This window comes from Eretmochelys imbricata, chromosome 8 (assembly GCF_965152235.1).
Source record: "Eretmochelys imbricata isolate rEreImb1 chromosome 8, rEreImb1.hap1, whole genome shotgun sequence".
Classification (NCBI taxonomy): Eukaryota; Metazoa; Chordata; order Testudines; family Cheloniidae; genus Eretmochelys; species Eretmochelys imbricata.
In genome coordinates this window covers 100,695,607-100,767,695 of record NC_135579.1, presented here as the reverse complement: position 1 = coordinate 100,767,695, position 72,089 = coordinate 100,695,607, and the positions used below count along the sequence as shown (strand labels likewise).

At 41.1% G+C, this 72,089-nt stretch overlaps 1 protein-coding gene across 2 annotated transcripts; it reads right to left on the bottom strand.

The window, feature by feature from the left end:
• Positions 1-12,542: 12,542 nt before the first annotated feature.
• On the bottom strand, positions 12,543-65,804 carry SPATA6 (spermatogenesis associated 6). Of its 2 annotated transcripts, XM_077824240.1 has the most exons (13): positions 65,718-65,804; positions 60,853-60,990; positions 59,006-59,054; positions 57,484-57,525; positions 56,083-56,207; positions 51,311-51,391; positions 48,611-48,889; positions 46,615-46,702; positions 43,666-43,706; positions 40,712-40,893; positions 25,518-25,617; positions 16,805-16,893; positions 12,588-12,790 (listed from the first exon to the last, which is right to left on the bottom strand). In XM_077824240.1, exons 1-13 carry the CDS (start codon positions 65,763-65,765, stop codon positions 12,610-12,612), a joined length of 1,443 nt encoding a protein of 480 aa, XP_077680366.1. In that variant the 5' UTR covers positions 65,766-65,804; the 3' UTR covers positions 12,588-12,609. The 2 variants fall into 2 exon arrangements, with proteins under 2 accessions (XP_077680365.1, XP_077680366.1); XM_077824239.1 differs by lacking the exon at positions 25,518-25,617 and having other exon boundaries at positions 12,543-12,790; positions 65,718-65,780.
• Positions 65,805-72,089: the final 6,285 nt, after the last annotated feature.

Below are 72,089 nucleotides of genomic sequence, written 5' to 3'. Positions count from 1 at the left end.
TTATAGGACGAGACAATCGAGCCCATGGGGATGAAGGACCGCTCTCCAGTTGCGGACATTTAAACGGGGGAATGTAGCTTTCATGAAGACAGAAGACACCAAAGCAAAACCTCATACCTTTACCCATGTGCTGCAGAACTCAGCTTTTGTATTTTTACATCGTGATTCAATGACAAGTGTCATTTTGTGGGTACGAGTAAGTATCTTCATCTCCAGCATTTCATTTCTGATGCAACATTGGGCTGCACTGGAACATTTGTACATTTTATATACTCTGCACAAGCAACAATTAAATGAAATCCTCATACAAAAAAATCTTATCTTGATTGGCCAGGTTACCATAAATTATTTATAATGCAAGTTACTAGAGTATAATTCAGTGTTTTCTTTCCCCGGCTATTTTATCTCCTGACAAGTTTTACAAAAGAGAAGAATGGAATATAGCTTAGTTGCACTACATCCAAGATGCTGCCTACACAAATGCCAGAGAGAGATGCTAAATGAACCCCAGAACATATGGCGCTCTGCTGACAGAGCTCAGAAACTGGTTCTGCATGAGCAACACGGAACATCTTGAAACGTACGAGACATATGTGTTTTAGGAAGAAGATTGAAGTGTTTCATAATAAAACAGGACAAAGTGAAATACAAGCGCTGTATAAAATTTTAATTAAAAACTGGTTTTACCCTTCAACATGTATATACAATATGCTTCACAGATGGATTTCATATTTAAGTATTATCCAAACCAAAAATGTAAATGAGACAAATAAAGCCTTCAAAAATGGCACAGAGGCTAAAATGTATGTAAACACTCCATGATTGTGGTGAAAATAAGGCAGGCAGGGAAAGCAACCTTCTGTCAAGTGTTTATTACTGGAGTGCTGCATGAACCAGTTCACAGAGCTGTCGCCTTTGAAAGAACACATTCAGCTCAAAGTCCAAAAATTCCAGTTGGTTTAATGATATAAACATAAGCGTCCAATCTACAGATGTTCGGGGAAGTGGATATTGCCTGTGTTACTTTCAAACGATTTATTTAAATGGCTATTTTATAAACCCTTCATCCGTGGCATCTGGGTGCGTTGATGCATATGGAAAGCAACACATTAAACTGCCCCCAACAGACTGAACAAAGATCTCCTTCTTTTGTGTCACCCCAACCCATCCTAAGAGAAACCTCCCCAGCAATTCCAAGGAGTTAAGTAAAAGCCTGACCAAAGAACAGGACCGCACGCTATGCCCTGAAAGATGGTAAACTGAGGAACAAAGAGAGAAAGTTCTACAATCAAAGACTCTCCACCAAAACATGTCGGCCTCTAGGCCTAAAAGCTTTCAAAGCCAGGGACCATCAACAAGAGTAGCTCAGCTGATAGCAGCCGTCATAATGGAGCATCATGGGGAAAGTGGTCTCAGATGGCTAGGTCCCACAGCTCTGTTAGATCAAAACCAACCACCCTGACTGGATGGGAATCCACAGCAGAAAGCTTGCATGACCTCTGAAGTTGATATGCCAAAGGTAAAGTTTAAATTTCCTACAGGTTTTCATCCAGAAAATTATCCTGGATTTCAGAATAGTTTTTCCTCACAAAGCAAGCACATGAAACTACAAGGGTGGTAGGTGATGGGGGCGGTGAAAGGAAAGGGGAGAGAACAAGGGTTTCCTTGTCTCTTTTTTCAATCAGTGGTGACATGAGTCAACACTTTCATAGCCACAATCTGCCCCCTCTTCTTTTTTAAAAGATTGGGATCAAGATTTTTAAATACCACTGGATGTTCTAGTGGTGACCACTGATGATGGTCTATGTGTTTGACCCCACTATATGACAGAAATAGAAATTATTGGAAGACAGTGATCTTTTCCTAGAATACCAATTCGTTTGTTATGGGACATAGGACTTGATCTAAAAAGACTTCCCTCTTTACTGCATCATCTCCATCAATGAGGTAGTTAATTCAAGTCATCCCCAAAGGCTGGCTTCTAATGGTTTTGTTGCTATAGACTAGCTTGGTTACTGACTTCTAAAGTTTAAGGTTTCTCCTCAAACCTTTTAGAGGAAAAAAAAGCTCCAAAGTCCTTATCACATTCCACAGCTAATTCCAACTTCTAAATCTTCTCAATAATAATCTCTGATAAATTTTATTGTTCTCTTAACTGGGCAAATAAACTCACTGTCATAATTAAGACAGTTGTTAGACTTCTCATGATCCAAAAGACTCTCCATTAAATGACCGTATTTATATACTGAGAGGCCACTGGCAAAATTTTGCTTTGCACAGTTCAAAAATGTTGCTAAAATAACATCAAGTTTAGGATTTAGGAGGACGGAGATTATACAGTGATAGAATGACTCACCACCTTCCACTCTAAGTGCAAGGCACGTTTTGACCTTGACTCTGCTAAGATAAATGAACAGCACAGCATATGTATGCATATATATATATATATATATATATACACACACACACAGAAGATGTATAAGAACTGGTATAGAGTAGAATAGACTCCAGTAGGAACAATGCAGGATTAGACATGCAGGATGAAGACCTAAACCAATGAGGTTGGCTAGGATTTTTATTATAATGATTAGACTCTGAGCCACAAGCTGTCAGAGCTGTATATTCTCTTTCTCAATGGACTCTGTCAGTTTTAACATCAGACTCCCATCTCAACAATAGTGCTTGTTTAATTTAGACCGTTACATGATTAAAAAAGGTAAGAAATTGGGAAATCTACAGTAAAGCCCTTTTGATTGAATAAGAAATGGGACTTGGTGAAGTTATTTATTTATTTTGTAATAAATCGCTTCCGTAACAAATTCTGTCTCAGGATCTCAAAGCACTTTTCCCTGTGTTAGAGAGCTATAGTCTCCCTATTTTATAGATAGGATAACAAAGGCACAAAGAGGCACAGTGATTCACCACAGACTTCCCAAGTCTTCTTGCTCCTAGTTCTGTAACCTAACCACAAGGAGAGGTTACTCACCTTGTACAGCGTCTGGAGTTCTTTGAGATGCGTCCCTGAGGTGCTCCATTTCAGGTCCGCATGCACCCTATGCCTTTATCGGAGAAGTGCCCATTCATCCTATGCATGCGTCCTGTGACCGAGGCTATATAGGGCTGAGTGGGAAAACTGCCCTCAGTTCCTTCTGAACTACAAAGTCCCACAAAGGAAACTCTGAAGCAGGAGGGCGGTTAGTGGTACTCCCACAGGGACACACATCTCAAAGAACTCTAGTTACTGCACATGGTGAGTAACTTCTCCTCCTTCATCGAGTAGTGTCTTACGGGTGCTCCACTTCAGGTGACTTCCAAGCCGTAACCCCTTAAGGAAGCAGAAGGTTCGTAAGAGAGTCCAGCTCTGAAGAAGGGGCTGTGTTGTCCACTGTAGCGTCTGATCTTGCAGCATGAGCCAAAGCATAATGGTTGGGAAAAGCAAGTACTGAGGTCCACACTGCAGCGCTGCAGATTTCCACAACTGGAATGTCCTCAAGTAGGGCTACAGTTGTAGACTGTGATTGAGTAGAATGTGCAGTCACTTTCAGGGGAGACTGAAAATCAGCCAAACTGTAACAGGTAAAATACATCCAGAGAGTCGCTGCATGGAGATGGTGGATCCACCAGCCCTGTCTGCAATAGTAGCAAAAGTCTATGGGACTTCCTGAATGGTTCCTGGTTCAGTTTTGTCCATGTAAAAGGTCAATGCCCTTTTAACATCTGGTGTATGGAAGGTGGTTTTGGGTATTATCTTATGAAGCTTAGGAAAGAAAACTGGAAGGTGAATAGTCTGGTTAATGTGAAACTCAGAAGAAACCTTAGGTAAAAGTTTTGGATGGGGTTGTAATGATACCTTCTCCTTGGAGAACACAGTAAATGGAGGGCCTGCCATTAGAGCCTCAATCTCCCCAACCCTTTGAGCAAAAGTGATGGCCACCAAAAAGGCCATCTTCATAGGCAAATGTAACAGAGAGCATGTAGTTAGTGGCTCAAATGGCTGTTTCATAAGACAGTTAAGGACAAGACTGATCCCAAAGCAGAACAGATCTCTAATTTACAGAAAAAGTTTCATAAGAGCTTTCAGGAACCTCCTTATGGTTAGGAGTGTGAAAATTGAGGAACCTTCTACTGGTGAGTGGAAAGTTATTAATTCTAAGTGAACCTTGATGGAACTCTCAGATAGATCTGATATCTTCAGTTCCAACAGGTAAATACAAGACTGTGGAAGGAGACGACTGGATAGGTGAGTGATGATAGTGGTTACATCAAAGATGATCTCTTCTCCATTTTTGGAAGTAAGTATCTTGTAGATTTTTTCCTGCTATTTAACAGTACAGGTTGTACTCCTGATGAACAGGATACCTCTAGTCCCAAGAATCATTGAGGAACTGTGCCTGGCGTTGCAGTACATTCAGATTGGAGTGAAGTGTTTGACCTGCATTCTGAGACAATAGCTGAGAATTGAGGGCAAGAGGTGAGTTCGATGAGGTTAGGAAGCCAAACCTGCCTTGGCCAAGTTGGTGCAACCAAAATGACCCTGGCTTGGTCCTGCTTGATCTTGTTGAAAGCCTTTAAAAGCAGTGGAATCAGCGGATAAGCATAAATAAGACCCTTTGTTCATGTAATGAGAAAGGTGGCTGCTAGAGATAAAGGCTTGAGTCCTCCGCTGGAGCAGACTTTTTTGCACTCCGTGTTGGCTGCAGTGGTGCAAAAGTCAATCTCTGGAAACCCCCAAGTTACGAATATTTTATAGAGACTCACAAGTCCAACTCCCACTCACAATTTAGGGTAAAATGTCTGCTGAAGTCGTTTGCCATGGTGTTTTATATACCTGGGAAGTAAGAAGCTGAGAAGGTCCTTGAAGGGAGAAGGAAAAGGGGGGTGGAAGGGCAGGATGGAGTTAAATTGGATCATATAACCAGAAGTAACAGTCACTGATACCCATTTGTCTGATGCATGGGAGACAGAAACCTGATGGTATAGCGAGAGACGGTGTCCAAATTAAGGGAAAGGGGTGGAATAGTGTAGCCGCGAAACCCTATCAGGTGGTTCAAACTCCCGACCAAACCCTCAAATATGATGTTTGGGAAATGTAAATCGGCTGGGATGAAGTATTCAAGTTAGTCACTGGCTCCATTTTAGAAAATCTTGACCTCTTAGCCGGCAATTCAGATGGTCTACGGAGGGTGGAAAATTAAGCAGAATGGGATCTTTGCACTAATTGAGACCTGCTGAATTTCTTTTTATTTCCAGGCATGTATATCTCCAGGAACCTAAGTGTAGACCTAGTCATTTAGGGAATGACTTGAGGTGCCTGTGGAGTCCACACATCACTACTGCAGTGGAAACAGACCTGGCTGCCGTGCAGCCCACATCAAGTAAAGCCTGCAAGGATGTCTTTGCCACTAGCTGGCCCTCCTTTATTATGGCACTATACGGATCTCAGTAAATGGTCAATGAATGCATTAAACATCTCTTAATTCAGGTAGTTACATTTCAACATCAGTGCTTGGTAAGTCACAATCTCAAACTGTAATGTTGCCAAAGAGTAGCTTTTATGACCAAAAAGCTCCAGCCACTTCTGGTCCCTGTTATACGGGGTAGCTTTAGAAATGACACCCCCTTGCATTCACTGTGTCCACGACTAGAGAATTTGGTGCTGGATGTGAAAACAAAAACTCAAAATCCCTGGCTGGGGACATAGTATTTTTTATTGGCACACTTGCATGTAGGGGGTGCCACTGCGGGAGTTTTCCAGACGGTCTGGGCTGGCTCAAGGAGAGCATCATTAACTGGCCACGCCACCTTTGCTGAAGTAGAAGTCTGCAATATGGCCAGGAGCTTGTGAAGGGAAGGTGGGTGAGAGAGAACTGCAGGCGCTGTACCCACACAACTCTATGTAGCCTCAAATGGGGCATGCAGATGTGTAGGGTGCACGCTACGTCTGAATGGGCGCGGCTACCACACATCTCCAATCAGAGCCACAGGATGCATGTGCACCCACAGGGACACAACTCAAAGACCACCAGCTTCTTGCTTCTTATAAGAGATTTCTTAGTTTTCTGGTGACTCACTGAAAACTTCAGGTGAAGAAATCTTGGAGAGCTAGTGTATAAAAACCCAAAACACACGCAGTACATAGAACCTGGAGCACTTTCCTCATCAAATGAGTTTAAAGCAGTTCAAAATTTGAGCCTAAAAATTCTCAGTGTCTTCATTACCCAAGGGATTCCACATCATCCGCTCCATCTGACATTCTCAAGGGACCAAGCCGAGGCTTCTATCCTGCTACCTGGGAAGCTAGATAAAGCTGATCCTTAAAGAGCTTGACACTTCCACCCCTTAATCACTGCAGGGCAATGCTGAGGGATTTTTAAAGTGACTGCTATTTAGCAAAGAGCCTGACTTACGATTGAGCCCCACTGTTTGTACAGTTTGTGTTTGCACAAACTAAATTTCTGCCCCAGTGGGAGCTAAGACAAAAGTAGCCTCAGTTTGACTCCCAAAAAAGTGATTAAAATATTAAGCTGATTACATTTTGTGTCACATACAATACCAAAAAGGCAAATAATGTCTGGTTAGACTACTCATGAGCTATGACAGTCCAGGGGAGGAAAAAAAGAAATAAAAAGACTGATGCAATAAACGCTAATTCTCTCTTAATCTATCCCATTATTTCTCGATTTGAGTAGGCAGTTTTCCTTTAGGAGGTAAAATGGTGGTGGTGGAATTATGCCATCCTGCTGTCACTAACACACCACTTTGTGGATAGCAAAAGATAAGGACTGAGCAAGAAAAAGCTATTTAAAGCTCAGCTCAGGAACCTAGAAATTTGCCTTTGATAGAAGGGATTTAAATTGTATTAGAAGGCAAGGTGCACTAAACAATCACAGTTTATTACTCTGTTGGTTCACTGCCTGAGTCTATACTTATCGCACACGGCAGTAGCGGAGGAGAATCAGTCTTCTCTGCACTTGAGCTAGAGGTGTATTAATAGAAGGTTAGCCAAGCACACAAGCAGGAGAGGGGTGCCTCTTTAACTTGTGTTAAAAGCGGCTTGCAGATTTCAAATGGACAGAGCTGTGTACCTTGACTCTTAAGTCCCATTTCATATACAAGTTTCCCCCAACAACAGAAATGGATTCCAAGACAGGGTTTGGAAAAAAACCCTTAGCTATACCCTGGTGTACATAATACAAGCACAATCCTGCCATCACAGAGGTGGTTAGCTGATACTGATGATACTAGCTGATTCTAAGAGGCAAAACATCTACACACATGATAGGAGTAGGACCAAAGGGTAGCCATTCAATTTATTGCACAAGTGATGTTATATAGCAAAACTTCATAGGGAGAATATTCCTATCCAGCAAAATTCAGATATGAACGCTTCTTTTCCTCTCCAATTCTTCCTAAAGGAAGCCCAGACTAAGCCTGTAGGTTCCCCCAAAATTTAAAGAACCAGGATTGCCACCTTTCAATTAGGCTAAAATGGAACTTAAATTACAGCCTCATCTTTCCCACCAAACTTCTGCCCCTTTAGCCCACCCTTTCTTTCCATCCTCCAACTCATGGTGGATCTCTCTCCCCTGTCTTCCCCATCCCTCGATTTTCTGGCTGCGCATGTGGGGCTGGGGTCTCCAGTCTCACATGCAAGGAGATGGCACCTCTGTATGTTCAACACCTCCCACGCATTGAACTAATGGGGCTGAAATTAGTAACTAATTGGCTGAACCATCAGAGATGGGTGGCAGCAAGTAGCACTCCTATACCACGGAGAAAGAATGGGCCAAAGTGCAAAACAAAGAGCAGCAGGTGATATCCAAAATATTCTTAGTCCATACACCACAAATACACCTGTCCTGCTGAGACTATGAAGGATGCTTGCGGCTGCTAAAACTTTTTAGGCAACCGGAAGCAGTCAAGGTGAGGCACACAGAGCGTGTGCATACACAGTACACACTTCATATCCTGCAGGTCTAGCATGCCTAGGGTATACACCAGCGTTGCTCTGGTTACATGAACAATAGTAATGTACATGCATGCTTACAGTTTGCACTCAGCTATGACATCGGGGGGTCAGGCCAGGAGGGAGTCCTGAACAAAGAGGGGTTGACTGCATGGGCAGGAAGACAGGACTCATGGCTGAGTGCTCATTCACACCCAGGAAATCATTGCAACCTGCACTTGCAATGTAGATGTTGGTTGGGTAACTCTAGGTCACGTGCTGGCAGAGAACCAATCAAATCCTGCCTTGGCTTTTCGTGATGCATAAGTGGTCTTCATAGTTTCTTCCTGCCATCTTTTCATTGGCCAATTTTATCGATTAAGAAACTACTGTAGTACAGACCAATAAGGACTGGAGCCAAAGAAAAGCAGCCCAGTTTAATGAATAAGCACAGGGCTAGGATCCAGAAACTTGCACATTCTAAACCCTGCTGTGCCGGTGAGCCCCTGACTTTGGATAAGTCTGTGCTGTACATTTCCATCTCTAAAAAGAGACTTAATAATGCTTCTCTACATTATAGGAGGCTGTGAGGATTAAATAACTGATTAATCTTTGTTTTGCAGTTTGAAAAGCTAAAGCACTGCAAGGGCCAAGTATGATCAAGGCCAGGAACGTGGAGCTGTTAATCCAGTGACTGGCTTAGCTGTTACCGGGAGCAGAAATGTCTGTATTCAGTACACTTCCTCCAAAAGCCCCCTTTCCTAAAGCTGCAATGCACAGCCTTTCAATGTGCTCTCCACCTGACTTACTCGTTCACCGGCTGCTTCCTTAAATCAATTAGGTTATCTTAGTAAGAAAGCCCAGATAGGAGTAGGCCAACATTTACTCTATCCCTGTATGTTGGCAGGTTATAGTCTAGATTTCTGCCATCTGTACAGCTAGTTTTATCCTTTGTCCAAAAGCAAGATATAAAAGATGGCACTAGTGTAACTGAATCTGTCCCAGCTACCTGCTTCTGTAGCGAATGCACCAGGATACATATTTCCTTTTGAAATGGGAGAAAAGAGCAGGAGATGGACATGCTTGCCCTTTTAAATCACTCAGATGGGCAGCTTGCCCTGGTCTGTTAATGTGAGAGCTGTTCAATGTGAGGCTGAAAAGGTTCCCTCTCCTGGGAAAGCATCTAACTACTGCCGAACATTTGGTGGCCTTTAATGAAAAGATGCAATTTCTGCCAATACATCCCCAGCAGGATAGTAAGGACAGGCTCCAAATTTGGTGGGATTGTGATGCAGGGACTTCATAATGCATGCATGGAGCATCTGGCTCTCGCCGACGAGCTCCGAAAGTGATCCTGGAAACTTTTAGACATTGTTACATTGGGATGCATGAAGAAGAGATGTTTTCTTACAATATAGAGATAGGTTTCAGAGTAACAGCCGTGTTAGTCTGTATTTGCAAAAAGAACAGGAGTACTTGTAGCACCTTAGAGACTAACCAATTTATTTGAGCATAAGCTTTCGTGAGCTACAGCTCACTTCATCGGATGCATACTGTGGAAACTGCAGAAGACATTATATACACAGAGACCATGAAACAATACCTCCTCCCACCCCACTCTCCTGCTGGTAATAGCTTATCCAAAGTGATCACTCTCCTTACAATGTGTATGATAATCAAGATGGGCCATTTCCAGCACAAATCCAGGTTCTCTCAGCCCCCCCCGCCCCTTTTCCAAAAACCACACACACAAACTCACTCTCCTGCTGGTGATAGCTCATCCAAACTGACCCCTCTCCTTACAATGTGTATGATAATCAAGGTGGGCCATTTCCAGCATAAATCCAAGTTTAACCAGAACATCGGGGGGGGGGGGGGAGGAAAAAACAAGGGGAAATAGGCTACCTTGCATAATGATTTAGCCATTCCCAGTCTCTATTTAAGCCTAAATTAATAGTATCCAATTTGCAAATGAATTCCAATTCAGCAGTTTCTCGCTGGAGTCTGGATTTGAAGTTTTTTTATTGTATGATAGCGACCTTCATGTCTGTGATTGCGTGACCAGAGAGACTGAAGTGTTCTCCGACTGGTTTATGAATGTTATAATTCTTGACATCTGATTTGTGTCCATTTATTCTTTTACGTAGAGACTGTCCAGTTTGACCAATGTACATGGCAGAGGGGCATTGCTGGCACATGATGGCGTATATCACATTGGTGGATGTGCAGGTGAATGAGCCTCTGATAGTGTGGCTGATGTTATTAGGCCCTGTGATGGTGTCCCCTGAATAGATATGTGGGCACAGTTGGCAACGGGCTTTGTTGCAAGGATAGGTTCCTGGGTTAGTGGTTCTGTTGTATGGTATGTGGTTGTTGGTGAGTATTTGCTTCAGGTTGGGGGGCTGTCTGTAGGCAAGGACTGGCCTGTCTCCCAAGATTTGTGAGAGTGTTGGTTCATCCTTCAGGATAGGTTGTAGATCCTTAATAATGCGTTGGAGGGGTTTTAGTTGGGGGCTGAAGGTGACGGCTAGTGGCGTTCTGTTATTTTCTTTGTTAGGCCTGTCCTGCAGTAGGTGACTTCTGGGATCTCTTCTGGCTCTATCAATCTGTTTCTTCACTTCCGCAGGTGGGTACTGTAGTTGTAAGAATGCTTGATAGATATCTTGTAGGTGTTTGTCTCTGTCTGAGGGGTTGGAGCAAATGCGGTTGTATCGCAGAGCTTGGCTGTAGACGATGGATCGTGTGGTGTGGTCAGGGTGAAAGCTGGAGGCATGTAGGTAGGAATGGTGGTCAGTAGGTTTCCGGTATAGGGTGGTATTTATGTGACCATTGTTTATGAGCACTGTAGTGTCCAGGAAGTGGATCTCTTGTATGGACTGGACCAGGCTGAGGTTGATGGTGGGATGGAAATTGTTGAAATCATGGTGGAATTCCTCAAGGGCTTCTTTTTCATGGGTCCAGATGATGAAGATGTCATCAATATAGTGCAAGTAGAGTAGGGGCGTTAGGGGACGAGAGCTGAGGAAGCATTGTTCTAAATCAGCCATAAAAATGTTGGCATACTTTGGGGCCATGCGGGTACCCATAGCAGTGCCGCTGATCTGAAGGTATACATTGTCCCCAAATGTAAAATAGTTATGGATAAGGACAAAGTCACGAAGTTCAGCCACCAGGTTAGCCGTGACATTATCGGGGATAGTGTTCTTGACGGCTTGTAGTCCATCTTTGTGTGGAATATTGGTGTAGAGGGCTTCTACATCCATAGTGGCCAGGATGGTGTTATCAGGAAGATCACCAATGGATTGTAGTTTCCTCAGGAAGTCGGTGGTGTCTCGAAGGTAGCTGGGAGTGCTGGTAGCGTAGGGCCTGAGGAGGGAGTCTACATAGCCAGACAATCCTGCTGTCAGGGTGCCAATGCCTGAGATGATGGGGCGCCCAGGATTTCCAGGTTTATGGATCTTGGGTAGTAGATAGAATATCCCAGGTCGGGGTTCCAGGGGTGTGTCTGTGCAGATTTGATCTTGTGCTTTTTCAGGAAGTTTCTTGAGCAAATGCTGTAGTTTCTTTTGGTAACTCTCAGTGGGATCAGAGGGTAATGGCTTGTAGAAAGTGGTGGTAGCCTATTTCCCCTTGTTTTTACCCACCCCCTCCCCAGACGTTCTGGTTAAACTTGGATTTATGCTGGAAATGGCCCATCTTGATTATCATACACATTGTAAGGAGAGTGGTCACTTTGGATGGGCTATTACCAGCAGGAGAGTGAGTTTGTGTGTGTGTGTGGGGGGGCAGAGGGTGAGAAAACCTAGATTTGTGCTGGAAATGGCCCAACTTGATTATCATACACATTGTAAGGAGAGTGATCACTTTAGATAAGCTATTACCAGCAGGAGAGCGGGGTGGGAGGAGGTATTGTTTCATGGTCTCTGTGTATATAATGTCTTCTGCAGTTTCCACAGTATGCATCCGATGAAGTGAGCTGTAGCTCACGAAAGCTTATGCTCAAATAAATTGGTTAGTCTCTAAGGTGCCACAAGTACTCCTTTTCTTTTTGCAATATAGAGATAGTTATTTTCAGAAGAGCTTGACATTAATAGAAAGTTCATGGCTGAAAGTGCTGGGAAATACTTTCAACACAGCTACAGGGTTATTCTCAGAATTTTTCCCTTCTCCTGTTCCAGACCTGGAATGAGCAGACATTATCCTTCTAAAAAAAATCCCTCTAAACAGATAGTATTGTACTATGATCATCTTGCTAGCTCTTTAAACACCGGGGCAGGTGTCGCTTTCAACCACTTAAATTAAATTGCTAATAACTGAAATAGAGTTGGCTACAATCAAAGCCTGCACTGATGACTGATAGGAACATCCAGCTTACTCAGCACCTGCTTCAGAACTGAAACAGATGACGAGGGGGTGGGTGAAAGAGCACCATCCTAGCTTCTTAAGGGAACAATGCGCCTGCTTACCTTCAATTGTTTCGGATTTTCTTTTTATTTTAACATTTTGCTTTTGGGGTCCCAGCCTCAAAGCCCCACTAGCCCATAAGAGTTCGTCCCAGTGAAGAGTACATGTTAAAAAATAAGAGTACAAATATTTGTTACACAAAAATAATTCTCATTAAAAATAGTAACCTTGTGCACTGTACATTTCTGGTTGTATTGCTATCAGGAGTGTATTTTTCTTTTTGAAATGGTGCCAGAAGCTTTTTTGTACATGTTTCTGTATATTTTCTCCAGGCTGTCTTCAAAGATAGCTCTGTGGGGTTTTCCTTTATACGCAGCTGCACGGTTGGACCAATATTCACCATTATCCAAGTGAACGGTGGTGTTCTGCTGAACTGATGAACTGTTAACATAAGCAAAGCCAAAATGATCAATCTGAGGGGAAGAGGAAACACGAGTCTGTAAATGCAATGTGAACCCAGATACAGTGCTGAGAAACAGTGACATTTTACAAGTAGAAATATAATTATACCGCAATTATTCTAAGAAACAGAAGCCCATGTTACTGAAATACAGAAGTCTTCGTTCATGTAACCAAGTACCCTTTATAAATACCTCCGAAATAGAGGCAGAATTTGTTTTGGAACAGAATGTGGTTGCTTTACTGTATTTTGATTGGCAGTATGACTAGGCATTGAGCCTTGTATGCAGCAGCTACATAGGATTTGTGTCCTTTGAAGGTCAAAATGTAACCATGAGCAGCTATTTCAATATGAAGACAATCTACTCAAGGTAAATTAAATGACTGCAGTTGCAGCTATAATGTGTTCTATCCTCACCATCTCAGGTTAAAAATATATTTTACCAAATACATTATGATATAATGGCAATGGAATGTTACTTGTTTCTTCCCATTATTGTCAGTGTTTTAATATTTGTAAGAAAAGATTTTCATATACCAGTAGCTTCCATAATTCATTTTCCTAGAACCATCAAGTAGAATTTATCCTCTGAAAGTCTTCATTACCAAGCACTGACAAATTTTAATGCATTCATATATCTAAGCTCCATGGATTGTTTGCTTTCTGTTAGAAGCTTTGAAATAAATGGTTGCATTATAATAAAACCAGCCAGTCAGATTTTATGTTATTATATTTGAAATTAGATCATCAAAAATTAAAAAGGTAAAAATCAGTTCTGGGGTAAAGTTTCCAAACACACCTAAATGACTTGGTGTTTTTGAAATGTTTACCCCCCTTCTCTAAAGGTTCAGATTACAACCCTACTGTCTACGTGAAGTTTACTGGTGTCCATTTTTGTCTAGAAAATAGAAGTAAGATTTGATTTTACAGGTAAATTTCAAAATTGTGTTGCTTATGCATATGTTGATCAAGTCAAGTCACACCACTCCAGCAGGGTGCCAGAATTTCCAGGTCTTAATATTCTGTCTTGAAGTTAATATGTATTAAACAATGGGATAAATGAGTTAACCAACATATGTGAAATTATTCATGAGTGTATTTTTAGCTAGCTACAGCATCTTGTAATGAGATTTCCACTGAAAGGTGCACTTAAAACAATGGGAATTGGGTGGGGAAGGATGAGAGATTTAGGGCCAGATCTCTAAACCCTGGCCTCCCTTATAGCACATGATAAACAGAAGGTATAATCTTCCACTTACAATTACATGCTGGGGCACAAACAATGTAATTTGGAAGCCAGTCTACATGCTATATAAACAGGGAGTTGGGTGAAAATGGCATCACCTGTGCCCACAATTGTGGACACAAGGCTGAAAATGCATAAAAGCCATCTTGACATTTAACCCCCTCGCCAAAAACAGGCCCTGGCATTTTAAATCAATTGACTATTTGCAGTAAATTAAACATAGCTTTCCTTACCAGCCAGGTAGAACTGCACTTTACAACTTTGACACATAAGAAACCAACACATAGGGAATGTCAAATCAGCAAGAGATCCTCATAGTCCCACATTGAATTTGGGCAGTTCTGTAGAATTGGAGGCCTCCAGGAATTGGGGCTAGGTCAAGATACCAGATTAGTATTTTCTTTTGCACAGCCCATGCTACTACCTGTCCTCCAGAAGAGAAGCCACAGACCTCAGTCCAGCAAATAAATATCCTACTAGGACAATGCATCCTCCTTCATATATACAACTCAACGAACAGTTCTACTTTCTTATTTAGACAAAGTGCTTCCTAGAGTCTGTATTTTCACTTTCTTCTACTAAAACGTAATTTGGGCCAGAAAAACTAAAGTTCCTCATGTGCTTCCATTCAAAAACCATCACAGTGGCAAACATGGCTGACTCATCAAGAATGAGAGTAAAGTCAGCAAATTCCATATCAAGGTCATGACAAAGCCTTAAAGCTTAAGGGCTGTCTATTTTTGGTGTATTTCCATTAGTCACTGCTTGCTCATGAGATATGCAGCATTGGTATGGACAAAGACAGCCACGTTACAGAAAAGCCAGTCTCTTGTCTTAACTGGAAACCATCCTGACAATCTGAGCGAAGTGATCTGGGAATTACACACACAAATCATTAACAGCAGGATTTCTGCACACAACTCCCCACTCTGAAATACCTATCATGTGCTTTTATTCCCTCATACATCTCCTTTAGGAGTCCCAGAAGTTCTTTTCAGAGTGAGTCATACACTAAATATTTCACACAAGATGGACCTTTTCCATACTCCCAGTGGTTTTCAATCATCTACTTTACTGCAAACATTTGGTCGGCAGTACCATGTCCTCCTCTGAACTTTGTCTCTGTCCTTGTATCCTGTTGACAAAAACTGTGCAAACCCTGAGCTGTCAGATTATCCTTGAGTTCTTATGTCTCTTTGCCTTCTGTGGAGTGGAATTAGTGTTGCCAGTGTCTAACTCCAAGATGCATTACTTTCCCAACTTGAGTGCCCCATTTCATATCCCGTCATTTCTTAATACTGTAGTACTGGGATTTGTTGTTTTTTTTTTTTCCCCAAGGCTTGACGTTTCAACATCAAAGTCCCAAAGCTGTCTCAATATAGAGACGCGTGTACATAGACATACAGATACTTTGTTTGCTTCAACTGGCAGGGTAAGGGATCATAAGGGATACACTTATGATAAAGCGGTGGCAGTAAGTATAGAAGTGTTACCAACAACTTACCTAGTAATTGCTTTAAAACTTGATAAAGAGAAAAGTAAGTGCTCTTTGACAGAAGAGAGAACGATTGTTATCGTAACCCTTAGTTACACCCTAACTGCAGAAATTAAAATGTAGGGTTTTTTAAACGATGCTAATAGCAAACCACTAAAAGTTACACATTCACTACACTGCACAGTATGAATGTTCTTCCTGTCTGCATATACAATGATGACTTGGCAATCACTGTGAAAGTTTGCATCACATTTAAGTGTCAAAACATAGCTATTTTAGGTCAAATCCACCTAGATTTAGCACTGCAATTCTGGAGGGCTTTTTTAAAAACAAAAACAAAAGGTACATAGACCTAATAATGTTTTAGATGTATATAGTGCCTTTCATCTTCAGAAATCCCGAAGTGTTTCACAAACTACCACCAACGGACCTTTTCTCAAGCCCTCCTCCCACCCCCACCCCGAGTTGCAAGCATCTCTAGGGTACAGGATGGCACTGAACCAATGCACTATGATTAAGAACGCTGGAGCAAGTACCTCTTCAGATGAAGAGTGCCCAAAGATACTAGGCCTATATAAATCAGACAGGACTTCAGTGTTTGAAGTCTCATCTGAAATACATACACTAAACTGTCTAGTACTATGTTTAATCCACCCTATCACAGATGAAGCATAGAGTACAACACTTGATCTTAAATTTAAAAATAAAAATCCTCTCTCAGTTACATGCCTGGGAAAAGCTGTCTAGCTACTAAGCATCAATTTTCACATTTTTGTAATTTAAAAGATAACGAAATACTTTTTAAAAAATAGAAAATTTGCTCTCTGGCTGAGATGATAAAATCCAAATTCATCAGATGCATCCGATGAAGTGAGCTGTAGCTCACGAAAGCTTATGCTCAAATAAATTGGTTAGTCTCTAAGGTGCCACAAGTACTCCTTTTCTTTTTGCGAATACACACTTACACGGCTGCTACTCTGAATCCTGAAAATAGGGATTAATGAAGGTTACACTGACACAGTGTCAGTCAGAGCAGCATGGAAGACACAATGATAATTAAGTGTATTTTTGCTTTTAGGTAAAAAAAAATCTTAGTAAGCCTAACTCAGAGAACCATCTGGCCATTTTACAGCATAATTTAAAATAGAAAATGAATTCTTTAAGTATCCATTTTGCAGCTAGATGTTAGCCATGTGGTGTACATGTTGTTTCTATACCAATTACCAGATAGGACCACATAACCAAACTTCATACCTGCTCTGTAGTTCACTGCCACATAATGAGTCTTTACATGAAACTTCTCTGGTCTTACTTGAGTCTCCTTTCGATGAGTTACTCTCATCCTAAAAAACAGAAATCAAATTCTCATTAGCCCGGGTTCTGATTACAACAGTTTCATTTAAAAATAGTTTCCTTCCATTTAGTAAACGACTATTAAACTGCTTACATTTCTTGAGGGAGAGAAAGGAAAAGGTGTAATGAACCAAATCCTACTTATGATCAGTTTTAATTAAAATCACTGGAACTCAGCTAATAATTTTCAGGTAATAAAGGGGAAAGAATTTCTGGGACCTGTCCATCCAAGGGCCTGAGCAGACGATGGCAGTCACTCATGCCTACTATACACACACAGGGTTGAGTGCTAGGACGCATGCTGGTAGCAGCGCTGCATTTGTATCTTGCATAAGGGGAAAATGGAATCGTCAAGATTCATTAGCTCATTATAATAGGTCACTGTCAGACAGGTAATGCATTTTAAACAGTTAGTGGCATTCTAGAGGACAAAAAATGTTCATTCCAGGGAGAATCATAGAATATCAGGGTTGGAAGGGACCTCAGGAGGTCATCTAGTCCAACCCCCTGCTTAAAGCAGGGCCTAATCCCCAACTAAATCAGGTATGTGGGGCTGAGAAGGGTATGTACTTAGTTTACCAGACTTTAAGGTAACTATGGTATATTTACTGACTCTGCAGAGATAGTCTTAAAAAGTAACTACTTAGGATTCTTCATCGTCTGAGCGCTTAACAAACATTAAAGAATTGGTCCCCTGTGCGAAAGGTAAGTAGCATATTACCCACTGAAAGTCAGTAGAACAACCAAGACTAGAAGGTAGGAATCCCTTTGCGATGGGTTCCCCCCCGCCAGGGTGCCACTTGAAACTGGAGTACCACTGGCCCGCCTGACCCACCAGCCTGGGTTTCCTCTCCGCTGTATTGTTGTGCAGCCTGCCAAGCCCTTCCTCAGGCGTCAGACTCAACTTTACCAGCACACTTACAGGTAGGGACACACCCAGCTGCAGCTTCACATAGATGCTGAGATCAGCTCTGCATGGGAAAGCTCAGCTAAGGAATTGACCAGTACTCATGTGCACACCCCCCTCCAGCAGGTAAACCCAAAATTATACCGTCTTGCACTGCACAGAGATTTGTATAGCATAAGCTCACAAAATTCACCCCCTCCCTCAACGTGGAGAGGAATATACACAGCTTTCTGCCCCACAGTTATGTTTTCCACACACTGGTCTTAGACAAAACAAAACAAGTTTATTAACTACAAAAGATAGATTGTAAGTGATTATAAGGGAAAGCAAACGGATCAAAGCAGATTACCTAGTAAACAAACAAACACACAATCTAAGTTTAATTTATTAAAGAAATTGGAGATGTGTAGCAAATTCTCACCCTAAATGTTGTTTTAGGCAAATTGCAGAGAATCTTGAAGGCAAGCTGCACTTGGTTTGCAGCTTAAAATTCCAGCTATTCCTTTCACAGGCTAGATAACCCTTTAGCCTGGGTTCAGCCCTTCTCCCCCAGCTCAGTCTTTTTCTTTCTTAGGTGTTCTTACAGCAGTCATCTTGGGCAGGGAGCCAGCGAAGAACCAATCACGATGATGTCACTCCCCTGCCTTAAATAATTTTACATATGGTGGGAACCCTTTGTGTCCCAGTTTGATTCCCGTGCCCCGGTCAGCGGAAAAACACTAGTATTATCATGGAGTCCAATATCAGGTGACTGGGTCACATGTCCCTGTAGGGCCACCGCAGCCATGATTCAGAGGCTGTTTGCAGCATCCTCAGCAAGGCTCCCCTGGCGGGAGATTAGCATCCTCTAAAACCTATTGCTCCCCCTAATGGCCCTTCCCAACCAGACATCTAGACTGATTGCATTCTGCCTAATGGGCATTCTCCAGGTGTAAACACATTTGTAATAGATGCATAGACAATATTCCTAACTTCAGAAACAAAAATGTATACAGATAGGATAATCTTATTCAGTAAATCATAACCTTTTCAATGATACATCACATAATCTATCTTGTATAAAATACATCATTGTTATGCCATAATCATATCATAACAATATCTCTATGAAGAATATGGGGGTGTAGTGTCACACCCTTCCCTTACTTACCCACACTTACTGTGCAGGTATAGAATAAAGGACTATATAGAGTTGAAGCTATAGGATGTTTTCAGCAGAAGCCAACTGTTGCAAGGATTAGTGAACAAATTACTTTTCACATATGCCGTTAATATAATCAAACTGGTTGAGAACACAAAACTGGGAAACAGGACAGTGAATATAAGGAAAAAAAGAAATAAAATGGAGAGCAAACTGAATGGCCTAGGACAGTGGAAAGGCTAACGCTATTTATCATAGAGAAATAGAAGGTAATGAGGGTGCATGTGTAAACAGGAAATCTGACTCTGCCCTCAGCAGTCACACACTACAAAGCACCAAGCAGAAGGAATCAGCTGCAGTGATAAACCCGGAAATGTTTGCCAGAAGCAAATTAAATTTTGGAAGGCATAAGAAGATGCATCAAATGTAAACAGGAAGATGCTGTCCATAGAGCTGTCTGAATAACAGAGTTTTTGGTTTGCTAGCAGGTCCAAAAAACAAAAATAAATCAAATAAATATTCATAGGAGCAGGGACTGAAGTCCAGGTCAGCGCCATAACCACTAGGATTATAGTATAGAGTTGTTCTCACTTTCTCTGGCCCAGTGGATATACTATGTGGAACAGCTTCAACCGGAGATGATGGCGAGCGCCACCCAGAATACTTGATAGCCTGGTGATTAGGACTTTCACCTGGGAGGCGGGAGACCTGAGTCCTTGTTCCAGAGTGGGGGATTTGAACCAGAGTCTCCCTAGGTGGGTGCTCTAACCACTGAGCTACTCCGCATAAGTGGGGCACTGCCATCACCTTCGCTTCCATTTTGTGAATGATACCTACATCTCCCAGTGAAGCCAGCCCAAAAAAATCAAAATATTTCATTTAAATTAAGGCAAAATAGTTCATTTCAACATATCCTGTTTTTTTCTTGTTCTGAACCTGAAACCATTTGCCAAAATCAACAAATCCACAAAACATTTTGGTCAACCCAAATCTGCATTTTTTGGTGAAAGAGTTTCAGATGAAATATTTTGCCCAGTTCTAGTTTTCCACACATTATAATTGGAGCAGTAGTGGCCCCCTTTGGAATAGTCTCCAGAGTTTTGGTCACAGTATTTTCAGAAGGCACTACAGATATAAAAACTAGCAAAACCCAGTTGGCTGATGTTGCACTTGATCTCAAGGTCTGTGGTTATTTGTAAAGGTTAGAGACATTAGGCCCATGCTCTCTGGAATAACAGGAATTAGAGACCCTTCCGTAAGTATAACAAATTTGGACAGGAATGGAGACCTGAGCCAAGACCTCTGTTTCCTGTATGCTAATTTGTTTGCTGTATTATTACCTTGTCCTCCCCCCTTCATCTGCCTCACCTACCTGTTGCCTCCTATCACAACCTAGGTTTTGAGCTCTCTAGGACAAGAAGTGTCTTTCTACCGGATGTTATACAGCACCCTGAATTATGGGACCCTGATCCTCGACTGGTAGTTCAGAGGATAGTGCAACACAAATTAATGATACATAATAAATGTCAAAAAGCAATTATCTGCTTATTTAAGTGAATAGAGGCAAAGTGAACATGAACAAAAGAGCATGAGAAGCAGTATTTTTATCTGAAAGCCAGCCAGTTATAAGTGTACCAAAACTAAAAGATCCCATCTTGCCTGATGTCCTGCCTTCCTGTTTCTTCCCATTGGGTCTCACTCCCACCTGCCCTCCTAAATGGGATCATCTTTTTGGGCAGGGAGAGGGGGTCACAGAGACTTGCCTTATGATTATTCAACACTCCCTATGCTAGTCCATCCACTCACCTGCAGAACTGGCCATGTCTGCTCAAGCCAACACAGCACATCCTGTCAAGTTTGGGTGAGCGTGTAAGGGACAGATGGTTCAATATGGCAGTAAGAGACAGGAAACCCTTGTGCAGAGGCAGCTCAGGAGTGGCATGAGGCTTTATTTTTGTGTTTTCAAATGATGACTTTTCAAGAAAGGGCCAATGGAAAAGGGGTGCTTGGAGGAAAAAGACTCACATTTCCCCATTTGCAGTTCCTCTTTAAGAGTTAAAAGCCATTTATGGCTTCCTGGGAAGACAATATAGCCAGTCATCAGGCTTTTTTAGCAAACTAGTAAATCCTTTTATCTTAGAGTCATGGTCTGGTGTTCAGGTGAAGCAGGACTATTGGAGTTGGTTTAGGCTGTGCAAACTTTCATTACACGTAGGCGCAGGACTGTCATAAAATTCAGTTTGCAATCCTAAATTCATTGGAACACCAGAAGAGACTGACCTGAGCTGTACCTGCTTTTGAGTGCTTAGAACACAGAAAAAATGTTACAAACATCTTGTATTTAACAGGCTGCAGTGCAGCTCACACAAGCTCATGAAGTTCATGTACAATTTTGGAATTTAGTCAATTTACATTTAGTCAAATAGTCTTAACATGCACCAAAAAAAGGCTCTCCAATAGCTTTGAAAAATAGCCAAGAGTGGACAGAAAAATCAGATTAGGAGACTAGGTTCTCATACCTGAATATGAATGGAGGGGTAAAAACATATGAATTATATGAATTTTAGTTACTGTCTCTACTTCTGGGGATTCAGACTGAATATCTTTCATTTGACAAGAATTTCAGTCTGTGCGTACACCTAGTTTTGTAAATAAACTTGTAGATTACTAATTTGGAAAGTCAAATTTTGGTCCTCCCTCTAAAAGAGAAGTCACGGGAGTTCAGGGATGTGATTTTAGGCTAAGCAGTAACAATTCATTCTCATCCCTTCATGTAAAGAAGTCATATATAGCACCATTACTGGCAAACTGTACCTTTCAGTAAATATGAAAATCTAACAGTCTGAAGTCAGAGCAGGTACAATATAGCACACAGCTGGTAGAGGGCGCTAAGCATACACTTCACAGAACAGGCATCACTCTAAAAGGGTATGTCTACATTACAATTAAACACCCACGGCTGGCCCATGCCTGTTGACTTGGGCTAAGAGACTGAGCCCTGTTATCCCAAGCCCCGCAGGCACAGGCCAGCTGGCAGTGGAGCGTACCCAGAGAGGCTGCATGGAACTTGGAGTGTGAAGTGGGGGAGCATGAAAGGAGACATGAAATTTAAGAGTGGGCAAAAGAGACACGGGAGAGTTAAACAGGAAGTATGGCAGAACATAGTGAGGAGGCTGGGTTAGGGGTGTAGATGAAGGAAAGTATAAAAGCAGAGTGGAGCTATTGGAGAGCTCTGACAACATGTGGATCTTAGCAGATACATTTTGGATGCACTAAAATGGGAAGAAGAGAAGAGGAGAAGGCCAATGAGGAAGAGGTTACAGTAGCCTAGGAAGGAAATTACTAGAGCATGGATTATCACCTTGGCAGCGGGTGTGAAAAGAAGAGACTAATTTTGAAAGAGTTGTGAAAAAAGGAAATGACAAGTTTGGGCAATGGCTTGGACAGGACGGAAGAATCAAAGACTAATCAGAAATGACTCTAGGCATGAGAGCCTGTAATACAGGAAAAATGGTGATGGTATGAACCAATTCAGGAAAAAGCAAAGATAAATGGGGGTAGGTGAATAGCCAAGCCTGGGTTCACTATCGTGAATCTGAGGTAGCAGCAAGATGTAGAATTGGAAGTAACAACAAGAAGCAGAGAAGTAGATTTATGGGTAACTACTACTGTAAAGATAGTTATGGATGAGATGACCCAGAGAGAGTGGGAGGACAGAGTCAAGAATGGAGTCCCAGGAACTCTGACAGAGAGGGAGAGAAGGAGAAGATAGTGCCATAGAAAAAAGTACTATAGAGCTAGTTAAAAAGGAAGGAGAAAAACCAAGACACAGTACATTGAATTGGAAGACTGGGGACAAGGAGGCGTTATCAGTCCTTTCAAATGTGAAGAGAGAGAGCTCAAGCCATTAGATCCTGCCAAGATATTGTCATATGGGTTTCTTTTGCAAGAGCAGTTTTGCCACTTGACTCTACAGAAAGCTAGTCTACAAGGTGTCAAAGAGAGAGTTGGTAGGAAGGAATTGTCCATATGATCAAGAGGGGAGGGAAAGTATGATACAGTAGCTGGGAACAGTAAGATTTTCATGATGGGAGAAAAACGAGAATGTTTTAATATTAAGAGAATGTTGAGGATAAAGATGAGACCAAGCCTCCTTCCTTCCTTCATGTCCAGTGACAAAAAACGTGATAGCACCAACATCTCAAATCAACCTTTGACCAAAACGGACTTTCCATACTCCATTAATCTGTATATACTCGCAGTGAAACCTGAGTGCAGGCGTAATTGCTATTTGTGCCAGAGAGCTGAAGATGTAGGAGTTTGTATTCGTGAAGTTCTCCATAAAGAATGGTTTAAGATACTCAGTGCTGCAGTAAGCTGTTCTGGCATATAAAATGTTTTGCTCACCCTCAGCTATGTTGCATGCACAGGTGGAGCGACAAGAGAAGTCTGTGCTTTGGAGATAAGAGATCTTGCGAAGGGAAATTTCTCAACAGTATTCACCCCAATACAATGGTAGAGCTTCAAGAGGGGAATTATCAGACTGTAGGCTTGGCTACACTTGCAAGTTAGAGTGCATTAAAGCAGCCCTGGGTGCCCTAACTCATGACCCATCCACACTGGCAAGGCACTTAAGAGTGCCTGGACTCTGCAGCTGGAGTGCTCCTGGTAATCCACCTCCACGAGAAGCAGAATGCTTGCTGCGTCTTGGCTGAAACGCCCCAGCTTCAGTGTGAACGAGGTGTTGCCTTACTGCTCTGCGATTGGCCTCCAGAAACTTCCCATAATCCCTGGAAGCGGCCACTCTTGTCATTGTTTGGAATCAGCTGTAGGAATGCGGATATGCCCTTTCAAAGCTCTGTTTCTGACAGCCGGCTGCTTATCTGCTCCAGGACAAAGCAACCATTAGTGTGGAATGTTGCTTGAGAGGCGGGGGAAAAGGGGGTCTGCTGCTGTCTGAACTTATAAGACAGCATGCTGACATGCTCTCAGCCCCCCCAAAAACCCACTCACTCTCCCCCAACATACAACATACTCACTGTCACACTCCCCCCTCCCCCCCATTTGAAAAGCACGTTGCAGCCACTTGCATGCTGGGATAGCTACCACAATGCACTACCCTCTGTGGCCATTGCACGAGCTGCTAATGTGGCCACACCAATGCATTAGAATTGGACAGTGTGGACACACTGCAGCGCTTTCCCTACTGCGCTCCCCGAGGGCTGGTTTAACTCACAGAGTTCTACATCTGCAAGTGTAGCCATGCCCTAAATGGAACATCACAAAAGCGTTTAACAGACTGTCATACTGTTTAGTATGTCAACAAAGCACAAAGGACAGATTAACTTGAGCAACTTGAAACTTCAGGAAATAGGTTCAGACTAAAGAGATTTCTGGCTACATAGATTTGATTTTTTTAAGCGCAGTTCTACTCTGAAGAGTGTTATAAAAAAAAAGAGAAGATCCCTTCTTGTCTTTGGATAAGGTAGCACTGCAAGACAGGAGACCAGTTTCTATTCCCAGCTGTGCCACTGACCTACTGGGTGACCTTGGCAAGTCACTTCACTGTTCTGCACCTCAGGTTCCCCATCACTAACGCTAGCTCTCTTTTGTAAACCCTTTAAATTCCATGGATGAAAACTCTTAAGTATTATCACTACTGTGTAGATCTGCTCCAATTTGAATTTTACTAGTGTTTTTACTCTCATTACCTCTGACTCGCCGACACAGCTATAGGAGAGTGACTTGGATTCCAGCCTAGCTTACAGATCAGCAGCACTGTTAATTGCATTTCAACTACAGAATTATTGTTGGGGGAGCATGAGCCAGAATGAACACATAGACTTTCAGATTCCAGGTTGAGTTAGGCAGTTATAATAAAACCTTTTTACTTGTAAATTGATTTGACCTAGAGTCACCGAGACACAAAAACGGAATCTCATTATGCCAATTTTACAAAATCATTTTCCAGAGCAGAATGGCTTTTATGGATGGAGAAGCTTAACTTTTTAAAAAATCTTGGCCTGTATTTCTAGGACTCAGACACACTAGGATATGGGTTCACTTATCTGACTACAAATGCCCTTAAAGTTCTCACTGAGAGAAGAATGGAATACGCTGATCTAGGGCATAAACTCCTTACTTACGTAAGGAACATGCTCTTCCTCCACCATTTATAGAAGGTCAGGTAATGAAGAAAAAATAACATGCCTCTGAGGATTAAAGATACCTGTACAAAACAGCTGAATACAGTATCCCTGACTGGGTGACATTCAGGTATTTGGGAATTAAGCTCTCTCAATCCACATAACACATTTCTATTAAGTTTATTTTAAATTGGAGCAGGAGAGAGAAATGTAAAGATGAACATGTCACTATCCCTTGACACTCTGTGAGGGAGTTACCCACAAGCCCTGTCCATAAAGGCTACATAGTGCCTGCCACACTGTCCATGACTTTCACAGAAAAGAAACCTTTTATTACACAAAATCTGTAGGAAGGACAATTTTTCCCCTTAAATATTTTGTGACAAATTAATGTGTTTAGCTTGAAAACATAAAACTTACAAATGTCAGCCTTTGCCTAGCACTGTGTGTCCTTAAAATATTTTTCACTCGTTTATGGATCTCTTCTCCATTTGCTGGTGTAGACCAACCAGTGTTAAACCTATAAGAGAGAGGGGAAAATAATAGAAGAAATATTCTTAGTTTAAAGAGGGCCGATACTTTTTGCTGTGAAGTTTTTTTAAATTAAGAAACACAAATTATTACTTTCTATTTGGAATGTATAGAAAGTTAAAGTTCAGTCCTCTCTTTCTCCTCTGGGATAGAGCTAAAGCAGTGATCCTCGGACCTCAGTGGTGTTCAGGAGCTAAATTAGCAACCGGCATTACCCAAAAGAGCCATAGTAGTGTGAATTCATTGTTTAATTTACTATATATTCATATTTAAGCAGTACAACAGGCAGGGCCGGCTCTATCATTTTTGCCGCCCCAAACAGTGAAAAAAACTGTTGCCACCAAATTGCCGCCACAGACAGCAGAAGAGAGAAACTCTCGCCGAATTGCCGCCGTGGCCGGCAGAACAGAGAAGCTGCCACCCAATTGCCACTACCGCGGAAACACTGCCGCCCCAAGCACCTGCTTGGAACGCTGCTGCCGGCCCTGACAACAGGGGAAATACTTAGCTTACATACATATATATATAAAAATTATTTTATCAACTACAATTAGTTAACATAGCAAAAGCATCCTGATGGGTTAATAATTAAATCACACAGTGTTTTCATTTCATGTGCTGCAAAGAGACATATTAAAGAGCCGCTTGCAGCTCCTGAGCCTCAGTCTGAGTATCACTGAGCTAAAAAAAACCTTTCAAAGAGGTGCATTGGGAAAATATAGCCACAATTTCAATTATGTGCAAGCATTGTCCATATTTTATATGCATGGATTTGTAACTGTACAGTTTGTGTCATATCTGTACTACTGCTATGGTATAGAAAAGCTAAACGATTATTTCATCCCCAGCAATGAAGTCCCATTTTCTCTTCTTACAAGAAGAATTAGATTCATGAAATTCTCTCCACCAAAATGAAACAGGAGAACAAGCCCCAAACCACTAAAAAATTCCTGAAAGTCACAAAACAGTTTTATGAAACTGCAAGTTCAGTTTCCATCTTACAAGACATAGCAAAGTTCTAAGTCTTAATTTTTTTTAAAAGACGCTCATATCAAACAAGAACCTCCATCTGTTCATGCAAAACAAACGGATGGATTTTATTCTTTCGTGACATGCACCCTGTTTATTTCATTTTACTTGAAAAAGTCATTTTAAAAAGATTTCAGTTTTACCTTTCCCCATGCATTTAACTTTTCAGAATAGGAGTTAATCTTAAATAGTTCATGGAGAAAAAAAAAGATTTGGGGATCTCCTCTTTTTACATGTTCTTCATTGCTGACCTACACATTTGTGGTCTGTCTGTCTCTCTCTCCCCCTCCCCCCCCAACTCTTTACTATGTTAGAATATTATTATTCAGGTTGCGAAGTCCAGCACTCAGAAGTTAGGAGATGCCAGAATTAAGGTTCCCTGTGCAAATTTAATTCAGCCCCCTTACGTCTATGCATTACGATTCCGTCTCATTACATGATCAAGTACTGTTTTTTCCCCACAAGACCTCTGCCTCAATCGGTGCAGTGGATTTCTTCTGAAGATAAAACAGGACTGTGTAGTAAAGGAGGCTGTTGTCTGTATGACCCCTGTCTCATTTGTTGCAGAATTTGGAAGGCATGTAGTGAATGAAGCTGAGGACTGCAGGAAGAGAAAGGATGGTCTTATGGTTAAGGCAGTTGAATGCTGCCTGGAGGATGGGTTTCTATTCCTCCTGCTGCCACAGTGTTCCTTTGTGATGCTGAGGAAGTCACTAACAGCATGTGATCATGCAATTAAAGACTATGACGATGCATATGCACAAGGGAGACAAATTAAGGTCGCACAGGGAATTTTAATTCTGGCATTTCATAAATTTTGAGTGTTTGACTTCGCAACCTTAAAAATGTTTTTAACACAGTTTTTCTGTGTGTAATTCCCTCAATTTTTAAAATAGCCAACTGAAAAAATAGGATCTCTACCATGTTGCATCATATTAGCAAGGAAGGAACCTTTAGATCCACCACATAGTCCTCTGCTACTTAAGCTAACGGAGTAACTGATAGCAATAGTAGATTGTCAACCTCAGCGTGGACCAGCAGTAGAGTGGTATGGGACCTTTGCCAGTAGGATTCACAGATCTCTTCCCACAAGCCCTGTCATGTTGCCCAGCCAGTTCCACTTCCCCCTTTCCAGCTCCACATCTGATCTCTGTCTCTGCTCCTCCCACAGTAGCTCCCACTCTTTACTCTCAGGGTCCTCATCCCATCTGTCTCCCCCATACCTCCCCCCCTTTACTTTCCCCAGTATCCCCCCACTGGTTCCTAGCTCCAGTCTGTTTGTCCAGCAAGTCCCAGTTTAAGAAGTCTCTACTGAGCATGTGTGAACTGCAATTTTTCAATGGCTTACAATTTGGCCAAATATGGGGTGATTTTCATGTGGACAACGCAGAGCCATCCCCCGACAAATTTCAAGTCCCTGCTCAAAAGCACGGAGATGCTAGAGCTGTTTAAAGAAAAGGGCACTCAAATTCTTAAACATGGACAAAATGTACCTTTCACTAGCCTCTTTCTCAGAGCTGAGAGAATCATTCTGGCTGAAATTTTCAAAACCAAGATCTGCCTGTGGCAGACACCCAGCATGGAAAATTTCAGCCCAAATAGTCTGGTAAAGTTATAAGCTACTGAAAATAGGGTCTTATGGGAAATGTTGGGCAACCTTAATAATAGGCTGGGCTACGAGCCCCGTCTATAATAATTATTGATTGTTGGGCACAGTTGCTAGATAAAAGGGAAAAAAGGATGGTTTTTTGCTGACCAGGAGTTTGCGAAGAAGGAACGCTAAACTGATGATGATTAAAGAGGTTTATTAAAAAAAACAAAAGTTATTGTCAGGACAGATGGAGCTTGTCACCCTTGGTAGGCAGCTCACCTAGGAAAAGGGAAACTCCAATTTCAAACCAAAGGTCGCATGTTTGGATGGCTGACCTATAACGCTCATCCAGCAGACATGCTCATGTGAACTGACGTCTATGTCAAGTACCTCAGAGAGCTAAGATGTTCCCTGCAAGCAAGGTACAGCAGCCTTGTTTGACTACTGTAACTGGGAAAAGGCCGCTAAAGTTAAAGAAGCAAGTGAGTAAGCGGACATGTGGAAGTTGCAATGTAGAACATTCACTGGAGGAAGTCTGGAACTATGCGAGATCTTAAAATGAGGCGAAGAGTAAATATGGCACTTATACAAGAGATCATAGGGAAAGTTGCAGAGCCAACTGGTGGAGGATTACAAAATCTATTACTCAGGGAGTTCAACTGCCTGAAATAATGTTGGAAGCTATTCCAAATGAAACTACGCACAGGCATATGAGAGAGATTACCAGAAGGTTGGACCGACTAATGGATGTTAAATTGTGTTGGGAAGGTTTCACTATCCATATAATAAGTTGATGTGCACCACAGTTAGGAGAGGATCAAAAGAGAAGTTTTTCAATGAGTTGCTGTGCCTTACGAGAAACATACCATCCAATGAGAAGACATTTATCGGAACAGATCTAAAATGTACGCAGTGGAACTGATAAGGCTGGATATGAAGCAGGTCATAAGGCACTGGAACCAGAAACTTTTGAGGGGGAAGATGGTTCTACAGACTTGTCTGGCATTGGGATTGGTGACTGCACTTGCAGAAGAAGGGAAGCCATCTCATAACTTGTGCCAGTGGAGGACAAGTCCCAAACTGATTTCTTCGACAGATCACAAATAATCAATTGTCAGGGAATACCCAGAGAGCGCACTGTGGGACAGCACAGACTTCTCCTTATGGACTTCAGAATGCAGAGACCTCAGAAACGTCTGAGCCCCTGGGCACCAGCGAGGCTTAAGTGATAGCAACTTAAAGATGGGAATGAGAAAACCTTCAAACAAAGAGTAATGTGTAGACTTCCTGACTACACACAGGGATGGTGGAGGACAACTGATTCAAATTAAAGTAAACTGTTAGAAATGGCACATGAAGTCCTAGGAATGATTAAACCAACACCAAAAAGGATAAGAAGGGAGACTTGGGTGGTGGGCTCCTCAAGTTAAAGAATCTGTTGGGGGTGAAAAATGGTAACCTTCATAAAAAAAACAGCAGGTCAGTGGCTTGAGGAGAGATAAGATGGCATACATGGAGGCAAAAAAAGCAGCCAAAACAAGTGTTGTGAGGGCTAAAAGTGTGGCCTGTGATGTGCTATATAACTAACGAAGAGGACATGAGGGAGAGAAGACCATCAAAAGACTTGCCAGGGCAAGAGAGAACATGAACAAGTTTGCTTATGCTATAAATGAATATGGAATATTGCAAATAAATGGAGAATTAATCAACAAAGTTTGGAGTGAGTACTTTGAAAGAGTGATGAATGAGGAGAACCCAAAGGAGGAATTAAGAACATGTAAGCTGATCTGGGGCCTGATAGATTGCATACAGAAGGAAGAGGCTGCAGAGGCACTTAAGAAAATGAAAAAGGGGAAAGTACTTGGGCCAGATAAAGTACTAGTGGGTGAAATTAAATCACTGGGAATGGAAAGCTTTAAGTACCTTATAAGTTTGTTTAATTATATTCTTAAGAAAGGGAAAATGTTGGATGAATGGCGTGAAAGCTTTGTGGTGCCTATTTTTAAACAAGAAAGAGATATTACAATGTGTGCTAATTATCAACCAATTAAGCTGATATCACCTGCTGTGAAAGTATGGAAGAAGATTATTGAAAAGTGTCCGTGAGGAATGGTTGAAATTTGGAAGGATCAGGCTGGATTCATGCCAAGAAGGAGCACAATTGATGCCATACGTGCACTATGAATCCCCAAGGAGAAGTTCAGAGAAAAAAGATGGCAACTGAGTATGGTCTTGGCGTACAATTGTGTACCGTAAGAAATAGTTTGGTATGGTGTTCAGAGTAACAGCCGTGTTAGTCTGTCTTTGCAAAAAGAAAAGGAGTACTTGTGGCACCTTAGAGACTAACCAATTTATTTGAGCATGAGCTTTCGTGAGCTACAGCTCACTTCATCGGATGCATACCGTGGAAACTGCAGTAGACATTATATACACACAGAGACCATGAAACATGGTATAGTGTGTAACAGAAGGGTGTTCCAGAAGGATACCCCGTCTTCTCCAGGATTATAGAATCATAGAATATCAGGGTTGGAAGGGACCTCAGGAGGTCATTGAGTCCAACCCCCTGCTCAAATCATGACCAATCCCCAACTAAATCATCCCAGCCAGGGCTTTGTCAAGCCTGACCTTAAAAACTTCTAAGGAAGGAGATTCCACCAGCTCCCTAGAATACGCATTCCAGTGTTTAACCACCCTCCTAGTGAAAAAGTGTTTCCTAAAGTGTTCCCAACCTAAACCTCCCCCACTGCAACTTGAGACCATTACTCCATCCTTTTTGGAACCCCCTTTCAGGTAGTTGAAAGCAGCTATCAAATCCCTCCTCTTCCCCCTATCAAATCTTCTGCAAACTAAACAATCCCAGTTCCCACAGCCTCTCCTCATAAGTCATACGTTCCAGTCCCCTAATCATTTTTGTTGCCCTCCGCTGGACACTTTCCAATTTTTCCACATCCTTCTTGTAGTGTGGGGCCCAAAACCGGACACAGTACTCCAGATGAGGCCTCACCAATGTCAAACAGAGGGGAACGATCACGTCCCTCGATCTGCTGGCAATGCCCCTACTTATACATCCCAAAATGCCATTGGCCTTCTTGGCAACAACGGCACACTGTTGATTCATATCCAGCTTCTCGTTCACTGTAACCCCTAGGTCCTTTTCTGCAGAACTGCTGCCTAGCCATTCGGTCCCTAGTCTGTAGCGGTGCACTGGATTCTTCCGTCCTAAGTGCAGGACTCTGCACTTGTCCTTGTTGAACCTCATCAGATTTCTTTTGGTCCAATCCTCTAATTTGTCGAGGGCCCTCTGTATCCTATGGATATCCTAGGATATGTATGATAGAGTGATTATCATAGTCAAACTTAACGGGGCCATAGTAGAGATTTTCCAGTAAATGTTGGCCTGTGTCACAGGTCAGTTTTGAGCCCCTTTATGTTTGTGGTTGTCAAGGTTGTGCTAAGTGAGAATATACGAAGGGAGGTGCCTTGGAACCTGCTGTTTGCTGATGACGTAGTGATATATGTGAAAGATTGAGAGACTTTGCAATCCGACTTTGAACTGTGGCAACATAGTTTTGAGAGGTGCACTTCAAGTGAATGTTGGTAAGATCAAGGCTAGGATACCTGAGGGAAGAGGACTCACCAGAAAGGATATCATACGCGGAGAGCTTAGAAGAGTGAAAGTGATTAAATATCTAGTATCAATGGTTCATGATAACACAAAAACCAGGGGTCACCCCATGAACTTAATAGGCAGCAGGTTTAAAACCAACTAAAGGAAGTAATTCTTCACACAACGCAGACTCAAGCTGTGGCACTCGTTGCCCGGGGTTGTTGTGAAGGCTAAAACTATAACAGGGTTCAAAAAATAATTAGATAAGTTCCTGGAGGATAAATCCATCAATGGCTATTAGCCAAGATGGTCAGGGAGGCAATCCCATGCTCTGGGTGTCCCTAGCCTCTGACTCCCAGATGCTGGGAGTGGAAAACGGGATGGAACACTCAATGATTGAGAGCTCTGTTCATTCCCTCTGAAGCACCTGGCATTGGCCACTGATGGAAGACAGGACAGTGGGCTAGATGGACCATTGGTCTGACCCAGTATGGTCATTCTTAGGATGATTCGCCCCGAGTGATGCCTGGCATTACTCTAAAGCTTTGTGGTGCAGATGGTAGGAGCTGACCTTAATAATGTTAAAAGGCAGAGTATTTAAAACTGTAATTCTATCTATCTTAACATATGGAACAGAGACTTGGCCAGCCACCAGAAAGGAAATCAGTATGTTCTCCATCACAGAAACTAAGACGCTGAGATGGTCAAATGGTTGGACATTCTATGATAGGAAACAAAATGAGGTTGTAAGGGGCTTTATGTGGGTTTCTCCAAGTGAAGACAAGTTGAGGGAGGCTAATCTACATTGGTATGGGCATATCAAGCGGAGATCAGACAGCTATATCAGTAGAATGGCTTTTCCATGATTGTGGACAGAAGATGACCTAGGGGAAGACCAAAGACACGGCACATTGACCAGATATCAATAGGCCTCAGAAAGGCCAATCTGCGCAACAGCCTCGTGTACGATCATGAGTTTTGGAAGAAGACTATAGAAGTCATCGACCCCCAAAAGGGAAGTCGCAAGAAAGATGACAATGATAACCCAAAGGTTTCAATGTGATCTAAATTCTCATGCTTCAGAGAATAACCAACTTCTAACTGAGCAACTCCAAATATGGGCAGGTTATTCCGTAAGTGTTCTACTTCGAGATTCCTGTTCTTTCCTCCATTTTTCTGTATCCATTTTACCTGTTCTAAATTATTCATTATTTAGTATGCCTCCTTGTCTTCCCTGTAAACAGTCCCAATCTTTTCAACCTATCCTCCTACAGAATATTTCCATGCATCTAATCATTTGTCATCCATTTTTGAACCCCTCCTGTTTCTACTATCTCCCTTTGGAGAGAGGATGCGTAGAACTGACAGTCATCCAGGTGAGGGTTAACACTGATTTATATATCGGCATATTTTCAGATTCCTTATATAGTTTAAGATTTTGTTTGCTCTTTGACCATCACTGTGCAGATTTTTTCATTAAGTCAGACAATGTTTTTTTTCTGGAATGGTTACAGTTAATTTAGAACCTAGCAGTGTATATGAGCAGTTCAAATTATTCTTTTCTTCTCGAGGTAGAACCTAAAAAAACAAAACAAAACCTTGTCAGAATAACAGATTTTAAGCAATCTTAGAAAAAGGCAGAGTGATTTGCTGACTTTTCTTAATTGATCTGATATCAAAGAAATTATGAGTGAGAAGGCTGGATTCTGCATTTTCATCATATAACTGAACTAAGGCTGAACATTACAAGGAATACATTATATTCTTATCCAATAAATTGCTAGAAACCTGCAGCTCTGCTGAAATGCTCAGACACAGAATGAAATAGAGCAGGTAAGAGAGAAATAACCTCCTCCCCCACCCCACCTCCCCCAAAAAAAGAAAAGAAAAAAAGGAAGAGCAGGGTTAGTAATGTGATCTTCCAACTTCCTGTCACTAGTTCCAAACCCTAGCACTAGAGAAATTGCTGCTGAACTTGTGCATGTAAAACAGTATATTTGCAAAAAGAAAAGGAGGACTTGTGGCACCTTAGAGACTAACCAATTTATTTGAGCATAAGCTTTCGTGAGCACACAGTATGCATCTGATGAAGTGAGCTGTAGCTCACGAAAGCTTACGCTCAAATAAATTGGTTAGTCTCTAAGGTGCCACAAGTCCTCCTTTTCTTTTTGCGAATACAGACTAACCCGGCTGTTACTCTGAAACCAGTATATTTGCAAGCAATTCAAGTATGCCAGTTCCTATTTCCACAAATGAAACTTAGTCCATGAGAGTGGGGCACTTTGTCTCATGTATACAGCAATTTCAATTTGTCAGATTTGCTTGTGTTGTTTAATACTGGAAAGAGAGGTCAGACAGGTTGCTGTAGTTTACAGTATTTGCTTTTTTGAAACAGGAAATAAAGTGGCTACGGTTTGTTCGGAGGATTTCAAAGCACGGTTACCGATCTCATGTTTATAAATATCCATTAGGAGTCGGGTGAGCTGTAGGTCACGAAAGCTTATGCTCAAATAAATTTGTTAGTCTCTAAGGTGCCACAAGTCCTCCTTTTCTTTTTGCGGATACGGACTAACATGGCTGCTACTCTGAAACCTGTCATTAGGAGTCAGATGCTCTATCTTGAAAAATATAAAAACCATAGTTGCTATTTTATTCACTCATATGAGATGTATCCATGTACCACAGCAGAAAATTAAGTATTTAATGCAAAAGCTATATGCATTTCTTCAGTAGCATTACTGAACAATCCACTAGTGTGCACTGTGGTATAAGAAATGTTTGTTGATCACATAGGCCCTGAACTTAAATTACAAAAATCAAAACCTTAAGTATGATTAAAAACAGTATCAGCTCCTTTTTAATTAGTTTTGCCAGTATCTTAACTGTCTAATTTTCGTAATAACTATAAAGCCTAATCCACATTTTAAGTCAGTGTTAATATTTACACCAAATCAAAACTCATCCGAAAATAAAATGATGCTAGAAAATGTAACACCCATAATCTAAATTGAAACCATCTAATGATGTGATAACTCCTATTGGAGATATTTTATAAATGGCTTTCAGAGCACAGCTTCTTAAATTATAAATAAAGGAATTTCAGTTGCCCAAAACCACTAATTATGCATTTTAAAAACCACTAGCTACTTATTTATGTGATTAAGATGTCAGTATTCTATTGCAATGTTGGAGGAAAAAAGTCATTTCATTTCAATGGCCGTTTGCCCTGATAAACTTCTATAGCTGTATTTTGTCATACTTCCAATTTTTCTTGGGACTTGCAAACATTCTGCAGTTACATCAGTTTAAATTGTTTATTGATTCCAATAGATTGTATAAACACTTTGGAAGTATAGTTCAGTGACCTAGAAAAAGCCAGATCAGAGAAGTTATCATTCATTTCAAAGACGTTATGTCAAGTACGATCTAAGGTACAAAACTATTTTCCCTTGGAATGTAACTAAAGACATTTATTTTCTTTTATGAGATGAGGATTTTTTTTTGAAGTCATGTAAACAGACAACATTTACCTTAGTGCAAAAAAAGAATCAAGTCTGGATGTTATAATACAGATTAATATAATTCTCAGACATCCACTAGGATGGAACAGACTATTAAAAATTCAAATAGATGTGTGTATACTATTTAAACACCAGCTTACAATTCTCAACTTTATAACAAATAGGTATTTTCAAAGTCAGACAGTCCAATCATTCATTTGAACATAGCAAGAAATGCTAATATCACCTATCAGTAAGAAATCCTACACCGTCTTGGATAGCAGAGTTAATGCAAAAGCTTACTGCAAAACGTTTGCATCAGGTATAACCCCTACCCCATCAGCAAACCTTCCAACAGTGTGTGTAAATGTGTGTATGTGGCCTCCATGAAGAATTTATCAACTTCAAAGCAGACACTTCATGCTGAGAAGAAACTACATACAAGGACAAACTATCACAGGACAGAAATCAATAAAGAACTGTAGTAGCAGGTTCACAATTGGAGAGCTCTATTGCAAGACAGAAAAAGAAAAGAAAAAAGAAATAACTACTTAGATAAATATAACCAGACAAACAGCTAAAAGAATCTTTCAGAAACTACCCATGTAACATGAGAGATCATCCAGAAAAGCCAAATACAGGTACACTTAATTCCAAAATGGATAGAACTTGGATACTTTGTATCTCTGCAGTACTCATGGTAACCAGAAGAAGTAACTTTATTTCCAGTTAAAGGCTAGGAAGTGGCTATTTACAAAGAACAACTTGTTCTCCGCATATATTGCCAACACAGAGAGATGCTGTAAGAGTTGGTCTTACTGGCATAATTATGTCAGTAAGAGGTGTGATTTTTTTTTGCCGACATGATGAGGACAGTAAAAGCCCTCCTGTAGATATAGCTATACGGTTTATAGTTTATAGCTTATTTCAGTTTCCAAATCACAAGAAGCTATACTGGTATAAGCACCTTTATACTGATATAACTGCTCCCATCCCATGGGATTTTGCTGCTTTAACTGTGAAGGAATAGCTACAACCACCACTTTGTTTTTTAAGCGTAGACAAGAGTCATACTATGCCAGTAAATAGTTGTTTTGAGCAGTAGCTGGTGGGTGCACTCAGTTCCTCTGAGTGCTAAATTCTGTAGATAGGAAATGCATCATCCCTTCTAATGGTCACTCAGTTCCTTTTCACCCCCCGAAGCCCTGTATAGAGCTGGGCTCTGAAGCAGAAAAGAGGTAGCTCTATGGAGGCACACAGAGAACAAGTGCTTGCTGATAAGTAAACTCATTTAATTTAAAGCATGAAGGCTAGCCAATCACCTTCTAAGGAGGTTGGTCTTAAACAATGTCCTTTAATACCACCATTTGCTCTGGATGTAGTGTCGAGAAAATAGTGATTCGTAGGTGTGAACTCACCTCTAGGTAGCAGCCCTACAAATTTCACATAAGGGTACATTGCATGTAGACACCATCAATTTTGCAATGCCCTTGTTGGTCAAACCCTTAAGAATTCAGGCACACCTGGTATATATCATAACTGGATGCATTTTCTTATCCATTTTGACAGTCTTTGAGCTCAGGTGGTTGATCCTCAAATTCCTCTCCAGAGGCCATAAATTGTCTAACTTCTGAAATGGCTTAGTCCTGTTTAAGTAGAAGCCAGTGCTCTTGACATCCAGGGTGTTCAACTTCACCTCCTCAGCATAATTATGGGGCGTTGTGAAAGAGACAGGCAGAGATATCAGTAATTGAGATGAAAAGTCAGATATAAATTGGTCTAGATTGGGGTGAAGTAGCCACTGATCTTTGTGGAATACAGTATAAGGTGACAGATCATCAAGGCCTGCCACTCAAACCCTCCTGGCCAAGTTAACGGTGACAAAATATGATAATCTTCACTGAGAAGCAATGCAAAGAGCAGGACCCTAAAAGCTCAAACACCCTCCCATGAGTTTATTTAATACCAAGTTCAAGTCCCAAAGTTGAATAGGTTCCTGAACAGGCATGTATAAGTTTGTATGACTTTTACAGAATTGTTTCACTGGGGAACAGACAAAGCCAGACCACCTTTTCACAGGGCCAGGTTCAGGGTCAGCATAAGCAGTAATAGCAGATGGAAACTGCAGGTGCTTACCTAAGAACAGCTTTGATAACAGAGACAGAAGAAAGTCTAAACCAACTGGAACTGGACAGAAACCGGGTCACAGCCTTTACAGTGATCAAACTTTTAAAAACAGTTCTATTTACCAGCATTCTGTTTTCTAGTGGATGGTTTTCTGGACTCCATTTTAAGACATCTTGCCCTAGAAAGCCAATCTCTATAACATGAGACAAAGAACCTTGAAGTCTGGATGCATTACTCTGCTGGGACAGGAGATCTTGACTCAGGGAGAGAATGAACAAACAACCTTGGGACAAAACTAGAAGTCAAGAACCTGGGATGAAATCATGACTCCACTGAAGTCAAAGGCAAAAACTTCCATAGACTTCAGTAGAGCCAGGACACACATGGTCAACTGGACTCATGTTGGATTAACTAAGATCACCCAACACTATGCTGCCAAAACTTTCCCAGTACTCTGGGAATGAGAGAAAACAGAAGAAAGGAGTAAAAGGAGACTCTCTTGCCAATGCAAAGAAAGGAGTCCTAAACGTGGATCCCTGACTGTTCTGATTGTGGTTTGTTGTTCTGACTTGTAGCAGATAAATCCATGTTCCAACGATCCCATCTGGCAGAAATCACACAAGCACCTGAGGGCAGGAGTGACCACTCATGATGTTCCACACCTTTCAGACTGAAATCAGCAGCTAGGGAGTTTTTACACCTGCCAGGTGCAGAATGGAAAGGATTACTTCAAACTAGATGCATGATTCTCAAAGCCCGATTTGCCTCTCAGCACACCAGAAATGACCAAGTATCATGACTGTGCATTCTCTTTTCAGAGCCAACCAAAGAATTTCAATCTTTTTAGCTGGTGGAACCCATTTCAATGCTTGTAAAGGAATCTCAAACAAGGGGATGATTTCAGCTTGAGATTTTGCATCAGGCGTTGTCATCTAGCAAGATTTAGCTGCCAAATTACTTGTGCTTGGGGGGTACTTTCGTAGGAGAAAATCACCAGGACTTGCATGCTACTGGAGCCTCTTCCAAAAGCAAGTTCTGGACCAAAGTCTTACAACGCTTTTGGGCCCTTTTTGAGAGTCAATAGGCAGACCACGGGCCAAATCCGGACTGCCAGGTACTTCTGAATGGACCCCAAAAATCTATTTGTTTACTTATTGTTATTTTTTTATTATTTGCTCTGGAGTCTGGACCTTCACTATACCTTGACCAAAAAATTTGGACCTTGACAAAAAATAATGGTCAATCCCTGCTTAGCGGAATGCACTTCCCCAAGGTATAAAGGGCACGTTACACATCTATATAAAGCAGGTATGGGGAAAGACCACCTCTTAAACCCATTGTCTTAGACTGGTCTCTAAGACAATGACACAAAGTGATGTAGAATTTGAGGAAATTAAAACAGACAAAAATTTAAAACAACAAAGCAAACTTTTCAGCCTTAGCCTAACAATCTAACTATTTACTATTTGATTTATTTATCAAACACTAAAGAAAAAGGGAGAAGTTTTACAACCACTGGCTAGCAGGCAGGCAGGCGCCGAGGGACTATTAGAAAGGGCACGATATTTATACCCTTGGGCTATGTGATGCAGGATTCATGGGAATTATGCAAACCTTCTCCCCCCCCACTTCCATACATTGCTCAAAAAGGTTCTGGGAGTGCATAGTTATGCAAGTAACACCAACAGTGGGGCTCTGAGGAAATAATGTCATGGACACTCACTTCACACCTATTTAGCAAAGAGGTCAAGTTTTCTTGTTGCTGTGTGCTGACTAGCATTATGTAGCCTAGAAGCTCAGTGCTCTCCGTACGCTAGGTTCAAAATAGATTGGAGGCAGTATTTATCAAATCACCACAAGATTGGGCTCTTATACTAATCTAGATATACATGTATTTTGTTATGCTTTCAGCAATACTGATGTTCTGCACAGTTAGGTGATTTGAACAAAAATATTTTAATACATTTCCAAAAGCTGACCCTGGCTACATGTTTGACAGCTTCAAATGTAACTTTCGGCATATATTCGGTTAAAACCTTAGTAAGCTGAGCAGTACTAATATTAAGGTCAGATTCAGACTACATTTTCATTGCTCCTGCCTCTTTGCTTTCTTATTTTATGATTTTGCTTCTGCCAAAAGATTTCTTTTAAACATTTACATTCTTTTTAAAAAGTCTTGGACCTCAAGTAAGGAAACTGTGGGTATTTATTAACAACATTGGTGTACCCCTACTGATAGGAAGGGAACATGACATCATTGGACAAAATTCTGAATCTCTACTGGGGAGAGACCTGTGACGTGAAACAGCAAGAATGTTGACCTGATTTTGAGCTGGACAGGCAAAGATCAGTACCATGCAAAAAAGAGTTAAAAGGTTGTTTTCAAAGTGTTGTTCTCTCTTGTCTGCTGCCTGTGAAAGATCCACACAAAAGAAAAGGGGGTAAATCTATTCGGGTGGCATAGTGACCTTCACTACACACACACAGTTATCAAATACACAAACAAGGAGAAAAAAAGAGAAACATCAATACACAATACACATGAAACTCTCAGTTATAGTCGTCAGAATGCTGGAATAGTGTCAGGCAGAGGGCGATGGTAAGGGGACACCACCTTAAACTCTCACTAGGATTTAAAAGCCAGCCCACATATGCCCCACTAAAACTATATTTCTACATATTTTTAAAGAAAACCCTAAAGTAAAGTTTCTATTTATAAAAAGAAGCTTTAATTGGATTAGATATGAATTAACAAATACTGGGGTTGAAAAACAATCAGAAGTTCAAAACACCTTCAGAATATTTTACTAATGCAATCACCACATTTAAGTTCCTGACATTGAAATCAGTCTTTGGAATATTAGCATTTTCCAAGATACTGACCAATTGTTGCTTGAGATATATAATAGACATTCAGAGCCAAAACCCGGACTAAGTTATACCAAATATTCAAAACATGCAATTGGAGAAGAGATTTTTATTGCCATGATTTTGGGACCCATGTCAGTTGGGCTGTACAAATGCAGTTGAGAGAAGATGGACACCCTAACTTTTGTACATGTGGTCCTTTGATGACAGTTCAAATGACTACATAAAGTAACAGGAAATCCACAGTCATTTTAGCCTGTGTTACCCCTACAACCTACAGTTATGTAAACATTACTGTGATTCACAATTACCAATTATCCCAAAGTTTCACAGACAACAAATGAAAACAAGCCTTTACCTTTCTCTAAGCGAAGAACGGTTTAGTACAGGACTTGAGGAATGTTTCTGCAATGAGGAGGGTGCTGAACGTATTAATGAACTAGTAGAATGAAAATGCCTACTAGCAGTACCCGAGATCGGGTGCTCATCACAGCTGTCGGAAGAGCCATCTAAGTCTTTCCCATGATGAGACTTGATCATCTGTCAGAGAGAAAACAGCAGGAAAACTTCAAACAATATGTAAAATGTGCCCTGGCTATGCCTGTGCACCAGCTAACGGAGCAGAGATGTACACTTTCCACCTGCTCTGTGTGTCAAACAAAGTTAAAAATTCAACTTGTCTGCATTAAGCGATACACATAAGGTGATGATTTACAGAGGTTTGCATATAACATTGGAGTGGGAGCAGCAGCACCCCCCATAACTAAGATTGCATTCCAGGCTAACCCCTGTTTTCAGTCACTGATATCTTTTTGAAGAAGTTTTCACCTTTCCAGATGAAAATTTTCTAGGACTGGTTTCTGAACAGGGACTTTTTAGTCTCAGCAAAAGCTCTTCAGCCATATTGGATTATCAAACAAGATGGTGGGGATAATGGGGGGGGGGGGAGGGAGACAACATTTTTCCCAATTATAAAGAAATTTTTGCAATTTTTTTGGAGCCGCTACAGAGCTGAAAAAAGTTAGAGGTAAAAATCTGAAACAGCCCTCACTGAGGAAAGTGCCTTGCAGGTTTCTAGTGAAAAGAGACCTTGAAGATTTCCACTGAAAGTGTTCTCTATTTGCCCAAGTTATGACCCTTTAAAAACTGAATACTACACCCGTACAGTTCATTTTCTCATGGGTTTTCTCTGTAAGCTTGTAAAGTGCTAAGGAAAGCTACACCTTGCATGCTTGAGTGATGGAGTTTGCTGCTAATGAAAAATGTGCAAGCAGTGCAAAGGGCTTAGAAGGGTTGCTATATTCCTTAAATTTCACAGAAAGGTGTCCCACTGTGATGAACCTTTAGTATTCCACCATCTTGATCCAGCATCTCACTTCCTGCTGGCCCCATCAGCTAGGACCAAATTCTTGATCTCTAGATACTGCTGCAGCCGCATAAGGGAGATCCTTGGACACTGTAGAGCTGCCAGAACAGCTCCATGACAAAGATGTGGGGTGGGATAAGGATACATGTTTTCCAGCTTAGCTTGTAAGTTTAGGGGACCAGGCCATGTCTCATCTGGTTTGCCATGCCCACTTATGTAGAAATAGCATTTTTAGATCAAGATTCAAGCTGTTCCCATATATTCCTACAAAGAGATTCATCAGAGCGTTATTCAAATGTAACCTTGACGAAAGCTTTACCCCATTGGCCCTTTAAAGATTCTTGTGCCCTGTGGGAGAAAGGAATTTGTTTTGTTATTTTACACCACACACATAGAGGAACTCAATAATATTCCATGGAATTCTCCTTGCTAGCCAGGAAACCCTCTGAAAGGCAGGACTGTATCTGTCCCCATCGCACAATACACTATTTTTAGGTGAACTTTAACCAAAGTTGAATACCCTAGTCACACCACACAGAAGACCTAAATTAACCAATAAAAGCCAGGAGAGTCCAAACATTTTGGCCCCATGAGCTAATTCACCTAACAATTTTAAAAGACGTAGTTGATGTTGGCTACAGAATTAGAATCCCATTCAAATGTAATCTTCAGATTAAACACACAGACAAACAGCATGCCCAAATATAATCTGCTTTATTAAATTTAACATTGATTTCCCCTTAACAGCCACATTACACAGTAATTCTCAGGCCCTCTCACTCTACACAATATTAACAACATCTAGTTCAGAGCTATACTATTATTTTTGGCAACAGAAAAGGTATATTCCTTTTTGCCTTTATTTTTTTGTTGAAACCAGGAATGCTTAAGGGCATCAGGAGAGTGATGAATTTAATCTGTATCTTTGTTATCTATGTGCTCCAAACAATGACTGCAGCTAATATCTTCTTCCCCATTTGAGAAAAATGGATTTGAATTAAAACATCCATCATAAAAGCATATTTAGAAGTTCTCAATACAGTTTATCACTTATCACTATGGAGCAATCCAGAGGCAGCACAATATATTAGACTTACATGCCACATAAAACTGCAATCCTACACAGTGAAAGTTAAGAAGCTGACAAGAATGTTTGGCCTGAACCAAAGGTTTATCCTTTTAATTCACTTTCCTTGTCCCTCCTTGCATCATCTCTCTTGCCAGCCATTAGGAAATCTAATAGGGCACACACACAATAAATAACGGTCTACGGTCTGCTAGTAAAATTTCCAGTGTATTTCAGGAAAGACAAAAATTAGGAAAAAAAGGATAAACAAAGAAGTGACATCTCATTTCACACGTCTATCAGGTTGGTGAGATAAACAAGGCTCTCCATCCCAACCAAGAACATATGAAAAGCAGCTAGCTGAGGAAGGAAAGACAAAACTTGAGAATAATCACAAGAGCCAAACATTTGAAGTAATGAGCAGCAATTTAAAAAAACAAAACAAAAATAAAACACTGTGGATCCAGCTGTCATTTACACCAATGCTCTGGTGATACAAGAGATCCTCTTGAAGTGGCTGTAAATGTAATTTCACACCCACTTTAAGGTGCCTTTACTCACCCCGGCTTCATAAAGTGAAAGTGACTTTACTGTAAATAAAAATTAGGTTCTATAACTGCAGAATAGGATTATTCACTATGAGTTTATGTCCATAGTGTTAACAGTTTGTGTCTGCAGAATGTTTTGAGAACGCTTTATAGTACAATAAAACAATATCTATATTCAGGTAACGGTGCATATACAGCATCAAACAACAAGATGAAGAAGTTGTATACTTGATTTCACTCAGGCACCTTCAACAAAAATCCCACATGCTTTTCTATTCCACATACTCCAAAACATAGGAAAATTTACATGCAATTTTATTTGCATTACTTACTTTAGTATGCTTGGGTCTATAGCTGCCAAGAAGAGAAGGATCTGGAAAAAAATGCACCCCAACAGAATTTTTAAACAAGTTTTGAGACTATAGGTCTAGAATCCACATGCAGTTTAGGGCATTTTAAAAAAAAGTCTTTCCCAAAAATCACTTACAACTCACCTTTCAAAACAGCAGCCAAAGCAATTTACTGTTATACATTTACATTCTTCAGATGCAATTTACATTCATCTGAAGAAGTGGGTTTTTTACCCACGAAAGCTTATGCCCAAATAGATCTGTTAGTCTTTAAGGTGCCAGCGGACTCCTCATTGTTTTTGTGGATACAGAATAACACGACTACGCCTCTGACACATGATACATTGTGTAATTCAAAATAACGTCATGGCCATTAGTGCTTTAGGGTTTCAGTTTCTTCATCTGACAACAATAACTTTAGTTTGGCTGCAGCACTAAGGTTATGTCTACACTAGAGACCTTACAGTGGCACAGCTGTACAGATGCAGCTGCACTGCTGTAAAATTTCTCACGTAGCTGCTCTCTGCCAACGGGAGAGAGCTCTCCTGTAGACATAACTAAACCACCTGCAGTGGTAGCTATGGTAGAGAGTGGTGGTAGCTATGCCAGCGGGAGAAGCTCTCCCGCTGACATAGTGCTGTGCACACTACCATTTATGCCGGAGAAATTTATGTCGCTCAAAGGGGTGGTTTTTTCACCCCCCCCCCCCCCCCCGAGTGACATAAGTTTTGCCAACATAAATGGTAGGGTAGACATGGTCTAAGTGAATGGGAACTCATCACAGAGGATGAGTACAATTTTGTGAGTGGACCGAAGTGACTTATATTGTTATTCATTGCTTAAACCAATGTAAAGTAAAACTATACCAGAATATGGACCATATTATCTACTACACTATAGTAAGCCACTTTGTAAAGGAAGTCAAATTTCCATCCTAAAAGAGAAGTCCACTGTATATCCACAGGACTGGAAATGTCCCAACTATTCTCACTCTGTGCTGCTATGCCTCAAATCAGTTTGGTGGATAGTATCTTCAAGGTGAGAGTGAGCTCACCTAATAGTATCTAATGCTTAGTTCTTCTGTGCAACTTTAGATATCCAGAGTGCATGGCAACCAGACAGGGGCTACAATTCTATCTACAGATACATGCCACAGAAATCCCACCAATATCAATGGCTCCCAAGTTTCGATAAAATGTGCTTATATCTAAGAGGGGTCATATACTTGGAACTATCAGGATGAAAGCTTCCCTCTAAAGCACTGGGGCAAACCCTTGTTTAATTAAAAGCACCATAGTATCTGTAGAGTCAAATTTTCGATAACTGCCTCTGATTTTACAGGCACAAAATGATGAAATTTAGTATCTAATTTGGGGGTGCAACCAAGTAACCAAATTTGTAAATCCTCTCCACAGAAAGCAGACAGGACCTCCATATTTTTAGTCTCATCCAAAAGATCAATATATACATGCAATAAACTGCATGGACTCAGTAAGCTGCCTCCAGAAGGATGAAAGAGTACTGAGCTGTCATTTCTAGGATTAGAACACCTGTATTTTTCAGAAGTCTGATCCTTATAACTGTTACACCCCAGAACATAGGCAGGGGGGTGGCTCTCTACCAATGAATCTTGTGACTGTTAGAAGTGACAACTCTTTTCTGAGGTAGATTTCAGACCCCTAGTGACTGGCCCAAGACCTCTAACTCATTTCATATATGTGCTTAATGCCTATCAGGTGGTAATGTGGCTCTGATATTACCAAACTGCAAAAGATTCAAGTTTATGACCCTGAGGTGAAAGGCTTTGCATCCCAATGTCTACATCTGGAGCCTCCAGTCCTTCCACTATGGGCAAACTGCAAAGTACCTTTAATTCACGGTGAATTGCAGCGAAGGTATTACTAGTGAGGAGTCACAATAAAATGTGAATAGAAGTACACATAAATACTGACGAAGTTCACTAGACTTCATGCTATCATACATGAGGAATACTGAAGAAAAACCATGTTTTAAAGTACCGCCTTCCCTAATTTTACCTGAGACAGACAGGGAATCTCCAAGTCTGTGGAAATATACTATATGGGAGAAGGATTGTTTTCAATTTAGCTCTCCACTAAAGGATTCTAACTTTAATCCATGGATTACTGGAAGTAACAAAGCAAATAATCCATGTCGTGCATATGGGAAATAAGAGATCAGAAGCTAAATAAAATGGCAAAGCATAACCACTGTAGGAAGACCTGTATTTTTCAGTTCATATAAAGATACGTAATTATTGTCCCAACCCAGTACACGAACCCTGTAGGCTAACAGTAGCATGCCAGGTGTACTGAAATTCAGAGGCAAGCATTTTAGGGGCTTCAGAAGCTAGGCCTTGTAGGGGCTAGCCCTGGTGGGCCCCAATAACCAATCAGACACATGGGTAAGTGAAAGGGTATTTTACTTTGGCTGGCAGGAAAGAGAAAGGTTGCAGATATCCTAGGTACAGAGGCTTAAAAAAGTTATATTTCAAAGTGAGTAATAGGGTTTTTTGTTTGGGTTGTCAGGGATCCTCAGGCTTAGTGCTTGGAGTGCCCTCTCCAGTGTCATCTTTGTTCGTCCAAATAGGCCACGGTTAGTCAGTCTCTCTCACCAGGTGTCTCTGCACTGGCTCCTTGCCAGCACAGGTTGACTTTACCAGTGCACCAACCTGTGTTTGGAGACACTCTGTTTTCAGATGACACAGAACTAAGGACCCAATCATTGGGCTAATTAAATATCCTAAGCCACATTTTTTGTCTGTTTGTTTTTTTTTTAAACAGTAGGTTCATTCATCCCAGCATCCTGCCTAAATCCTCGAGAGGACAGTCTTTCCACACGAAGGGGTTAAAAAGCCTAACCAGTTGTATGGAACGGGAGTATCTAAGATGAGATACACAAGTCAATACGTACCATAAGATACCCTGGACCAAGCTTCTCGTCCACTGTCTCTGGTGGGACGCCAAGTATGAACATCAACAGTGGGGCTCGGATGTTCAACCTGGAGCCAAAACATTGTTAAAACATTTAGTGTGTGGAGATAAACTTTTTATATGACCACAAACACACAAATAAATTAAATTACCTTTCCTTCTCCTGTAAGTCCACCTCTGCTCCTTTCTGGTTCAATTTATAAATCTAAGATTTTTGATGATAATGTTAAGGAAGCTATTCTCAGTATTTTGTCTGTGTAAATATAGTATTATTACGTATACACAGACGATAATGTAAGAACAGTTACAAAAACCCTTAGATTAGAAATTATGAATCAAACCAGAAAGGAGGCGAGAGGGTGACACGCAGCAGAACAAGATGTAACTTATTGTCTTATATATTAATGCAGATCCACTAGAACCTTCTTACAGCCAGGGCTTTGGAGTGGAGCCCGGAGCTGGAGTGCGGAGCAGCTCCGGAGCAGTGGAGCTGCAGGTTTTTGCCTGGAGCTAGAGCGGAGCCGGAGCCCAGCTCCAAAGCCCTGCTTACAGCTTTGTTATACATAGTCTACTACGGCACCAGTTACATAACAGGAAAAAAGGAAAAGCTACAGAATAGTTATCTAATATTTACCAGAAATAGTTCAGATCTCACCAAGATATTTAAAGCACTGCTCTTCTTCCTAATTAAAGGATAATGTTTTAGCAAGTTCAAATTTTGATCTTAATGTAACACATAGTATTCCCAGTCCAAGAAGACCTCAGCGTTAAAGACACCCTGAAGATCAGAAAGGCAATGAAAATCTGGATATGGTACATTAAAAGAATACAGCAGATACACATTTTCTTCTTGTAGAAGAGGCACAAAAGTAGTCAAAGTAATCAGTCAGCAATTGTCATGTAAAGGTGCTGTAATTACATTGTGAACATCACCTATAGATCAGAAACAGAAGAATTGACTAATTTGAGTTAAAAGAAAAAATAATATCCATGGGAGTACGATAAGCAGTAGGATGAAGATTAATGGTTGCTTAAGGCTCATCTGAATTTCTAAAGGGTATCTAGGAGTAAAAGAAAACTTGTTAGTGAATTCCAGAGTTTGATAACATATGCTAATGAATTAATTAGTAATCAGCTAAAAAAAGAAATAATCAGAGAAGTAACTAAGATAATCAGGTAACATGGCAGATAAGATCGCTGAAATTGCACGCAAGGCCTGATGTCATAGCACAGAAACAAAAGAGCCCCATTTCTCCTTCTCTCTGCAATCTTTCAAGGTTGGATTCTGAAGGTAGATGTTTATAGTGATCATGGGAAATATTAAGAAAAAAGAAAACTAACATTAAAGTACATATTGAACAATATGATCCTCCAAGATGCAAAGCACTCTGGCCCCAATCCAGCAAAGTACTTAAGAACATGCTTAGCTTTAAGCAAGAGTAGTCCTGTTGACTTCAGCAGGATGACTCACATACTTAAAGTTAAGCATGTGCATAAGTGCTTTGCTAGGTTGGGGTCAGAATGCTCAGGAACTTGAAGGATTAAGTTTATATTTTAGAAAAGGGACAATTTCAAAGACAAGCTGATAATGTAAAGAAAGGTACAAAGGAGGAATTCTGACTCTTCATAAAGTCACTGCACTCTTTTCAAATCCTATTCAGCCACTTTTAATACTGATACCAATTACTTCCAACTTGAATTATGCACCTGTTATGCTGTCCAGTGTGCTAGAAGAAAAAGAATGGACACTCAGAATTTAAACATGGTATTCATGAAAGAGTTTGAGTCTTGTCAGTTACCAGCGCTGACAAAAGGACTTTTATTCTTGTTAATTTTACATTTAAATCACTATGTAGCAGGCTGTTCAGGAGAAAAAAAGGTTTTTCATTTAAACTAGGATTTGGGGAGTAATATTTAGCAAAAGAATAATGTTTGAGCTCAGCTTAAATTGGAAACACTTTGCAGAGAATACATACACGTCTAATTACAAATGGAGGTTTATCAGTTTCTCTTCTGAATTCAAAAGGCCCCAGGTTTAAATGGGCCAGCCGTTGTCTGGCTTCTTCTGATAGCTCACACATTCGTCTTTTTGTGTATGGAGATGGAGATCGTGATTTAGAAGCTATTGTGGGCTGCTCATAGTTCTTTGTTGCTAAACAGTGCCTGTTTTTCTCAGGTGAAGGGGTGTTTTTCTTTGGTGACCTTGTTTGTAATCTTCCATTTGCTGTTGAATGATGCACCCAATCCAAATTATCCTAAAGTGAAAAGAGAAATTATCTGGTTTGACAGCATGCCGAGCAAAGATTGCTAGTGATGATAAAAAAAAAAAAAAAAAAACATCTGCAAAAGGGGAACCAATACCTCCGACAGAAATAGACGTACGTCAGTGCAAGTTACCCTAAGAAAACTATAATCACGCAGCAATTTAGAAAAAAATAATGCGTTTAAAACCAGGAGGAGGATAAAATGCACATTGTTAAATGTCAGACTTTAAGGTTAAGTGCCTGATACTTATCCAATTAGCTTGCTCACACAGTTGGTGCTAAAGACACTATATAAAATTAAGTTGAATTATGTCACTTTAGTTCATTTAATGACAACTCTGCCTAGCATATATGATTAAAAGTTTACAGATTTGAAAATATTTGCTCAACTGGCTAACATCTTTTTTTGTAAAATCTTTTAAAGTGTTTACTGTTCCGAGTGTAAGGTTAAATTATTTTAAAGAGTGGATGGCAACAGACTGAACTTTTGTTTATGGTTAAATTATATACATTTTAGAAGCTGACCAAATTTACTGGGGTATTTTTTTAAAGACAAGGTTATTACCAAAAAGCTATAATAATATAACCTTAAGGACCCACTTTCCAATGTTCCTCTTAAGTTATGCCAATAATATAATGCAAATACAAAACCTAAACATTTGCCTGTAAAAATGGCATTTTTTGCATCCACAAATACAGGGTTTGGAGGCAAAGTTTGGAGACCATTTAAAATGCCAGCATAGGGGTCTAGCTCAGAGTTGACACAAGCTTTAAAAATACCACATTGTGCACATGCATGGTATATTAACAAACCACAATTCTTTTGTAACCAGCAACACCAAACTAACAGTTATTAAGAAAAGAGCCAGCCCTAACTATTAACTTCTTCACTGACTAGTTTAAAAATCAACTGTCAAGAGTAATACTTTCAGTACTGAAGTTTAATTTGAAATACATTATCACTCTTTTGTAATTTCAGCACAAAATCATCTTTCAGCTGCCTCTACAAGCTTTATAGTTGGTGACACGCTAGAAAAAAGGCTATGCTTTGAACGCTTTCTCAGTTGAACATTTTGGCTTTGATGTCACAGTATAATGAACTGGAATTTCAGGTAAAGTTTGGCTCCAAATTCCCATTTTATTAAACCTAATTTTTATTGGTATTTAATTTTGTATATTTTTTATGACTTTCGTTTGGGAATTACTTTTCCTTTTAAAATAAAAAGAGATGACAGACATCATTCTGGTGCATATACAATGCAACCGCACTACATCAGTGCATGAGAACTGAAACAGAAATGGACTACAGACTAACTGGGCAGTATTCACTGTTTATTGCTTGCCTTTCCATCTGCACACACGGTGAGTTACATGTTTAAGACTGGTTTCAGAGTGGTATGTTAAGAATCTCAGGTACCTTTTAGTACATTAAAAATCTCAAGTACATGCTATGTACACTTTAGAAAAACACCAATATGATTGCATCTCTTTAAAGTGACAATGTCAACTTGTTTTTTTTTTTTTAATGTTTATCAGTTTAGAAACATTCAGTTTTCCAATAGAATGTGCCTTTTTACAAAAAAAACCTCCTTTAAAAATGTTGATAAGGCTTTTTTTATTTGCTCCCCTGCTTAAGGATAGACCCAACATCACCATCACCCCCCAAACATTCACAGGCTACCCAGTCTCTGTCTGTGCACATTCCTGCCTGCCGCCTGTCCCTTTTCAGTTTTGCTGTTGCTATTACTAATAAACACCATTTTGAACAATATGGAAAAGTGATGTCATCATATAAGTGTATAGGACAGGAAGCCCAACAGAGGCTCAAAACGGTAAAACTGACTATACACAAAATGCTGTCAAACACAAAGTAAACAAATGGCAGAAAAAGAGTTTCCTTCAGTTAGTTCATCTAAAGCGTTACTAATCATTGTTTCATAATTTCCAGGTGGATATTTGATTGACAAGTTGATGGTCGCCTTTTAAAATGAAGTCTTCATATCCATTACAAAAATAATTTCTCAAGATAATTACAGTTATACTTTATGTATTGGTTTGTTTTTAATAATTTGTCATCTCCAGGTTCACCCAGCTACTGTTAGATAATGATGAGAAGGCATCTTCCCAACTCCACACACACCAGGGACACACACCTCTGCTGATCACAGGATATGGCAGCTGTTAATTGTTTTGTATTCGAGGAACTCTCAGCACCTACTGTCAAGCACCTAGCCTTCTCTTTACTCCTGCTTGATTAAAAATTTAATCAAGTTGTCAAGCACCTCTGACAACTGCTTTACCCAAACAAAAGGAAGAAAAAAGTTTGTAGGGAGTAGGACATGCAAACATTTGACAGCACAGCTGTCAGTTTAAATCTAGAAATTAAATCACAAACAGTTAAATTATGCTAACCTGTACATGAATCCTTCCTGAACTTAACAGGCTTTCTGTAATAAGGGAGCTGGTAGAAAATCTCAATTTTGGTGCAATTCCCTAGAAGAGAGACAATAATTGAACATCAAGCTCCAACTAAAGATAAAGGGTATCAAAGAAATAAATGTCACCTAATGTAACAAGCCATTCCTAATTTTAAACCATTTCCTTTGTTAATTTCAGCCTTTAATAAAGATAATTAGAAAAGACAGAACAGCAATGGTAAATGTCAAGAAGATAACATTTGCATTTCTGACAATTCAATTACAGATGATTACATTGCTTTTGTACAACAATTAAGGTCTGACTTTTATTTCAATACATTTCTTTGTCAAAAGCAGTTTTAAAGATTTTTCATGTCATGTTACAGCATCAATAAAAATTCAAGTAAAGCTTTTCAAGTTTCATTCCTACTGACTTTGCAAACTTGTTTATAAACACTTTATTGCTTGTGGTTTCTGTAGCTTATGCTAAACTAATGCTTTTCTATTTACTTATATGTAAACTTTTGGTATTCACTGATTGTGTAGAATGTTAGGAAAAAAGTATACAGCATTAAGGGCCTACCATGTTCTGCAGATCAAGGAACAGAGGGACCCATCTACACATGCATCTTTCTCAGATGTGCAGAAGAGAGCTAGGGGTCGGCTATCCCTAGGGAACTTCATCCCCCACCCCCTCCAAGCACCACACATCTATCCATGTGCAGATCCCTAGACCCACAGAGGACACTAGGGTCTAGGGATCTGAACATGGAAAAGGGGGTAGGGGTAGACAGGAGGGGTGAGGGCTGGGACATTCTGCAGGACAGTTGATACAGCCTGGGGGTCCTGGGCACTGTCACAAGTGGTAGAGAAGACAGAGGGGCTTTGGATTCAGTGTGGAGGCAAAGGACCTCCGCACTAGTGGCTCTCATGTCTCCAGTAGATCTCCAAGATCAGAGATTTCAGGGTAGCCTTCTTCCATTGTGAACCCTGCTTCCGTCACCTGGGGGGAACTCCATGAGGGAGACCCTTCTCTGCCCCTCCTTTCCCCACGCCTACACCATTGATTTCCCCACGCCCCATGAGGTGGCATGATCTGGCCCTATGCTAGAATACTAAAATCAGAAGTGTAAGAGACAAAAATGCCAACCATGATTTTCGTTACCTTTAGCCTTGACAATCATCAGGGCCCCGGATGGTGACAAATTCAATCTAGTGGTTAATTTTTTTGTAAAAAAGTCAAACCACAGGGTATAAACACATCTTAAAGCTGACCTTCTTTAATCAGCACTCATTTTTATTATCTACATGAATTATCAACTGTCTAAAAAGGAGAAAATTAGAATTAATACATCTGCTATGAAAAGCCACAGTAGAGTGCCTACTGTTCTTAAAGAGACCAGGAATTATTACAGAAACTTTAGAAGTTTGTTCAACAGAGAAACAGTTTCTTGAGAAGAAAAGGAGTACTTGTGGCACCTTAGAGACTAACCAATTTCAAAATTGGTTAGTCTCTATGGTGCCACAAGTACTCCTTTTCTTTTTGCGAATACAGACTAACACAGCTGTTACTCTGAAACCAGTTTCTTGAGAGTCTGTGTTTTAAAAAAAACAAAAAACAAAAACAAACAAACAAAAAACAGCTCCCTAATTGGGACTCTAATGAAAGATACTGGAGGGGAAAAAAGGTCTGTTTAAGTGATGCTGCAAATATTGCACAGAGAGAGAAGACAGTACATTATATAAGCTGTCACAATCAGAGCAGGTTAATCATGTTCTTAGAGGTGAGGTCTGCACAGAAATGTTGAAGAGTCAGCAAAAGCATCAGTAGGACAACACCAGAGCAGGAAAAAAGAAAGAAAATTGTTCTGAGAGAACTCCAGGATGCCTTATATTCTTATTGTGTGTTGTGAGCCTTGTAAGACATTTAGCCAGAGACATTATCAGCCAAGTGCCAGCTTTCTGGAGGAGTTCTGATATTCTAATCTTGGAATTCTTTCCAACTGGCAGATTAGCAGTGCTAATCAGACACTGCTTGTCACTGCCTAGCTGAAGTCCAGAACAGTAACCTTGCTTTTGCTACCTTTAGTTTTAACACAAGAAAAAGTTACTGGGCATCAAAGCACTACTGTAGCACAGCTGTCAGTCAAATATACTTATTATGGCAGCTTGTTATAACTTTTCTTGTGGGAAGAACTCAACTGACCAGTGCTGAAATAAGATGAGTGGTTTTGGTTCTCAAGATCATGATTAACATTTTACCATTTGCAATAAAATGTACATATGCTGATTGCTGCCTACAGGGACAGAAAGAACACCCTTCACCCAAGAGGGAAGAGAGCAGAGGGGTGAGGCAGAAGCACCCATCATTCCCAACCTCAGGAATCTGAAGCAGTTCAGAGAGTAGAGGGAGACCCACCCGAAAGGAAACACAGCTGGTATGATGGGGATCTGGGAAGGAACATTTGAGACTCTTTCATCTTGGTTTGGAAGGGGAGGTTGTTTCCCTCATGGCTGCCCAAACCATCATCTAGAGCAGTGCTTCTCAAGCTATCTGATGTGGGGGACCGGCATTGTTTTTTCCAATGTGCACGCAGACCGGCAGCCGATGGCTCGCGGACCGGCACAGATTCGCGGACCACCACTTTGAGTACCACTGATCTAGAGAAAGGAGTTGCAAATCCTCCATTCCACATCCCTCTCTCCCCCACAAATTGTCTATATTATTCTGGGGCTACTGTCATTACCCACTACCCCTTCTAAGCCATTCCATGTTTCTGGGAGGGAGGGAGGAGACACACATGCTTCTGCAGGAACAGATTTCACCATCTAAACTGCTCCACATACTTTCCTGGGGATAAGAGAGACTGGAGTACCTTTTTCCATTCCATCATTCCAGTCATTTTAGGGCTGCTACAGCTTCATTATGCACTTGCCGATGTCCCAGCTGGCTCTGCTCAACACCTCAACAAGAATGAAAGGCCCTAAAGCACCGCTGAACTACCATGGTTTACCAGTGATTATTGCAAAAAGCCAACTATCTGGACACTTGTATCTCAAAGAGGTACACAGCCTTTCAGAATGAATTCAAATGCAAATGTATTTGATTTACCATAAAGAACTTTGGGAGACATGAACTAGTTTTTCAACAGATTTAAAGAATTCTAAATTTTAATTTAAAAAAAATATAATAAGCTTCATATTTAATACTCCTCAACTGTCAAATATATACCTTAAGTCCCAAACTGTAATGTGTAATAGGACTACATTTTCATTTGGGGAAAAACCTTCCTACTAATATTAGAAGTTAACCTAATACAGTATGATTTATTTTTATATTGTATCTATCATCAGGCTAAATATATTTGATAACATGCAGATAGGATGCTAAAAAAATGGTTTGTATAAAGCAGTTATTGTGGAATCTTCCAAAAGAAGGTGCACCTGTATATTGAATTTTGACATAAAAACACTCCTGGTCCAAATCTGGATTGGTTATAAGCAGGCTTCCAATTGCATCACATGACGTTACAATTTTGTGGTACAGGAGAAATCACTTAAACACAACGTATTTGGATTCCAACTCACTCAAAGTTTTCATTTAAACAAAGTTCATTCAAATAAAACATATCATCATAAGCCCATCTCTGCTACTCAGGTCATTCAAATGAAGTATGCTACCTCTAACCATCAAATTAGCACCTCTGCTTGTAACTGACAGGGTGATTTTTCAGGTTGCCCTTCTGAGGCACAGTGTACCAGCTGCAAGCCATTTTTGACCTTTAATCATCAATTTAAGAAATCTAGTAGTAATTGAGTCCCAAATCATCCCAATCTCAATGTTCTGTCACTTTAATGATACAATTATATCAAATTAAGGAAATACCTTTGGGAACTGTGTTTTTTCTTTAAAGTTGCTTTCAGGACTATCCCGTTCCCATCTGAGAATTGTCAGCTTTAAACACCTACGAAGGTGCAGGCTGAGATCAAACTTATTTTCATTTAGTGTACATTTGAACCTGCAGCTACAAAAGACCAATGCTAATTCATTCTATTCATTTTTCCAATCACTCCTCAGCAATTATGGCTTTTTTGAAAGCCTAAATGTGGCTAGTTTCTAAAATGGCTTGGCCAGTCAGTGTGAACAGAGGCTAAAGAGAGTTTGACAAACAAGTTCTAGAAGGGAAAATCAAAGCTATCGGTGTCTGAATCAAGTTTAAATACAGATTATGATGATTATTCATTCTTATTATGTGAGATTCCCTCAAGCTCCAATGAGTGCTGGAGACGCACTGCGCACAGTGTTGTACAAACAGATGGATCAACAGACCTTGACCCAGAGGGTTTCCGATGTAACTGGAGACAAAATGCAACCAAAAGAGTAAGTGTGGGAGAGTGTTACAAAAATAAGATTGTCCTGTTACATAGTTCAACTGCTGTACAATTTGATGGTTCCTGTTGGCAGTAAATCTAGCTTCGCACCCAGTGGATGGGTGAAAAGAAGATATAAAGGCCATGGTACTATATATCAAATCAATCTAGATACTAACTTGTTCACATTATACAAGTACAGTTTGCACATCAAGTTAAAATAACATTTCCAGCAGACATATTCTATCTTCACAAAGTTCAGCCTTGGATTAGTACTTGCCATTTCAGGTATTGAATTATCTGTCAAAAGTAATCACTTTTGGCTTGAGATAGTTCACGAAGCTGTTCCTGTGAAACATACTGTATCATAAGTACAATACACAGATATGCACTTACTGTAAAACTAGAAGACCTCTTCATTAAAACTTCGCGATCTGAACCATGGTGTCCACGAGTAAGCTTAGGGTCAGGGAACAGGAAATCTCTTGTATTTTCTTCATAAGTGGCTAGAATCTCTCCCACTAAAAAGGAAATATGTACTAATGTATTGGGAAACAGTTGTACAGTGTAGACACACATGCACGAGACTATGCCGAAATGAGTACAATGTTTTACCTTTAAAAATTAAGAGTAAACTCTTACTACACTAGACCATAAGACGACTGACTAAGGTGGGACTATGCCCGATACTAAGAATGCACAGGATTGGGCCCTTAAGCACCTTTTACTGAAAACTGTATCAAATTTATGTAAAGCAGACTGCCTTTGTTGCACTAAGAGACATGTAAAAGGTTTTCCTACGACATTTCTTCCCTTCTTCCTCTCCTATGTACAGCCAATGGTTTTCTAACAGTAGCAAACTTCACATCTGTTATTCTGTATTAAAGAACAATTATGGTTGTTAATCAGAGATTTAGTCAGCTGTCAGAAAGGAATTTAGGTACAATCAAAAAGAGTATTTCAAGATCCTCAAATCTTGTTTTATTTTCTTTAAGGAAAAAAACCAAGATCGATTATATAAAACTTTCAAGTTGTTCTACCACAGTCACTTTGCCAAGCGTCCACTATAAGCTCTCTCTCCTTCTAAAATCTCTTACACTCCCACAACAACAAAATCCACACTCAGTTTGTTTCTTTGTGTAAATATCCCAGGAAACCACTGAGAGAAACAGGTATTTTCTTGCTTGCTGTGGTGTTATTAAGGACCTGTAACTATGGATGCTTTTAATTCCACAGTTCTCAATCAAGTCCTCCTTCAAACTCTATTTTATTTCCAATAAAATGCAGATTTATATTATCCATGGGAATATTTGAATTTCATTAAGATAGATTTTTTTATAATCACACAAACCTATAACAGAAATAGGACAAATCGTTATTTATTATCTTCACCTCTCCCCAGAGACCAGAAATATTTATTGCGTGGATAAGGGTTTTCCCCAGCGGTCACCATTAAAAGAAAAGTGTCATTTTGAGAACAAGATTATACACTTTGAAACCTCACAGGCAGACCACAAGTGAATTTTGAGGCCTTTAATAAGTATGCATTGTGTGAGTTCGGTTTATTTTCAATTTTTAAAGTATTATCACTTTCGTAAGCCTGAGAATAGAACATTTCAATATTAGCTTTATTCTCTTTCAAAAATGAGATCCTCTTGATCTATTAACATTTTATATTCAGGGGACTATTTGTTGAAGAGCTTTCTACATGGTTTGTATGTTGAGAAAAATGATTGTGTGTCCTCATGGAAATTCACCGATTAAACTGCCTGATTTATGAAGAGATTGATACAATACCTGGAGGAACAAGCTGTATTAGTTCAAGCACTGCTGTGTCAACTAGAAAGGAAAAAAAGTTTTCAAAAGTCAAAAAATAAACTATGATCAGAAGTAATTTTAATATGCAAAGTAAAAGAGCACCCATTCCCTGATTTAACCCTCTCAACAATGTATGCGCTAATGTAATAAGTTCAATTATGATGTACCAATAATAAGAGCAGATTATGAACACTTTATATGAATACTACAAATCTAGGCTAACACAATGGCGTCCTCAGGCACTACCATAATACAAATAATGAATTATTGGCTCAAGCTTGTAACGGACACTGTCAAGTTCGGCAGCAGATGGAGTCAATCCTTTGAAGAGACTACAGAGAAGCCATGAAGTTTGGATCCTGTTTTGGACTGTAATTCTCACAATGTTTGAGGGCACCTAAATTTGGAGTTTTAGTTCAGGCACAATACTATTTTAATAGGATTCGTCATGCTCAATGTATGGCAGCATTGTTCATTGTGGAGTCACTCTGTTTAAAAAAAAATCACATTCATTTGACAAAGTAAAACACTCACTGAAGTTCAAAATATTTGAACATAGCTTGCTATATGTGGTCAGTTTGTTGAGTTCATTAAGTCTTTGTATATGAACAAGGTATGTTTTTAACTGTTTTAAATTTCACTCTATTGAATACACTAGAAGAAATGTATAATTTAGAGATTTCTGGAAGTGCCTATTTATCTGTATTCTGGTAAGTTATTACTATCAAAAGAAGCCATCACATCCTCTAAAACATTCCTAGGCTCACATTTGAAGGATCGCTCTTTGAGCAATGACTATTTCATTTAATGGTCACACATATTTCTAGCAGATGGAATACTGATCATTCTTCAGCCACTAGTGTTTCAAAGAGATAGTAAGAATGTTTTCCTGTTCCCAATCTAACCCCTCAACTCTCAAAAATATCTTTAGATTCCATATTATTAATATGATATTAGCCACCAAGGGCTAGATCCACAAAGGAATTCAGGTGCTAAACGCCACTTTAGGCACTTAAGTTTCAAACTTTAGTGCCTCTAAACCCCTGCTCAGTGGCCACATAATCCTATAGGAACCTAAATTACCCAGACCCCTAAGTTTTCACTGGTAAAGTCCCTTAAGCATCTAACTGTAGGCATGAGCAAAACTGTTTAAGTCGCTGAGCAGCTCGGAACCCAGCTCACGCAGGAATTAAACTCTTCTGTTAAAGCTGTTTTACTTTGTATGAAATACTTAAATATTCCTTGAAGCAGGTACTGGACCAGAGTCTCCCAGGAAAGAGCACTAACCACTAGGAGACAGAGTCTCTCTCTTTTTCTTTTGCCCCATGACTATTTTGAAGGGACTTAACTCCCCACTGCATTGTATACAGAGTCTAAGCGCCAAATTCATGGGCAGCAGAATGCCTACATATTAGGCACTACAAAGCTGAGCCTATGCTCTCTTTCTGAGGATCTAGACCTATGTGCATACAATATAACGTATATAAAAAGCAAAACCTACATTCAAGTAGCTCAACAAGTTCTCCAGGATCAACTACATCAGTAAATACCTAAAACAAAAGATTTAAAAAAATGTAATGGACACATTTGATCAGAAATAACAGATGTGCTTAAAGAAAACTAAAGTTTCCCTTTGATTCAGATTATTGCAAACAGTACTATTCCCCAAGGAGGGAGTGAGGGGGGAACAACAGAAAACTGAAATTATAACCTAGCACCGAGACAGAATATATTTCTTAGAAAGACAGCACTTTTGGTCATCTGATTTCTAACCATTTCAAGATTCTTCCTCTCTATCTAAATTATGTGAGCTACCATAGATAAAGAGCCAATCACATGAACATGCAAGTGCAGTCTGCACAAATTTCAGCAATATAAAAGACAAATAGCTGATCTTGTTAGAAAAATTCATCTTTCATCTGTAACTGAAAAAGTTTAAAGGGACAATGTCGGCACCTTTTTTAATTATTGGGTTTTCTACACTGAGCGATCCCACAATCTTTTTAGATATTTGAAAATAGAATTATTCTCCCTTTTGTTTTTTCTTATTTCCATTTGTATAATGTTGATAATTCTTCTGGCACTTGTGACTGACCTGAAAATAACATGGCACATTTCCATTATGTTCTTGTTTGTGCATAACTATTACTGATCATGTCAGCACCTGGGAATATCGTTCATTCACTAATGACTGCTGTAAAGCCAGAAAGGGCAGCTCTCTACAACATTTTTGCAAGTCCTGAAGAAATAGTGACTAGTTTGTTATTATAATTTCTAGGGGACAGTGGTGTAGGAATCTTCTCTCTGATTCAGTACTGAGCCACTGCCTCAGCATGATGTTGCGAGGCATCCTATTGCTGGAGGTACCAAACTTTTGAGGATGTAAAAGTAGAGAGCCTGAATACCTCAAGCTATTAAATGACACTTTGTAAGAGCATGAAATGTTCTTCCCAGTGCTCTGACTAAATTCCGACTTAAGCAATTGCACTCTATAAATGCACCTAGATTTCTCCCTCAGTTTCAGTTGAATACAGTAATCAGCACTTCCGGTCCTAAGTTGCTTTGTAGTCTGGTTGTGCCCTTTTAAATAGCTGCTATGTTCCATTTCCACCCTGCCTTTCAGTGGTGGGTGAAATTATCCCTCTTCATGCCTTACCTATCTCACAAAGGTGTTGTTGAGGCTTAATTAGTCAGTCTTTGAAAGTGCTTTGGGATACTTGGATGAGAAGCATTAGAGACGTGCAAAGTATTGTTATTCATGAGTAGTCAAAAAACAGAATCATGTTTGTAAGGTACAGAATTTCATTATTCCTATGGCACTCACAATGAAACTAGTAGGGACACGGAAGAGGTGATAGGCAACGGTAAAATACAAGGCTATAGTGCCATCAAGGGGGCTCTTGCGACATCAAACCAGGAAAGAGCAGAGAGCTGTCACCAGAAAGCCCAAGCTCATATTCCACCTTTTTGCTACAGACTGTTCTTATAATCTTACTTTGTGATTTTTAATTTTCATTCTTCTCCCTATTCCCTACTTGTATTTTCCATTTTGACCTATATTTAAGGAGCATAACACTTGGCAGGAACTAAGAGGAGCTACTGGGAAAAAAGGTCATTTCATAAAAGAAGAAAGAACAAAAACCTAAAAATCCTCATGATATACTTTGGTCATATGCTCACAAATTTATTTTTGAATTACTATATCTATAATGAAAAAACAAATGTCTTTTGTGCTGAAGAGCTGCAGAAATTAGTAGTAAAACAATACCATTTTCAGTGTGATCATTTGTGTTTGGGGATTCTGGTTCTTTGTTTTTTACATGTTCATGTCCGATGTTATGATCGTACCTTTTCAAATACTAGTTTCTCTTCTAAGAAGAGTGGAAATGCTGCAGGGACACATTGAGTCCTTTTGTACTGTCCAAATACACAGGCGCTGAGATAGAGCTCACTTTTGTCTTTCAGCAACACTCCAGGGCAAGTTATCTGGAAGAACAACATATTTATTATACAAACTGAGCTTCAGCATTAGAATTATTGGTTATATTTGGGAGAAAAAATAGAATGAGCTAAGATGAAAATAGTTGTTTGCTGGGGACCCATATGGTAACATAGCTCAGTGGCAAACCCTCCTTTTCTAAAGTAATTCTAGCTATACTTACTTACAGTAAGGCAAATACTTATAGTTTTAAAATATTTAGGACTAAGTTCTCCCCTAGTGTAAGCAGTCACAGCTCCATTAACTTCATCCAGACTCCCCAGTCTCAAGGTCACACTTTATAATAGCTGCTGGTGTTCATGATCCACATCATTTAATCACTAAGGGTTATACAGAGCAAACAATGACTCATGAGATATCCAAAACATGCCCCAAGAGCCAAAAGCTGTCCACGTCCTGAAACGTAGCCTCCCGGCAGTGAGGACTCAGCTGATGCACTGGTAGGTTTTATTGCTTGTGAACAAATTCAATCTGCCTAAGAAAGGTAGATTTGTTTTAGGGTTGGATTTTTTTTTTTAAAGTTTATGTAAATGTATGTGGGAATCAGGTGTAGCTCTTGGGTTCCCAGAAAGTTGCCAATGCAATTCCTGATGTTGCAAAGTTTGGGCACTGCAGAGGAGTACCAAAGGGAGACTGGACTTTTTTTTTACTACAGTGATACTCTGGACACTGCTGGTGGGTGGCCACTGCATTGTCTTTCACATCTATTTCTAACTCATAGGTTTAGTCCTCTGGCTAGTGAGCATCTCATACATTTTTTCAAGCTGTGATGTACATCACACAATTCTCAGCTATTCTCTCACATTAAGAACACACACAAATCTCTTCCCCACAACTACATGTTATTTTCTCCAATTCTGATGGTTCTGCTGTGTGATCCAGCTAGAGAATTCCCAGTCACCTTTCACTTCAGTTTATGCTGCTCTCATATTATCACAGTATTATAAATGTGAGGTTGCCTCTTGCAACACAAGGTTGCAGGAGAAGCAGTGCTCAGATTTTCAATTGCCAGCTAGAGGAGAAAGGGAGCAGAGTGACAGGAATTAAGTGAGGTACGTTTGCTACAGTTCTTCTCTCAGATGAACATGAGGAATACCTGCTGGACCTAAAGATTCTTCATATATCACAGAAAAATAATCCTTGAATGAAAGAAGTTATGGAGCCTAAATCCGATGGATTTGCGCAGTGCTCAATTTGTAATGAAAAAGATGCCGGGGCTCAAGCAAAAAAAAAAAAAAATTTTACATTCATAACTGATGCAGCAAGCTCAGATGTGCTGGGGCTATGAAGGGCCAACCCTAAAGGTGCCAGGACTCAGCCCTGGCACAAATTAAGCACTGGATTTGTGGAATTTAATGGGGACCTGTGGTCTAAACAAGAAAGTCTGTTAAAACATGTATTAACTAAGCAAAAGGTTTCCCCCTCCAAGAGCTATTATCTCTGATGAAAGGCACCAGGTTAACAGTCCTAAAGATTGAAGCACACCTGCCAAGTATTACACTTTGCATGAAACTCATGCATACATAAGTATGAATGCGAGAGAGACTTCCCCATGCAGCACCTTGTCGCCTAGGGGAAGATTCTTTGAGCTACAAACTGAGACAATGTGTTTGTCTCAGCTCTTCAACTGAATGCTGTTAATATTTCTGTGCACTTCACAGCCCTTAATAACCAAGGCCTCATATCTTTACCTTAGAGGATGCAGCTAGCATTCCCCCATTTTACAGATAAGAAAAATGAAAGCTTGAAGGAGGTCACTGAAGGCAAGTCTCCAATCCGACAGACCCAAGTTTCATCCAGTTTCCCATTTTGCCTTGCCAGAAAAATGAACTTCTTCCCAGATCAGGGTTCAGGTATGCTGGAAGTTTGCACTTCTGCTGCCCTGTAGACAAACTGAGGGCTTCATTTAGCAGAGCTGCAAAAGCATACATCTACAATTTTTAAAGCCAATTTATGGGTATATACCAGTGAATTACAAATATACAATTTTAACTCACTAAATAATTTCCATAAATGTCACATGGAGCTGCACAGACTTTGGCAACTAAGCTGAAGCCCCTATTTGATAAGCACAATGGACAGTTTTGCTCTATGCTTTGTTACGTGCTATGTAAAAATATATTAATATTATCCCTAAGACAAGTACAGTTAGGGGAGCGACAGTGGTATCCCCAAACTGATCTCAGAACAGACCTGAAGGGACTTACAGTAAAGATACAGTAACAAACTGGATCAGCATCCATACTCATTCAATTTGTGTCTTCTGATCCAAGCTTCCCAAAAATGTGTGGTCATCGTGGTCTTGTGATGTAATAAGTATCCAATAAGAAAAGGAATGAGACCCACCAAACTCATTTCACATAAGGGGACAGCATATTATAATGAACCATGATCTCCTTTCAAGGGGAGTCCCACGGTCTGATTTTACATACAGTTTTAGGCCTGTGATGCGTGTGTATTTAACTAACTCCAGACACGGAGCTTCAAAAATCCACTTGCCTACTCTCTGCTAACAAATAAGACACTCTCAGTATCAAGGACAAACAATGCCCATTAACTCCTGCAGAGTTTTCACTTACAATAAGGCGTTAGCCAATACGGTTGCAAAGGTAACCTCCAAATGTAAATGGAATGTAAACAGGTGCAACACTAACTTCCTTAGCCTACAGACACACAGTTCTAGTCATTCAGCATGTTGCTGCAGGTAAGAAGTCTCTAGCTGGCAGTGAAATGAAGAAGCAGGTGAGAGGTACAGGCAGCATCAAAGGCAAGCACTTGAGCTATTCTCTAGGAAGGCGCATTCAGAACCGACGCTGGTGGACATAACTGAAAAGCCTCCTTTGATTGCAACCTGGAACCTTGAGGGTGGGAAGGGTAGCAAATATCCCTAATTGCAGCAGCCAGAGGCGAGGGAGTAGGGGCTACCCGTACCCACACCCCATTCAGCACCCAAAACCTGGGGTGCAAGGAGGAACCAAGAGAAAATACTAGTTCTTCTTTCCAGCAGCCAAAAAGGGCTTTTTGGGGAGAAGGGGGGAAGAAGGTCATATTTCATCAGACAGCCATAGATAGAGGCTAATATGGAAACCTACCAAGCTGCCATCCCTGAACAACTGTAGGAAAGCTGGTACCCTCCCTATCCTTCATCTCATAACAAATACATGGTCATGTGGCTGTTTTAGAGCAAACGTGCAATTACCAGCAGTAGGAACAAATCAGAAACCAAAAACACCAGCTCCATTTCCATCATAGCCTCTCGCTGGCAATGTGAGGACAATGCATTTTCATATTTTAGATGGCATCCAGGATTTTTCTTTGTGCAAAGTGCATTCAGGAACCAGTGGGCCAATATAACCGATAGATCAAAGCGAGCACTGACCATGCAAAGTCAACCATAATCCCAACCTCATTTTGCCAGCTGGCATGCAAGGTGTCTCCGAAGGTCTAAAAATTATGGTGGGGGATCGTGGGAAGAGACCATTATGTTGAGTAAATCAGAATATAGGTATGCTACTTTGAGCGGTCACAGGTGAGGTCACGTGACTCTTCCATGACATTTCAATTCACAGTAGTCACCTGGAAAAATAGATGGGTTTCAATTCCAATCGTATTCAGCCCTTGCATGTCCTGCACTGCACACAATTGAATCAGATGACACTACTTGCAGCTGATGAAAGTGAAAACATCACCATTTACACTGCTACTGACATTTGTCTCCAGGCAAGTCTAGGGTAAAATATAGCAGTCTCCACTCCTTCTCTTTTACCTAAAACATTTTAGTCCCAAGGAGAAACTGCAGGGTAGGAACTTCTGCCAGGAAGAACTGATCGCTTCTCTTGTATGATTGCCATGAGGAAGGCACTACCAAACTCACGGTCATAGCATTTTAAAAAAAATCATAAATTTCATGACCTCAGCTATTTAAATCTGAACTGTCATGGTGTTGAAATTGTAGGGGTCCTGACCCAAAAAGGAGTTGGGGGAAGGGTGTGTTTGTAGGGGGGCGTTTGTGGAATTGCTCCCCTCACTTCCCCGCTGCTGCTGGCAGGGCGCTGCCTTCAGAGGCCGACCTCCAGCCACCCAGCTTTGAAGTCAGCGCAGAAGGAGAGGTGGCAATCCCATGAGCCCCTAAAATAACCTTGTGATCCCCCCCTCTGCAATGCCCTTTTGGGCCAGGACCTGCAATTTGAGAAACCCTGGTCTCCCCCGTGCCATCTGTAGCCACGAGAACTACCAGCAGAATAAATTAATTAAATCCGCCCCCCGCCCAGCTCTCCAGCGGCCCCCCGGTCTGCGCGGGTTTCACCCCCTAGGAAGGCTCTGACCCCGGGGCCCTGCGCTCAGCCCGCAGGGGCCGGGCAAGGCGAGCGCGGCCAGCGGAGGAGGCCGAGAGTAAGGGCCCCGCAGCCCCTGGCCGCGGGGCAGAAGAGGGACCCGGGGCCTTTTAACCCGGCGGCCCAGGGGCTGCCCGCGGGGGGCGGGGGCAGAGCGCAGCGGGCGCCGGACTCCATCTCCCGGCGGGTGCGGCCGCGGCCTTCCCGTGCCTCAGTTTCCCCGCCGGGCAGCGATCTCCTCCCCGAGCGCTGGCGGGAGGGGAACAGAGAAGCCAGGAGCCCGCCACGCCCTGTCACAGCCCGGGGGGAGGCGGCGGCAGCGCGGGGTCCCGCTGGGGGCGGGGGCGGGCGCCGGCGCCCGGCCCGACCCGGCCACTCACCGAGCGGAGCTCCAGCTCCAGGGCGCAGACCAGCGCCTTCCGCGACATCGGGGGGCCGGGCCGGGCCGGGCGGGGGGCTGCCCGGGGCCCTGGCCGGAGGGGGAAGGGCAGCTCCGGGCCCGCACAGGATGCGGCGCTCGCTCGGCCCCGCCCGCAGGGAACAACGCCGTCGTCGTGGCAACCGGAACGTTTCCGGACGCTACCATGTGGGCGGGGCTAATGGAATGACGTTAGCGCCATGGGCCGGGTTAGACCGAGCGACGCCCTCGGCTGCTGTGCGCATGCGCGGAAGGCTGAGTTCAGCTGCGCTCACTGGAGGGGCAAAGAGAACAGAGCAGGAGGGGGCGGAGCTTGTGGAGCGGGGGCGGGGCCACGCTGCGCTCCCTGCATCCCCCCGGCACCAGCCACTCAGTCCCGCACCCAGCCCTGGCTGCAGGTGCCGCTGGCGGGATAAGAACATAAGCGTGGCCACAGTGGGTCAGAGCAAAGGTCCTGCCAGCCCAGTATCCTGGCCACGGACAGTGGCCCGTGCCAGGTGCCCCGGAGGGAGTGAACGTAACAGGTGGTGATCAGTGATCGCTCTCCTGCCATCCATCTCCACCCTCTGCCAACCAGAGGCGAGGGCCACCGTTCCTTACCCATCCTGGCTAATAGCCATTATTGGACTTAACCTTCACAAATTTATCCAGTTCTCTTTTAAACCTTGTTATAGTCCTAGCCTTCACAACCTCCTCCGGCAAGGAGTTCCACAGGTTGACTGTGCGCTGAGTGAAGAAAAACTTCCTTTTATTTGTTTTAAATCTGCTGCCCATTAATTTCATTTGGTGGCCCCCTAGTTCTTATATTATGGGAACAAGTAAATAACTTTTCCTTATTCACTTTCTCCACACCACTCATGATTTTATAGACTTCCATCATATCCCCCCTTAGTCTCCTCTTTTCCAAGCTGAAAAGCCCTAGCCTCTTTAATCTCTCCTCATATGGGACCCTTTCCAAACCCCTAATCATTTTAGTTGCCCTTTTCTGAACTTTTTCTAATGCCAGTATATCTTTTTTGAGATGAGGGGACCATATCTGTAAGCGGTATTCAAGATGTGAGCATACCACGGATTTATATAAGGGCAATAAGATATTCTCTATCCCTTTTTTAATGATTCCTAACATCCCGTTTGCTTTTTGATTCTTAACATCCCCTCCCTGCTCCCTCCAGCCACCCATCGCTCCAGTGCTGCGAGCCCCTCGCACTCTGCCCCTCCGGTCCTGCACAGCCCCTCACCCCGGCCCTGCACCTCACTGCTGCAATCCCCACCGTGTACCCACACAGCGCCCCAACCCTCCTGCACCTCCCTGCCCACCAACCACCCCTCCCAATCCTGCACCCCACAGCTGTGATCCCCATCCTGCAGCACTCCACTACCCACACACACCCCTTCCCACCCCCAGACCACACACCGCCCCTCACCACCCTGCACCTCACTGCTGCAATTCCCATCCTGCAACCGCACACTGCTCCAACCCTGTCTCAGCCTGTAAAGTCCCCACTGCCATACCCTACGGGGATCTGAGTCCTCATCCCATTTAGTTGGAGGGATGAGAGCCATTTGGATCTTTCAGCCATGGTCTGGTCCAATGACTGTACTATAGACCCAAGCAGCTCTAATAGATGGGCTTTTAAGGAAGGAAACCCCTATATCAGCACAAACATTTACTGATTAGCCACACTGGTGACCAGAAGTACAAGAAACACATGCTAGTTTCAAGGATTCAAGGTTTAAAAGGACATAAGCTTTCCCCTAGTGTGGAAGTGCCCCTTCAACTCTGAATTCCTTTGCTTCTGCAGACATAAATCTTCTCTTAGCATTATTTCCACTCAGTTGTATGGAGGTGAATAAAGATGTCTGGGTGGCTGCCTTGCATAATATTAATTTTTCACACTCAACTCCATCTAAATGATCAAGAACCCAAAGCACCTTCTGCTGCTGCTCCCCCTATTTGGGCAATGTACAGAGAAAGTGAAAATCCTGGTAACAGGGAAGTAAATGGAAGAATGCCTCCTTCTGCTTCTGCTTTCACTTCTACCAGTGAGAATCGGAGTAACCACTAAAAGAATTGGAGTTACACCAGTACCAGACAAACATGAGGAGAATCATGACCCTATTTTCTTCAGTGGGAGCAGGATCGGGCTTTAGATCTGTTGTGGCAGGACATTTTCTAGACTATTCACTTAGTCCTGCTGATGGGGTGTGGGGGGGTAAGGGGGGGTCAGGGATCCAGAAGTGTGGGGAAGGGAAGAAATCACATACATAAAGCAGCAGATGATATTGTGGTGATCAAAGTCTTGGAAGTACCCTGGACTAGAGAGAGGCAGAGTAGATAGTTTAGATCAGAGAGCAATTGTGCCTTGATCCAATTATTTCCATTTCATTTAATTTGTCTCTACCTTTAAAGCCTCTATATTAACAGAGCAGCACAAAAGAGCCTTAACTAAGAATTAGGCCTCTTTTTTCTCTTGAGAGTTCATCACTGAGAGTAATTGTCCTAACAATAATTGTGTAAAGTTCAATGAAAATGTCTCCCCTATGTGCAGTCCTGGAGGAGGGCAACAAAAAAATTGCTAGGTTTGGAAAGATTTCCCTATGAAAAGAAACAAAAGTTTAGGACTCTCATTGTATAGAGGGCAAGAATACAAGGTAATATGAAAATTAAAAGGCAACCTGGTCAAAAATTATAAAAGAAAGTGCTTTATGAAGACAGAATTAACCCATGGAACTCACTGCTGCTACATATTAACGAGGCAAAGATCTTTGGAGGATTTGGAAAGCCAGATATTTATATGAACAATAGGAATACCTGAAGCTGGGGCAGTGATTGTCTTTGTTTTGTGTTAATACAGCACCTAGCGCAGTGGAGTCCTGGTCCACAACTGGTGCTCCTAAGCACAATTGCAATGCAAATAAATAAATTATAATGCATAAAGGGATGTGCTTGTGCTACAAGACCAGACCTAGGGTTAGTAAGAAACTTCTCCCATAGGCATCTTATTGCATAATTGTTGGGGTTTAATGTTTGCCTCAGAAGTTTCTGAAACCGACCACTGTGTGAGAGAGGGTACTGAACTAGATGGACCTCTTGTCTGATCTACTAGGACAATACCTGTGTTCACATCTCATTTCTATCTCCAGATTCATTATTAGGATAACTGTACCTTTCACAGTGCAGTCATATGGCAAGATTCTGATTAGTACAAGGGAGCTCCCAGAAAAAGCTAATGTTAAACAATCCCAGCATGTGGGGGAGTGAAACAGAGAGAATTTTGTAATGGAAGAGATTCTAATGGGATCTAGGAGGAGCAAAGTAAATTGTGTTATCACAGACAGTAATATGCCAGGGACTGGGAAGGGTAGAATGATAGGCGATGTATGAGGTTGGAAGATGGAGATTATCAGAAGACTTCACAAAAACATATTTTCATATAACCTTTCTACTTCAAAGCAAGAAGAAAAAAGCTCCCCACATGTTAGTGTTCATTGATAGCTATTGCTTTAGATTAAGGCCGCGTTTGTTTAGTTAATTTCATCTCAATGCCACGTATTGCATTCATCTTGAGCCCTCCTTACCTACTGGGACACAACCGGGCAAAGCTATTGGACTCCAAAATCTACTCGCTGTACCTTAAAATCATTATCGGCAAAAGTCGCCATAGACTGTGTCACTCTCTCCATTCTATATCAAGCATGAGCCTCTGCTCTCTGTTCCTCTCCAATCTAACCCCTCTCTGTCAGAGAGAGCTTTCTCCTCTGCAGCGCCCGCCACCTGGAACAAGCCTGACTACATCTAAGGCATTTCTTCTTGCTTTTTACAGCCTCTCTCTCAGTTCTGACTGGGGAGGTGATCTCTATTCCGCTACTAAGCAGATACTGATTTTGGCTGAAGTGAATATCAAGCTTTGACTTTTGAAGTAAATTGTGACTGAAGTAAAGCCAAGGTTATATTTTCATGGAGGGACAACATATCTCAATAGTCAGCGTATGCATTGTTACATACATTTTGCATGGCTTCAACAATCGCGAAGTTTTACAGTGTAAACAGTTTCTCCATTGAAATGAACAGCCTAAGAGGGGAGAAGAAATGGGTGGATCTATTTTAACATACTTTTTATTACTTAACATTTATTCCAGATCTCAATGTTATTGGCTTTGGCTGAAGTAAACTATAGAAAATTACTCAATCATTTTTCACCCAGTCACAAAACAGGGATTCTTTTATGCAGTGGACATACCAATAGTCATCATTTAGGCCCTGGTTCTGGAAAACAACCCTTACTTAGATCATCACTTAAGGGGGATATATTATAGAAGTCTATACAATCATGAATGGTGTGGAGAAAGTGAAAAGAGAAATGTTATTTACCCATTCATATAAACACAAGAACCAGGGGTCACCCAATGAAATTAATGGGCAGCAGGTTTAGAACAAACATAAGGAACTATTTCCTCACGCCACACACAGTCAACAGGTGGATCTTGTCAGAGGATGCTGTGAAGGCCAAAAGTATAACTGGGTTAAAGAAATAACGAAATACGTGTTAGCCAAGATGATGAGGGGCACAACCTCATGCTCTTGTTGTCCCTCCACTTCAAACTGCCAGAAGCTGGAACAGGGTGATAGGGGATGGATTACACCCTCTGAAGCATCTGGGACTGGTCACTGTCAGAAGACAGGGCTAGATGGACCACTGGTCTGACCCAGCGTGGTCATTCTTATGTACGGTGTACCAGAAACAGTTCAAAACAATAATCGGGGCCCAAAATATAGCCCATCGCCACAACACAAACATTTCTATTTAGCTCCAGCACCTCCTGTCACAACCAGAGCTCTTCTTCCATCCCAGTGTCTTCTCACAGCCACTCCTCCCAGCTCCTCCTAGTTGAAGCTGAGCCCTCCAGCTTTGACCTTCAGGGCCAGACTCAGCCAGGGTTTCTCCCAGGACCCTCCTCCTCACTGAGTTCAGGCATCCAAATTACCCTGATGTCAAAGTCCTTCCTACCATAGCCTCACTCACTCCTTGCAATGTCCTAAGCTTGCACTCTTTGCAGCTTCCTGCTGCTCTTTATAGGGAATTACCTATTCCAACCGAGGTGTGCTTCTTTAGTAATCAGAGTTGTCTAGCCCCAGGCCCTCCAGCTTTTCAGAGGCAAGCCAGCCTGTAGCAGTCTTCTGGTTTTGTTTTGTTTTTATCTTGGATGACTCCCATCAAAGTACAGATTTATCTGGTAAGTTTCGATGAGACCATAGCTGGAGGAATAGGCCAGTTGTACTAATCAGAACTCAGTGGTACTAATCAGAAGCTTGCCATATGAAATGACTGAATGTCAGACGCATTGGTCCATATTCATCCTGCATGTAATTCCAGTGAAGTCAACCCTATCACAGCTACAAACAGTACATTCATTCCTTCTTTGGCATATGAAGGATGATTTTACACATCTAAAAGTTCACATCTGCACCCTTTAATCAGTTCAAAACAGGTGACACTTTTTAATAAATTATGTAAAAAACTGCAATCAGAATTCTCCTATGCGGAGACACAGCACAAGTGAAGTTTCAGCCTGAAACAAAATTCTTCCAACCAAGTTATAAACCCCTGAAAATGGGGGTTTATAATGGGACTGCTGATAGACGCTTAACAATAGCCGTGTGAATGGAGCTGCTACAATTAATGATACTTCAGGAAGATTTATGGTTCTTAGACGGGGATAAAACAGAAATATCATTTCTCCTCTTTGCCTCCCATCATTTTATCCTCTATGAAATTTTATGTGAAATAAGTCAAATGAAAAATGTAAGCTCTTAATCTTTTCCAAGAGTCCTGTCTCTCACTTGATGAACACTTCTGTAGAATAAATTAGGGGGGTTTATTTCTAATGTATGCACCACTTTGTATTTGAAAAAGCAAAGCAAAGAACATTGGCAGGCTGGCAAAGTGACTCCAGATGATTGTGGTGGAGGAACTAGAAAGTAGCACTTGAAAGTGGAATTTCATTGGTGTACCACCCCAATGCCAATGATCCTGATTCAGCAATAACTCAGTGTAAATGGCTGGGGAGGGTAGAAAAGGGAATGCATGGCATTCTGCATGCATATAAAAGGGTGGACATTAAAGTACTGTATTTTAGGGCTTCTGCTAAGAAAAGTGTGCAGTGATGTCCCTGTCCACAACAACAGTAGCTAAGTGGCCAGTCAGAGAAACTAAAAGAGGTGTCTTGATTATAGTGCATTAGTACCTTTGCAGGAAGAAAATATGAGTTACTAAAAGGCTCTTTAATCTAGTGGAGAAAGGCATAATAAGAACCAATGGCAGGAAGCTGAAGC

Excerpts from the sequence above, each read along its gene's own strand:
- SPATA6 (XM_077824240.1), bottom strand. The coding sequence starts at position 65,765 with ATGTCGCGGAAGGCGCTGGTCTGCGCCCTGGAGCTGGAGCTCCGCTCG. Across the intron at positions 48,890-51,310 it reads CAGGAAGGATTCATGTACAG|GATAATTTGGATTGGGTGCA; the intron begins GTTAGCATAATT and ends TTTTCACTTTAG. Across the intron at positions 25,618-40,711 it reads CGTTCTTCGCTTAGAGAAAG|GTTTAACACTGGTTGGTCTA; the intron begins GTAAAGGCTTGT and ends TCTCTCTTATAG.